At 46.2% G+C, this 61,415-nt stretch overlaps 4 protein-coding genes across 4 annotated transcripts; all 4 read right to left on the bottom strand.

Annotated features, from left to right (window-relative positions):
• Positions 1-726: 726 nt before the first annotated feature.
• Positions 727-10,375, bottom strand: LOC107528165 (keratin, type II cytoskeletal 75). The gene is made up of 9 exons (XM_016201093.2): positions 9,890-10,375; positions 9,100-9,314; positions 8,109-8,169; positions 7,685-7,780; positions 6,859-7,023; positions 4,650-4,775; positions 4,288-4,508; positions 2,864-2,898; positions 727-962 (listed from the first exon to the last, which is right to left on the bottom strand). Exons 1-9 carry the CDS (start codon positions 10,373-10,375, stop codon positions 727-729), a joined length of 1,641 nt encoding a protein of 546 aa, XP_016056579.2.
• An 8,973-nt stretch (positions 10,376-19,348) lies between these two features.
• LOC107528166 (keratin, type II cytoskeletal 6A-like) lies at positions 19,349-24,131 on the bottom strand. Its single transcript, XM_016201094.2, has 9 exons — positions 23,622-24,131; positions 22,479-22,693; positions 22,095-22,155; positions 21,843-21,938; positions 21,554-21,718; positions 20,960-21,085; positions 19,940-20,160; positions 19,687-19,721; positions 19,349-19,575 (listed from the first exon to the last, which is right to left on the bottom strand). Exons 1-9 carry the CDS (start codon positions 24,129-24,131, stop codon positions 19,349-19,351), a joined length of 1,656 nt encoding a protein of 551 aa, XP_016056580.2.
• An 8,443-nt stretch (positions 24,132-32,574) lies between these two features.
• Positions 32,575-37,358, bottom strand: LOC107528167 (keratin, type II cytoskeletal 6A). Its single transcript, XM_016201095.2, has 9 exons — positions 36,849-37,358; positions 35,705-35,919; positions 35,321-35,381; positions 35,069-35,164; positions 34,780-34,944; positions 34,186-34,311; positions 33,166-33,386; positions 32,913-32,947; positions 32,575-32,801 (listed from the first exon to the last, which is right to left on the bottom strand). The coding sequence occupies exons 1-9, from the start codon at positions 37,356-37,358 to the stop codon at positions 32,575-32,577; spliced, it is 1,656 nt and encodes a 551-aa protein (XP_016056581.2).
• Positions 37,359-50,497: 13,139 nt separating this feature from the next.
• KRT5 (keratin 5) lies at positions 50,498-56,676 on the bottom strand. Its single transcript, XM_016201096.2, has 9 exons — positions 56,008-56,676; positions 55,209-55,423; positions 54,386-54,446; positions 54,186-54,281; positions 53,423-53,587; positions 52,909-53,034; positions 52,444-52,664; positions 51,650-51,684; positions 50,498-51,196 (listed from the first exon to the last, which is right to left on the bottom strand). The coding sequence occupies exons 1-9, from the start codon at positions 56,590-56,592 to the stop codon at positions 50,850-50,852; spliced, it is 1,851 nt and encodes a 616-aa protein (XP_016056582.2). The 5' UTR covers positions 56,593-56,676; the 3' UTR covers positions 50,498-50,849.
• Between the last annotated feature and the right edge of the window lie 4,739 nt (positions 56,677-61,415).

Below are 61,415 nucleotides of genomic sequence, written 5' to 3'. Positions count from 1 at the left end.
AGGGGCTTGAGCTTCTCAAAGAAGGCATCCCAATGAAGGGTAGAAGGCATCCCAATGAAGGGAAGTGGGCAGAAGCTTGGGTGCAGAGTCTGCCCTCCTGTCCCTCCCATCTCTCCCCAGTTCAGCTTAGCTCTCGGGGGAAGTGGGGAAGGGAGGTCTGGTGTGCTCTGAGCACTCCTTGTGTGGGGCCTTGTGCAGGGAGGAGGCCTAGAGGAGCAGGAGGAGGAGAATTGCTCTGTGCTCCGTCACCATTCCAGAGGGCTGGACACCAAACACATTACACATACATTTAATTGACACATTCCAGGGAGGGGAGAGAGGGAGCTCTCACTCCCAGCAGGCAGCTTATAAGCACCGTGAGACAGGGGGCCTGACAACCTGGCATTAAGATGGCCTGGGAGACACAGACTGCATCTGGAGGGAGGGAGGAAGGTGGAGCTGAAGGGGAGTCCCTGCAAGACAAGCCGAATGTGAATCTTGAAAATCTCTGCTTGGACACAGAGAGGGCTCCAGGAGCAGTCTGGGGACCGTCGGGAGGGCAGAGGCTGGCTCAGGTTGGAGACAGGTTTAGCCAGGATGCCAGGCTTCCTAGCAGCACAGGTGGGCCTTGTGAAGGGAAGAAGGAGAAGGACCCAGGTGCCCAGGGGCGGGTGCACGCAGGCTAGGTCAGTGGGCAAAACTGGTTTCAGGACAGGGGTGAGGGAGCGGGGAGGGGGGGCTCTGCACTTAGTGTTTATAGTTCTTTCGGCTGGAGGACGTGGTGGAGACAAACTTGACGGTGGAGCCATTGCCTCCGAGGCCTCGGCTGCTACTGGCACTGAAGCCGGAGCCTCCCAGGCCTGTCCCCAAGCTGTGCCCACCACTGGTGGTGAAGGAGTAGCCGCTGCCCCCACCGAGACCCAAGCTTCCACCTCCGATGCCGCCGCTGCCGTAGCCACTGGAAACAGTGGAGGTGACCACAGCTGCCGGAAGAGAGGGGACGTGGTCAGAATCAAGGGCAGGAGAGAAGGCACCTGGGGTGTCCGTTAGCCTCCTACTGACTTTCCCACCTGTGTGGTGAGGCTGCTGTTCTATGCTCAGCCTGGCTCTCCCGGCCTGGAATGGCTCCACTACTCCTTGCCTCTCTCTTCCTTCCAGATCTTACTGGCGAATTCTCTCCTCTGGGAAGCTACTCCAGTCCACCTGCCTTCCCCTTGATCCTGCCATACTTTCACGCTGCTCTGTCCCCATCGTCCTCTGCGGGTCTGGCTCTGGTGTCTCCCTTCCTTCTAGAAGCTCATAGCGGGGCACGTATGTGCTTTCCCCCAGCCTCCGTGGTCTGAATCCCAGAGGAAGCTGGGACATTCTTGATAGACCAAGTGACAGATGACCCATTTTGAGAAGGTATGAGGTTTCTAATTCATTAAAAAAAGAGCCATATTAGGAGAGAATCTTCAATGTCATAATACCTCATTGCGAGTTAGAGAGTGCCAGCCAACTTGGCGCCTGTTCTCTCCCCAACCTGCTCTTTTCTTAACCACCACCACCTTAAACATCTAGTTTCTTCCTTCGGGTTCTTGAGAAGGAAAATTGAAATGAAAAATAGACTCTGTTATTGGATAAATTGTGTCCTTCAAAAAAATATGTTGAAGTCATAACCCCCAGTATCTGTGAATGAGACCTTATTTGGAATAAGACCTTGCAGATATAATCAAGTTAAGAGGAATATCATTAGCCTGAACTCTAATCCAATATGATTACTGTCCTTATAAGAAGAGGGAAGATGTCCCTCTTCCTCTTTCCGTTATGCGAAGACAGACACACAAGGAAATAGCCATTTGATCACAGAGACAGAGATTGGAGTGATGAGCCAAGGATTGACAGCAACCACCAGGAGCTAGACGAGGCAAGGGGGAATCTCCCCTATAGGTTTCAGAGGGAGCACAGTCCTGCCGGCACCTTGGTTTGGGATTTCTAGCCTGCAGAACTGTGAGACAATAAACTTCTGTTGTTTTAAGCCACCCAGTTTGCATACTTTGTTGTAGCAATCCTCGGAAACCAATACAGATTTTTAGGCGCTTTCAAGAGAAAGCTTTGAAGATCTCTGGAGACACTATACAAAGACATCAAGGAAGGACACCTGGGTGGTTCAAAGAGCTCTGCCTTCTAGAACCATCAGCTAATATAATCAGTTGTTTTCGTGAATCCCACATCAAGAAAACAAAACTCACTTGCAGAGTGTAAGTTGTAGAAGTCATTTCTGTTGGCCTCAAGATGCCAGCACTGAGCTCTGACCTGCGCGGGGCTGGGCCAACTTGCCAAGGCCTCTCTTATTTCTCAGCAGCTGCACCCACCTGCTATGTCTTGTGGTGCTCTCACTGCCCTGAAAACCCTTGGTAACTCTCTGCACCTATAATCTACAGAGTTCAGACAAGCAGTGGGCCCTCTTCCCAAGTTGTCCTGGGAAGGGGCTATCTAGATGGCAATGCCCTTGTGCTCAGCATTAAGACTCCCTCTGAAAGCTGAGGGCAATCAGGAGTTTTCATAAATTCTGTTTACATCAAACACTCATCTCTGAGCTAGATTTGCAGCCCCAGCTAGAACAATGTGAGGTCCTGGGAGATGGGAGGTGTGCCATGGGGCTTCTAAACCAAGGCAGAAGGAGTACATTGCCCCCTCTGTGGCACTCTCTCACTTGCAAAGAGCTAAGTATTGTGACATTGAAGACTCTCTTAATATGCCTCTGTTTAATGAATCCAAAACCTCAAACCTTCTCAAAATGAGCCTTTTTGGTGGGATCTCCTCTAATGCCTCATGCACACCCACCACCTCCCCATCCCCCAATCACACACACTCCAAATGATGCATGTGATGTCATACTCACAGATGTTAACTGGAGAAACACCCTCTCCACTCAGCCTGATTGGAAGGAGGAAGGAGAAGGAGGTTACTATTGTGTCCAGAAGCTTGTGGACATTTGAAATGACATTTTTGTAATTGTTTCAAATGCATTAAAAAACCCTTTATTATTTTTATTGCAGAAATAGTGGAGGTTGAAATTACTTAAATATGAGTAGTATTAAAAATAATAATTTAATGAATGAAATAATGTGGAGTTTAAGGTTCATAGGAATAAATCCTGTAATCCCAGAAACCCATTTTTGGTTTAAACCAGGTAGACACCTTATGAAAATTAAATCTAATCATACACTGGTATCCATTGAAAAGGTAGAACTTGTCATAGAACAAGAAGAATTCTCTCTCAACAGTGGGCTATTGTTGTGCACTGGGCAGTGCTGAGGTTATTATAGGTGTGGAGAGGAGTCTGAGTCATAAACATAACACTAGCAATAATCAGTCTATTATCGTGGTAGCAACTAGAGTAATTTTGTTTTAGCATCTTGAGGACAAAACTGTCATTCATTTATAAATACATACTTAGAACATTAAAAGAGCTAACAATTATTGGGTACCTGTTACCTACATTCTGTCACTCAATTCTCTCAACAACTCCATTAAGTAGGTATTATTATCTCAGTTTTACAGATGGAGAAGTTGAAGCTCAGAGAGGTTAATTTAATTTTCCCATGGCCACAAAGCTAGATTTGAAGCCAGGTTCATTTGTCACCCAAGCCCACGTCTTTGGCCACTAAATTGAAAGATAACTATCATTTAATGAACACTTTGTATACCATGCATTGTTTTAAGAGCTTCATGTATGGTCCCTATATTAATTCTCTTAAAAACACATGAGCTAGAAACTGTGAGTATCCCCATTTTACAGGCAAGGACACTGAAGAATGGAGAGGTTAAGTAATTTGCTCGGGGTCATACAGCTGGTAATTGGCAGAGCGCAAAGCTCCCACTGATCCAGGTCATGTGACCTGGTCTGTTCTATCATTGAAGAAACTGGGGGCCAGAGAGGGGATACTGAGCTGCCTAAGGTTACACAACCTGTTAGTGGCAGGCATGTAAGCCTAAATCCTAAGATACTTTATTCTCGGTCCAGAGCCTTTCATACCACATATCCAGCCCTGCATGTAACCAGGTTTCTCCTTTGACAGAACTTGATTACTTAGACCTGATCAGGTCCTAGATTTCTATGGGGTACTATAAGTAGTTATACCTCAAACATGGGACTCTGATAAATGATTCACTAACCTGGAAAAAAATTGCACCTGTATTCTTTGTCATAACCCAAGTCCACTTGCATTTTGCTCTCTTTTCTAGGTGAGGAGGAGACTGCAGCAACCTGAGCCCCTAGGAATGGCCAGGCAGCTGGGATGGAGTTTCTGTCTCTGCCCTCACCTGCACTCCTCGCCCTCCAGCAGCTTGCGGTAGGTGGCGATCTCCACGTCCAGGGCCAGCTTGACGTTCATCAGCTCCTGATACTCCCGGAGCAGCCGGGCCATGTCCTGCTTGGCCTTCTGCAGGGCCTCCTCTAGGTCCACCAGCTTGGCTCGTGCATCCTTGAGGGCCAGTTCTCCGCGCTGTTCTGCGTCAGCGATGGCCGTTTGCAGGCTGGAACACTGTGAGGAAAGGAAGAAGACGTGAGCCTTACTGGTGGCCCCTGGATGTGTGGTGCTTCTTGGTTGGAGTCCTGTGCACATGGCAGAAAGAGCCATAAGAAGTGAGTGCACAGGGAGGTCTCGGCCCTGCCAAAACTTCACCTGCTTCTTCACGTTGTCAATCTCAGCTCTCAGCCTCTGGATCATCCGGTTCATCTCAGAGATCTCTTGTTTGGTGTTTCGAAGATCATCGCCGTGTCTGCCCGCCGTGACCTGCAGCTCCTCATACTGAAGGAACCAGAGCAGAGTCAGTCATCTCGTCAAACACCTGGCTGGGCACTCCCTGTGTGCACAGCCTGGCCCTCAGAGCCACAGCAGGCCCATCCAGTCACTGATCATTCACACATTCCCTCGCTCATTTATCCAGGTGGTATTTCTTGGACACATCTACTTGATGGGCACATTCGAGGCTCTGGGAATATCATGAAGAACATAGACCCTTGCTTACATTTTATTGGGGGAGATAGATATTAATCAAATCAGGATATTATTGAATATATAGTCCCAAACTGAGATAATTAGGAAATTAACAGAGTCCTACAAGAGTGCAATAAAGGAATCTGACCTAGATATGGAAGGGGGATGATGATAAGGAAAGTCTTTCCAGAGATGGTGATGCTGGAGCTCTGCTCTGAAGGATGGGAGGGAGAGAGCTAAGTAACTGGCTTGGGAGAGTCCATTCCAGACAAGGGAAACATGGGGCTGGAAGAAGTGTGGTGAGCTCTAGGAATGAGAGGGGATTTGGTCACTGTCCTTGGGGAGTTCCTGGTCACAGAACCTACATCCAGATCGTGATCATAAATTTTGGTAGACCTCCAGACACCAATGCTGGGGAAACAGGGATGACATGCAACGAAATGTGTTGGACAGAGCTGAGGCTGTAGAGGGCCCAGTTCTGAAGGCTTTGTAACAGAATCTTCCATCTTGGGTAGCCCTCCATCTCATCTATTTTTTTTTTTTTTAAATATATCTTTATTGATTTCAGAGAGAGGAAGGGAGAGGGAGAGAGAGAGATAGAAACATCAATGATGAGAGAACCATTGATTGGCTGCAGCCCACAACCCGGGCATGTGCCCTGACCGGGAATCGAACCCTGATCGCCTGGATCCTAGGTCGATGCTCAACTGCTGAGCCACGCCCAGCTGGGCCCTCCATCTCATCTAGGTACACACCCAGGACACATTCATTTAGGAGAAATAAATACACCCTCTCTCCTCCAGCAGACTGGAGTAAAACCCATACCTTTCCCAACAAAAGAAGGGCCCCTGCCAGAGCGAATGTCTATAAATGCTGAATAGCTCAGCTCCTCTGTTTCCAGATACTCACAATTAAAGAGAACAACAGCTTTGCCAACAAAAGAAATCATTTGCTATAAATTTCAACCACCCCACTTGCAGGTTAAGTGTATTTCACCTCCACTCACCATCAAGGGGCTGCCTCTGCACTGCGCACCCTTGTCAGCTGACACCCTGAAGTGGTAGGAGCTAAGGCATGAGTGCACAGAGCAGGGCAGGGGATAGCAGCCAGCTTGTGGGTGAGCAGCTGCCCCTGAAAAGCATCTGAATTTGGCAGGGAGCTCATCTCATCAGTTGGGCTTTCCTGCCTACTATACCCTTCCAAAGCCAGGCCTTCTTCTGGCCATCTGTACTTCTGGACAGTAGCTCTCTCTGGTTGTTCCAACCTCCCTCTTCCACATACAAACCCTCTTGCTCAGCAAAGTGCTAATTTCCACCTTCCAGCCCCACAGAACTGCTTGCTCAGCTCTGAACACCTCCCCCTCCTTGGCACTATTTTGTCCCTCGCTGCTTCCAAAGTGGACTGAAAACACACCTCTTCTTGAAAACTTTTTGTTAATGTTGTCTTTTTCCCTTCCAAGATCGTCCATTCACTTCATGGCCTCCCAGACCTTGGGTTCTGTTTGGAGTCTATTTATTTACAACTCTGTGCCTTGCTTGGCATATAGTAGGAGCTCTGTAAACATGTACTGAATAAATAAGCCCTTTAGAAACATCTTTGTGACTGTTTCTTATATGTTTCGAAGTCTCACCCAGCCCCCAACCAGATCATAAGTGATGTGAGACGGTGACCGTCCTGAGCACCCAACGTCACCTGACCTTATAATAGTGTGTGTGGTTGGGTTTCCATAGGCATTTCAAGCTAAGTTTTCGTAATATCAAAGCTGCTTCTGCCAAGCTGAAAGAGATGGGAATTCTCACATACTTCCGGGAGCTTGTGGCTAACAGTTAAATGATAATTTGGGGCTTCAGAAAACACTAGCCTTGGACCGTATCATGGAGGTGCCCACACTCACCTTGGTCTGGTACCAAGACTCGGCCTCAGCCCGGCTGCGGTTGGCAATGTCTTCGTACTGTGCTTTGACCTCGGCGATGATGCTGTCTAGGTCCAGGCTGCGGTTGTTGTCCATGGACAGCACCACGGACGTGTCGCTGACCTGGGTCTGCATCTGGGACAGCTCCTACAGAACCAGTAACTCAGTGTCATCAAGGTATGAAAAGGAGGGATCTTGAAATCATGTGATTGACCACCCATGTAGGTCAGGAAGCCCACCTTTGGCATTCCTGGCAGGAGTCTTCTGCTCTTTCCTGGGCACTCCCAGCATTTATGGGGTCCCATGCCAATAAAAGGTTTCTTTAGGATCAGATGATTTTTAGGACCCTCTGCACAGTACGCCTTTATCCCTCCCTGCTTCTCTCTCTTCCCCACTGGCCCAGGTCTCTGCTTTCCAAGTGGCAGTGCCCAGAATGAAGCTTCCTCAGAGGGCAAAAAGCTGCCCCCTAAGCTGAGGCACAGCTTGCCTTTCTGAACTTTTCTGGGAGGGGGATGGAGAGGTGGGTCTTGATCCCCTGGGAATGTTACTCAGTGACCTGGGATTCAGGAATCAGCCCTCCTTTCTTGATATGCTATGAGATGGGGGGATGAGCTTCACAGCTGGAGTAGGGTTTACTGAGGCAAGATTTCAAGCAGTTCTCCTGGGTCCCCCGACCTTCCAAACCCCAGGTTGGAGCATCTGGGGCACAATGCCATGTAGGGACACTACGGGGATGACGCTCTCTGCAGCACCCCTTTCTTTCCAGGGGCCAGACCTAGGAGGGATAAGAACATTTGCAGGCTCTTACTTCCTCATAGAGCATCCGTAAGAAGTTGATCTCATCAGTCAGACAGTTGACCTTGGCCTCCAGCTCCACTTTGTTCATGTAAGAGGCATCCACGTCCTGGAAAAACAGCACAGGATGCTCCTCTGAGCCGCAGCCACAAGCGGCAAGCCAAGAGAAGCTGAGCAGACTCCTCTCTGGCCTTCTAGGTTGGATTTTAACAAACTCTGCATCTGGGGTTGGGGGATTGCTGAGACCTGGAGGCTTGAGTTCCCTGGGCTAACAAAACCCTAAGCAGGGGCAGTGCGGCCATAAATACAGAGGGAGCATTTTGGCAGGTTTGAGCTCTCCAAATATGTGACAGCTCTTGGGTGGCCCAAGGGTAGGGTCACCCCATATTCCCAGATTCAATTTTGAATCTTCTCCTTTGAGAGACATTTCCACCCACCTTCTTCAGGGCCACAAACTCATTCTCGGCAGCAGTGCGCTTGTTAATTTCGTCCTCGTACCTGCGAGCAGAGGAGGGGGCTGTGAGGTTTGGGGAGCTCTGCCCAGCCCAGGAGGGGGTGCGGGTGCGGCCAGGGCTGAGAGCTCCAAGCCTCACGCTCCACTCGCTCTCCGCTCTCCCGCGCACCTGCGCATAACTATGGGTGATTCACTTAACCTCGGTTTCCCTCTACGAAAGGAGAATAATTTCTTCTGCCAGTTTTGTGTTTTTTTCTTCTTCTTCTTCCTTTCATAAGACTAGAAGGTGAGCACGGAACTTATGGAAATAGAAACATGTACTTAGGCAACTCCGCCTTCTTAGAGATGTACAATTCCAATCTTTAAAACACTTTGCTGCCTCAAATGCCTGCTGTGAACTTTGTTCTGGTAGATTTTGGTAGCTTTTCACTGAGCCCCAGGGCAGCTGATCGGTGTCCTTTTAGTGAGCAGGTGTAGCTCTACCTCAGAAAACAAGGGTAAGGCAGCTAAGGGGTCAGCGAGGGCCACCCCTTTCCACTGAATACCTCACCTACTGCAGTCTGGATGACCGCCGGTAACATTTAGCCTCCCAAGGAGGATCAGATTGCTTGGTTTATACTGTATGTGCATCCTGGAAATGCAAGCTGTCTCAATAATAGAGCTCATGCCCAGTGGAGTACATAATATACTCACCTTGAAATAATATTATGCTCTCCAGAGTAATAGTATTCTGTTAGGTGATACAGATATCCCTTTGTGGTTGTGTGCACAGGTACGAATAGGCTTCTTGTTAATAGTGATGCATGCCATGAGGGCCCCTCTGTTTACCTCCCACCATGCTGTCTTCATCTTATAGGATCACTAGTCCCAAACCTCCTGGCTGATACTGGCATTTGCTCCTTTGTACCTCTTTGGTGCTCATAGAAAGGAGCCCTGAGGTGACTGCATGTGACCATAGCCTGTTTCCCACTTACCTGACTTTGAAATCTTCTACGACGTCCTGCATGTTCCTCAGCTCAGCGTCCAGCCTGCCCCTCTCAGTGGTGACACTGTCCAGCTGCCGGCGGAGGTCACTGAGGTAGGCATCAAAGAAGGGCTCCAGGTTCTGCCGCACCGCCTTGGTGCCTTGCTCCTGCAGGAGGCTCCACTTGGTCTCCAGGACCTTGTTCTGCTGCTCCAGGAAGCGCACCTGCAGTGGGAAAGAAGAAAATGAAATCCTGAGAAACAGGAGACTGAGAAATTAATTGGAGCCAGATACTCCAATTAATGAGGGAAAGAAGAAAAGTGTACTTCCCCCTCCCCCCCCCCCCGACACCCATATGTCAACTGTTTAACTGACAACTCCAAGTCAAAATGAGAAAGCCCTTGAAGCTGTCCAAAGTCCTCAGGGGCTTCCATTGAACTAGCACAGTGGGGCTTGGAGGCCTCTGTGGGAGCCCCTGCTCTTGGGTTGACAGTCTCGACAATGCCTGCTCTGGGTTAGGTTAGTTTAGTAGAAACTCCTCCTGCAGAGAACAACTTAGCTCTCCCTGGTGTTGACTGAACCGGCTCATATGGCTCCCAAGGAGGAAAAGGAGAAATCTGCACAAGGTTCCCTGGAGCAAGTTGGCCCCACTTGCAAATACCTCACCCCCTGGAAGTACCTGCTAATCAGATGTGCTTTCATAGGGAGGCTGTTCCACTGCTATTTCCCTTCTGGGCCTGGAGCTCTCCAAGAGGTCCCGCCAGCCCAACCCAATGGAGCAGATGCAGCTCCGGGCTCACCTTGTCGATGAAGGAGGCGAACTTGTTGTTGAGGGTCTTGATCTGCTCCCGCTCCTCCTTCCGCACTCGCTGGATGGTGGGGTCGATTTGCAGGTTGAGGGGAGTCAGGAGACTGTGGTTGACAGTGACCTCTTGGATGCCTCCAGGGGGGCAGACGGGGAAGCCAGAACCCCCATAGCCCCCTCCCACTCCACCCCCATAGCCAAAGCCACTGCTGACCCCAAACCCGCTGCTTGCCCTGCCACTAAAGCCACTTCGGAAGTTGTTGCCACTCCCACCGATGGAGACCCGCTTGGTCCCCCCTAGGTTGTAGAGGCTGCGGCTTCCAAAGCTGGCCCCTGGGCCACTGATTCTTCCCAGCCCTCCACTGGCCCCTGTGGTGCGGGCCACTGAGGCTGAACTGAAGCGGGGGCGCCCGGAGGCTGAGGCAGTGCTGAAGCCCCTGCGGCTGCCCGTCTGAAAGGTGATGGTGGACTGCCTGGACATGGTCGCTGAGAAAGGGGGCAAGAGGAGCTCCTGGCGCGGGTGTGTGTGAAGGGGGATAGAGAAGACGGGGTATCTGGGGAGACCCAGGCCCCTTGGCTTTTATGGGCCTCTGGGAGGGGCGGGGCAGTGCTGATGGAGGCCTCTGATAGCATCTCCTAGGCATTTGCCAACCCTGAGCTCACACTCGGCTCCTCTCTAGAAATGGTGTAGAAGCCACTGGTTGGTTCCCTGGCACGCCTCCCCCACGTGGAAAGTCTTTTCCAGTCGCAACTTGATCAGCAAATGAATGAGAAGCACACTAATTGCTTTCAGTCATGTCCTAATCATGCATGTGATAATGGATTCAAAAAACACTGCCTCATTTCTAAACCGCTTTCTTAGGCCTGGGACCAACTCCCTCCTGTCCAAACATCTTGTGTCATTACAAGTGACTGTGATCTCCTATTTCCTGTTCCTTCTTATCCCTTAGCTGTGCTTCCCATCCCGGAGCATTTTCTCAGCTATTATTGCCCAGTCCCCCTCCTCCCACCAAGCTGTCCCTTGAAAATCCTATTGTACACTCATCTTTCTCAAGAATCCACCCAGTTTTGGTTGCCCCTTTATTTTACTCTTAAGCTTCCATCTCTATTGTTCAGGTCACAGGATACTCGGAGCATGAATGTGCTCGTGCATGTATGTCCTCTACTCCAGTACAACGTGACTCTAAAGGCCAGGCCCTCCATCTGCAATGGAGAGAAGCCATGCGAGTAGGCAGACAGAGTTGAATCCCAGGCCTGCCCTGTACTTGCTGTGAGACCTCTGTCCAGTCACGAACTTCTTGGAGCCTCCATTTGGGTGTCTGTAAAGATGGGTTTGTGATGAGTGTTCATGTGTTAAAACAACTTTTCCGATGCCTCGACCATGTTGAGTACTGGGTAAATGTTGAGTCTTCTCTCCTTCTGACACTATCACACAAGTACGGATGAAGGGCCAGCAGCGTGTCCATCCTGTGGCAGGCTTGAAAGAAGCACAATACAAGTTCCTTTTCTTTTCTAATGGACTTGTGGTCCTGTTGGGAGCACAACTTTGAAGCCTATTAGGTAATTGATGAAAAGGTGGTAGACACCAAAGCACTACCTCCTGGCTCTGCTTGAGGCTGCCTCATTCCAGAAGTCTCCCAGCATGGCTACTCTTCCTACTGGGGGCCAGGGTTCCCACCCTTTACTCCTTCCTTAAAGGGCTCCAGTGGCTGCACCAAGTAGAGGAGTTCTTCTTTTTCACTGGTGGTCTTGTTCCCTCCCTCCCAGATCTGGCTAAAACTGGAGTCTACAAGGCTCCTGGTTCCCCCCTCCTTTTTTTTTTAATATATCTTTATTGATTTCAGAGAGAGGAAGGGAGAGGGAGAGAGATAGAAACATCAATGATGAGAGAGTCATTGATCAGCTGCTTCTTGCACCTGGGCATGTGCCCTGACTGGGTATTGAACCCCGATCTCCTGGATCATTGGTCAATGCTCATTCACTGAGCCACTTCGGCTGGGCTCCTGGTTCCCCTTTTATCTGCCTCTCATCTCCAGTCTTTACCCTGGGGGAGTCAGACAGAGACATTGTTAGATTTCCTTTCGTCTTGTTGACTTCTTGCTCCTTGCAGGGGTTTTGAAGGGTGGCAGAGTGAGGGGGGAACTGAAGTGCATTCAGTCTCCCTTTTGTGGATGAGGAAATGGAGTCTGTGAACGGTAAAGCAAGCGGCGGACACTGCCCAGCTAGTGAGAAGCAGGGCAAGATTCCATGGTCTTGCCACACAGGTGGCCTTTCAGAGGTACATGGTACCCAGTGGGCTGACAGATGCTCCCTGCTTGGAATGGCAGCCTGGCACTTGGAGTGGAGGACCTCTGTTGTCTGACCTATTTCCTCCTAGGAGCCGAGGCCAGGGGGTGGGCCTCCCCTCTACCGAGAGATTGTTTGAGAGTCTCGTTTCCATAGGGAACCTATGAATCATAGCTTTTGTTGATACAGGCTAAGAGGAGCCCAGGAGTTCTCACCTGGTAGCCAGTGCTCCCAGGTCTTAGCTGGGGTGGTGCACGCGTCTGGGGTGGAAAGAATAATTGTGTTTGTTTGCTGTACTCCTTGCATGATAGCCTTTCTCCCAGAAGAAGGAACACTTGTTTCCTGAGCCGTGCTGACTAAACCCTCAGAGCTTCCTGTGAAACAAAGGGTCAATGCCCGGGGAGCGCCTCAGCGGGCATGCCTGTGGGAATGGGACTGGCCACCGCGTTCTCCCATGCGGAAGCCGGCTCCATCTGCCTTTCCTCCTGGGTCATTCTCTTCTTTCCTGACCCCCCACCCTCGGGGGGTCCTGTTCCATCTCATTCTTTTCCATTCTCCTTTCTCTCAGCCATTGCCCCTTGGCCTACTTACTCCCTTCTCTGCCTCCTCTCTCTAACTTTTCCACTTGGATTGGTGTTTCCTAAGCTAGATTGTCTTACTCAGTGACTTCTGTGAGACAGGTGGAAAGAGGTAAGTCTTTTGCCTCCTTTCTTCTTCACTCCCTCTTCTGTGACCTTTGACCTCCATTGTCACCTTTACCCTGGTGGACTATGGCTACATGAAGGCCTAGACCTGACAGCCTAGGTCATTAACCCCTTTAAAGCCTCTAAACTTAGAGACTATGAACACCTTCTTTCCTTCCTGCCAAGGAAGATTTTCTGTTTTGAATATAACCTCTATTATTATTCTACCTAGAACTCACCCCCAAGAAGCTTTCTCAGATAAACTGTGCCCAGACACTAACCCCTTACACCTGTTCCCCGAGGACACTCGTGAGTGGCTTGCATATCAGTGTATTTTTCCACTTGCACTGGTTTTGTGGTGACCTGTGTGTGAGTTTATCTCTGAGGGTTAAGGGTGTTCCACAGATAGGATTGTGGCAGGAGCTCAGTTGACACAGGTTGTCTAAAGAAGACCTACGCATTCCTTCCTGTCCTCCAAATCTCCCAAGCCTCCAACTTTGTACCGTTGGGTCTTTCTGGGAGTTTTCTTGAGGTTTTGGGGAGTGGTGGATTCAAGAGCAATGGTATATGCTCTGGTGCCCAAGGCTGGGAGTGACAAACTCTTTGATGTCCTTGTTCCCTGCCTGTCCTGCTCAGGGTGGTCTCTCTCACCCTCAGAGGAACCCTGAGGCCTTTGGCTGTGGTGGATCTCAAGGAGACTGGGCCAGGTGGCAACCAGGGCTGTGGAGGTTGGAGGGGAAAAGAGGCAGGCGGGGAGGTATGCCTCTCATGGCCAAGGGAGCAGGGTGCACCAAGGAGCTTTGGCTTCCAACCAGGTCAGGGCCAGAGGGGGGCAGGCTGGACGGGGATGGGGGGTTAGGTAAACCCCTAGAGCAGGCTAACCTGCTGCACAGAATCAGGGTCCTTAGGCACAGGGTCTAAGGCCCAGGCCCCAGCCACCCACCCGCGATTTCTGAAAAGCTAGATCCCTCCCATACGGCATTCTTTTACCATCTTGGAGAGTCCTGCGCTGTCTGTAAAGTTGTGTTTCTGTCTGAGGCATCTCAGTGATGCATCATTTACCTGGGTGTTTCCACAGGTAGAAACTTCTGGATGTGGAGCGTGTTTTCCACCATCTCCCAGAGGGCCGGGCCTGTGGAACAACCAACCTTGGCCTCATTCTGGGCAGCCTGATGCTCAGCTCACCTGCAGGCACCAAGTGAGCACACATACACCGATGGTGAGGACGGTGACAATGACAACAGTGCTAGGAAACAACGAGTCATTAAGCTGGGAGTGTTTGACGCAGGGTCACTAGAGAATGGGCACCTCTTGGTTGTCTGATTTAAGAGGGGTAAACATTCAAAAGCCCAGACACAGAAGGATGAAAAGTTATAGCTTGTGATTTGTTATTACAAAAGAATTTGTCTCTTTGAAGAGGGACTTAGCAGAGGACTCTTTCAATGAGCCAGCTCCGCTTGTGTGCATGCTAAGAGCAATTGACTTGCAGCTTTGCAGAAGGCTCCTAGGGTACAAAGTTAAATATATTTCTGGAATCTGATGGGATGAAACAGTTTCCACTAAACAGTGCAGCACCATGTCTGTGACGCAGGTTACACCTGAGCCACCAAGACACTGTTCTTACTCCCTTTCTGGAGAGGGGCTAAAATGCTATATGTCCCCATAGGCAGAGAGCCCCAGCACCCTCTGCACAATTCCCTCCCAGAGGATATTCTGGATATGCTCCCAGCAGGCCAATGAGAGACACCAATTCCTTTAAAGGATTGCTTCAAAGCACTTCTCACTCGCCCTAAGCACTGGTTTATTTAGCAAGAGTTGGTCAACCTGGAGTGAGCCCAGCGACTAATGATAATGAACGAATTGGGAAATAGGTGTGAGGGAAGAGGAAAGGCATTATGGTAGGAGACCAACCTGTTTCTTTGTTGTTGTAGCGACCAAGGAATACACTTGAATCTTGGCAAGAAAACTTCAATTCAGTATCAAAGGGCTTGTTTGGTCAAATTGTAAACAGGAACATCCTTTCTCCAGAGAAGCTGCGAGACTTCTATAGATTTTTTTCTGGAATGGTGTAGAGGGTGTGATTCTGTAATGAATGGAATTCTTTTTTTTTGTTTTTATTTCCTGGAGCATCTAATGTCTCGGTAAGATAAGCACCTGTACTCTCTATTTTGATAAAGTTGTTTAAGCATCATGATATTTAATGGATTTAGTTTTAAAATATGATTTTCCCACTTCTTTTAAAACTTCCCTTTGAAAAAACTGACATCCACTTAACCTCTCTGAAGTTGGACCTGCCGTTGATCACATGCTTTCATACATTGCACACATTGCCCTTGCCTTTTGGTTTATGGCGTGTGTGTGTGTGTGTTAATGGGTATAGTTCTGGCTCTGCCAGGTAAGAGGATTTTTCTAGGGTAGACACATGATTCAGTTGAATCCAACATGCACCTAATATGTACTTACCTTCCTTAAATTATTGGTAATATCCAGAACCCAGCTACACCATAGCTAATCTTGCACTGTGTTGCTGAGTGACTTTGCGGGTTGCTGAGTGACATTGGGCATAGATGAGCAAATCATGAAGCTTAGAAGTCAGTTTTGGGGACAAGGCTAACACAGGCTAAAGACAGTCACATTCCACTCATCACTCCCTCATCACTGAGGAATAAGCAAGAAGTCAGAGAAGGGAAAATAAGGCTTCAGAGACTAGTAAGGGCTCTCGGGAAGAGGGAAGACAAAATGAAGCTTGGGTCGAGTCCAGAGCTGGGGGAGGAGAGCAGTAAGCCGTGCCAGCTTGGGCAAAAGCATCATTCCTCTTCTGCCCAGTGTGGGCTGGGATTCTCAAGCTCAAGGGCAATACTGCTCAGTGTTTGCCCTCAGTGTGTGAATGTGGCACCAGCTGATGTCATCACCCAGCAGATGCCCCATTTAAGTGAGGATCCCACTCCTGTGCTTGCTCTATGCCTCCCAAGGGAATGGCATCTCCACCAGAGGGCAAGCAAAGCAAGAAAGGGCTGGAATGGCAGGGGAGGGCCAGGTCAGTGCCTCCTTGTTGGCACCTGCACCTTTTCCTGTGGCCAGAGGGGGAAGTGATGGAGTCACAGTATGGGCGAGACCACACTTCCCTACCACTGGGGAAGAGCTCAGATTCCGAAAGGACACAGGTGGATCCTTGGATCCTGGCTCTTACTTGTCACTTATCATTATAACTGGGGTAAAGTTCAGCAAGGAGGGTGGACACAGAAATCAAGAATTCTCATGCACTATCTTTCAGTAATTAGAAAATATGACAGGAAAGAAAAGGTTATAATTCACAATGCAAAAACTCTTAAGATACCTAGGGATACCTAATAGCAGCAATAACAATGAAACAACAAGCACGAGGACAACCAGAAAACATTGAAAAACAAACAAACAAACACTGAGTAGGAATTGCTGCATCAGAAACCAGCATAGAATAGAAAGCCTTAGGAACTGCAATGGATCACAGAGAGATCAATGGAACAGAAGAGAAAATGGATGACCTCCGCACGTAACAAGAGCGGTATTTCAAAGAGGGGGTGGGGTGGGATGGTGGTGAAGATGTTTATCTTTGTGTTGAGAAAAGTACAAAAAAGAAAATAACAATTACCCAAACTCCTTCTCTTCAGAATCAATCACTTAATATTTTTACTTATTCACTTTCACCCTTGTTTCCATGTTAACAACTTCTAATAGGTCACATACATAATAAATAAGCATAATATCCTTTAAAAAAATCCATGGCTCAAGTTTCAGCTCAGATGGCCAAGCAGCTGGTGCTGCTGTCTCCTTCCCCCAGGATCAATCCTGAGAAATTATAGAAACACATGGAAGGCATGGATAGTAGAAATTGTCAATGGCCACAGATAAAACTATGAGAAACCTGAGGGGAACTCAGGGCTATTTGAGCTGACTAGTGTGGGGGCAGGTGGCCAGCTGTAGCCTGGAGCTGAGGCTTGGGGTAGAAGGGAGGGGATGGTTAGAGGAAAGGGTCCTAATTTTGGTCCTTGCCTATTGTCTGCCCCTTTACAATAGAGATCCAGAGCAGCAGCCCAACCACAGTGCCCCTGTCTATAGTTCAATATGAGGGCAGATCTACTTCATGGGTAGAGTTGCCAGATTTTGCAAATAAAAATACAAGATGCACAGTTCAATTCGAATTTCAGATAAACAACAAATAATTGTTTTGTGTATGTTCCATGCATTATTTGGGACATACTTACATTAATTTGTTTTAATTATTTATGTGAAATTCAAATTTAAGTAGGTATTCTCTATTTTGTCAGTCACCCATTCATAGGTGACTGAGACAGTAATGTCTGCTCTGAGTATCAAGCCTGCTGGCAGGTAGTTGACCTCTATATAACTGGGTACTCAGCTTGCTTCACTCAAGGGTAGTGAGGGAGGCCTGTAACCTGCTACCATGGAGCTTCTCACATGGGGAAGGATAGCTAGAGTCTGAGCCTGGCTCATTGAAAAGTTGCCCTATTTGCTTCTGGGATTTTGTACAGTATGGCAGTTCTTAAGCTCTGCTTCCACCATGCCCTTGACCTCAAACCTTGGAGCTATGTAATAGAAGGGTAGGGAGGTCACTAATCCTCAAAAGTCTTTCCAGCCCCAAATTTCTGCCTAGTGACCTGCTCAGCCACAAGACCCTAACCAACCTGCAGATAACCATAGAATAAAGCTAGACCTCAATTTGACACATGACCTGGGACACAGGGTCTCTGCCAAGGCTTCAAATTATCAAAATATTACCATAACAGAGTTAGTTATTGTTGTTCTTAAGGAAGTTTCCCTTGCTTTTTTATTTATTTATTTATTTGTTTATTTATTTATTTACTTTTGCATACAGATAAAACTGGGTATAAAATACCTGATTAGCCAGATTCTAGAATAAGCTCATATAAACATGGCCTGAAAGATAGAGTCTATTTCTGTCTAAAAGTCAAAATATAACCTGACACTGATATCTGAGAAGATTTTAATGAACCTCCAAAATCTACTTTTGCTTATCAAAATGTGCATACATGTTTATACTGAAAATGGCTTTTGGATATCAGATCACAGAGGAGATTGTTCCCAGCCAGAACCACCTGCATGCTAATGTGTCATCTGTCCACATGGGCCATCTTTCAATCTCATCTTTTTCTAACAGCACTTCAGAACCAAGTTTCTAACCAACGCTTTTTGGGGGGTTTATTAATTTATTTTATTGACTTTTTTTTGACAGCTTTATTTTATTTCAAAGTTATGGAGATGTAATTAACAGATAGTCAAATTCACTGTTTTTAGCAGCATTTGTCAAGAGACCTTCTTCAGTGAATCCAACTATCCGTAGGTGAAAGGAAATCCATTCCAACTCATTTAGCACCAACTCATTTAATCCATCCACCATGATCTGGGGATATTTCTTTTCTGTACCAACTGGTTTGATGCATCTCAGATGTTATATGGCAAAAGTCTTTATTATCATAGAGAAGAATCAAGCATTTTTCCTTTCTACCTCTGCTCTGCTGGGTCAGTGCAGTGCTTCCCTGGTTGTGGGTGGGAGTAGCGAAGGGTATCTCCACCAAATCTCAGAGATCAGGGTGGGGACCAGGCCACCAAATGATGGAGCTGGAAAAACAAAACCGCTCAGTAACGAAGTTATGCTGATTTAGATTCTAGGACCCTGGCTTCCTTTGCTTTAAAAGATTTCATTCTGAGAAAGAGACTTGAGTGGCAGAGGGCTGAATAGTTGTTGGTAGTCATCCACTCACAGGATAGCTGAGTATCACACAATGTTGACAGACAGAGTTGGGCATGAAACAAGGTCAGCGGTCAGTGGGGCTGAGAGATGGCTCTCCAAAGATGAGAATCATTGTGAGGTATGAGAAACTTTCAGAACCAATATGTGATCAACAATAAAATCTAACACAGGATCTTTGTATTAGAAATTTGCTTTATTGAACACAACAAAAGAAAGCAAAGGCAGCAGAGAAAAATATTCCTGGGATATAACTCTGTATATGAGTATTGTGTCAAAACCATCTAGGGGCACTGATGGGAAGATAATTTTTTTGTCCTATGGGCAACTCCTAAGTGGAGTTCTAATGAACAGGACAGTCAGGCATCAAAGGGAAGATTCCCCATTCTATAGATGATGTAGATCAAGTTTCAATTTTCAGAGGGGCATAGCTTATTTTCTTCCCAGAATTATGGCAGACTGATAAAAATGATAATAAGATGGGAACATCAAAAAGGTGTCTACATGTCTGCATGACGCTGATTGTTGACCTTCTGAGGGTGAGTAATGAAAGCTCAGACTGAGCATAGACAGAGCAAATGATCAGTGGCAAGTGCAACTTCACCCAGGGGCAAAGACAAATCTGAGGCAGGAGAAAGAAAGCAGCCTAAAGAGAAGACCATGCAGCTGGAAAGGGGCCTGAGACAATGTGGGACCAAGAGCCTACGGGAGGACTTCAGTAGCCCCTCCTGCTGGACGTGGTGGTGGTGTACTTGATGGAGGAACTGCTGCCTCCAACAGAGCTGAGACCACCTCCAAATCCTCTGCCACTGCCCGAACTGAAGCCACCTCCAAGGTTGTGACCACTGCCATAGGAGTAGCCGCTGCCTCCGCCCAGGCCGAAACCACTGCTGACACCACCAGCACTGCCATAACCACCAGAGACAGTGGACTGCACCACAGCTGTTGAGGAGAGGGGCACAAGGACACACACACATGGTGAGCTCATTCTGCCAGCCTCGATCAAGTCAGAAGAATCAAGGGCAAGGGAGGGAGGCAAGCAAAGATACTTACAGATGTTGACTGGTCCAACGCCTTCTCCACTCAGCCTAGGAGGAAGGAAACACAGGGACCTCAGAGAACCACTCCTGGACCAGTGTGGAAAGCTTCCATGTGAGGACAATCCATGGGGGAACTGCCTTCACAATGGTTCTCTGACAGTAGCGATTATGGCCATCACCACTTTAAACTTGGGCTTTAAACTTGTTCTCACTGGCTGCACATGATGGAGAAGCACCCAGGTGATTGAGGAGGTTGAGTTACCCACCTGCACTCCTCGCCTTCCAGCAGCTTCCTGTAGGTGGCGATCTCCACATCCAGGGCCAGCTTGACATTCATCAGCTCCTGGTACTCCTTCAGGAGCCGGGCCATGTCCTGCTTGGCCTTCTGCAGGGCATCTTCCAGCTCAACCAGCTTGCTCCTGGCATCCTTGATGGCCAGCTCCCCACGCTGCTCAGCCTCAGCAATGGAGGCCTGCAGGTTGGCGCACTAGAGAAGGAGGTAAGCAGAATGGACTTGCAATCTAGTCCTCCAGAGGAGACTAACCATGCTTCCTCCTTCCCAGTGAGATAGAGATCCAGAGCCCAGATGGCATGGAAATGGAGCACAGAGCCTTTCTGCCCAGTCTTGGCCCATTCTGCAAACCTTATCTAGTCTATGAGTCACTTGAGAAAACGTGCGCTCCTTCGTGTGAACCACCCTGTATGAGGATCTGGGGCTGACTGGGGGGAAGCACTATAACAGACATAGACCATGGGCAGTGGAAGAAATGGGCCCACTAGTTTGTTTTGAATCTTGATAGCTTTTGAGAATCTCATGTGGTAGCCACACTAACTTGTGCAAAATTACAAACATACTCAATGAGGAGATGAGTTTCTTCCCCCTCACATTTTTAGGTTACACTCGTCTTGTCCTGTGTCTTTGCTGGACTGTCTTTTATTTTCCACCTTGAATCTTGAGCAGATTTGCACCAATCTTCCTCACTTTCTGGCCTGCCTTTTCTTTCCCGTTTCCTGCATTCCCAAATCAACTGTCCTCATGTAATCTCTGCTCAATGTCTCTAGACTATATTTTTACAGCTCTAGACTATATTTTGACAGGGTGTATATCATGCTCTTGGGTTGGGATCCATCTGTGCCACCTGTGGGAACTCACTTAGGGTAGAAACTGCATGGTGTCCTCTTCCTGCTGTCCCCCAATTCCCAGGAATTTCACAAATGATGGTTGATGACCATGTAGTGGTCTAGCAAGGAATCAATGCTTTAATTTTCCTTAGTTCCCACCATACCTGTTTCTTGACATGGTCGATCTCAGATCTCAGCCTCTGGATCATGCGGTTGATCTCAGCAATCTCCTGCTTGGTGTTGCGCAGGTCGTCCCCGTGTCTGCCAGCTGTGACCTGCAGCTCCTCATACTGTAGCAAAGAGGGAGAGGAGGCAATGTGTATGGATTTTCACATGTTAACAGTGACTGTCACACTGAGCCAGGCTTTTAATAAATCAAACCCAATGGCTTCTCCAGAAGAGATTTTAGGAAATGCTGATGTTGCTAGGTCATTGGCTACTATACACTAATCTCAGCCCAACCTTGTTGTGAAACCACTGCCTTTCTAGCTCTCTTCAGAGCCAACAATGTCCGGCATCAGGGCGAAGCTAAAGCAAAGATCGCCTGGTCTACATTAGCTTTCCTCCTGCTTGGGTTTCTTTGACTTACCAGGATTGCACATAAATTCTGTAAATATCTACTCTATCAGTACAGGGCACACATTCTGTGAGGACACCAGCTTCCTAGAAGTGCATTTTCCCAGTGAAGTCTGGTAGCCTTGCTGGTGTTTAGGGAGCAAGCAGAAGAACTTCTCAGCAGCTGCCCATTCGCTACTCACCTTGGTCTGGTACCAGGACTCAGCCTCAGTCCTGCTCCTCTGAGCAATCTCCTCATATTGGGCTTTGACTTCAGCGATGATGCTGTCCAGGTCGAGGTTACGGTTGTTGTCCATGGAGAGGACCACAGACGTGTCTGAGATGTGGGTTTGCATCTGAGCCAGTTCCTGCAGAACATAAGATGGTCAGATCGTTTTCTCTTTTGACATTCACAGGTTTCCCAACCCCGAGTTCTTCCACCCTTTTGCAGAGCCCCATTAGAGTAAATAAAAGGAAGGGGGAGATGCTTACTGCGTCATAGAAGGCTCTGGTGAAGTTGATCTCATCCATGAGAGCATCTACCTTGGCTTGAAGTTCAACCTTATTCATGTAGGCAGCATCCACATCCTGGGGAATAAGCCAACGGCAGGGAGTCAGCTGAGCCCTCCTTCCCCATCTGCCCATCTCTCAGCCTCCCCACCTCTTCTCCTCTCAGATGTGGGGAGGACCCCAGAGTTTTCTCCTTCTGCAAGAAACATGAGCCCCTGCTTCTGATTAGCTCACCTTCTTCAGAGTGACAAATTCATTCTCTGCAGCAGTGCGCTTGTTGATTTCATCTTCATACCTAGGAGGGGAAGTGTGGGAGTCAGTGGTGAAGGTGACACAGAGAAGGCAGCCCAGGGTCAGAACTTTCCATACCAAACATGTCCAAGTTCAGCTTTCCTGCCAGTAAACCTCAGAGATGACTTTTGTGGTCCCTAAATTGTTTCCCTTTTTACTCTCCCTACCCACCTATATAGCCCTTTTGTTCTCTCAGGTTGGATTTTAAGCATCATTTGTGATTTTTATTTTCATGGGCATGTTTTGCTACAGAATCATGACCACATCTGGACCAGGTCTTGAAGTGAGTGGTTCTGGCAATTGATCCCATTTCTCTCCTTAACTCACTTGCTCTTGAAGTCCTCCACCATGTCCTGCATGCCCCGGAGCTCTGAGTCCAGGCGGCCTCTGTCCCCAACGATACTGTCCAGCTGTCTCCTGAGGTTGTTGATGTACTGCTCGAACAGAGGCTCCAGGTTCTGCCTCACGGTCTTGGTGCCCTGCTCCTGCAACAGGGTCCACTTGGTGTCCAGGACCTTGTTCTGCTGCTCCAGGAAGCGCACCTAGAAGAACACAAGTTGGTTATTTACTTGATGAAGGACAGAAGAAAGATATTTGATGTGTTGGGTCTCCAGGTATACCTGGGCGGTCTCCATGGTGCTGGGCTACTACAGAGCATGTACAGAAGTTCATGCTGACAACCTGCTTTTCTTCACACTTTACAAACCTCACCAGTGAGAACTTCCCATGGGTGAGGAGGTGCTCACACCCTTTAAGTTATGGAGCCTTATCAGTGAGTTTCAACATTTCTTTTCTTTCTCTTCAGAAGTGAAATCACAATTCTAATTTAAAATCGTATTTTCATCATATATTTCACAAACTTTGTTTTAAAGATAGTACCTCAGTTAAAGGAATAGCAAAGTTTTAGAATCTGATTATTAAATTCAAATCTTATTATGATTAGATCCCAATCTAATTTTCATTTGGTATACAAGTCTTGTCTACAACAATCTCCCTCAGTGGTCACTACCTGATTCTACAAATTTAGTATTTCAATGAATAAGTAAGTGTCTCTGAGTCTTCTTTTCCAATCCATGAAGAAATGGTTTTCATTTTTCTGTCACTCTTTTTTCTCTTCCCCAGAGCCTTAGAGCAGTTTTCACTGGAATTTTATTTTTCATAAAATAAAAATTAGATTCTTCAGAGGGTAAAGCTAACTCATTCCACTTTCCCATTGTTTTTTCTTTTTTCCATGGTTCTCAAAAGTTGAGAATTCTTTCTAGACAGGAATGAGAGACATTAAAGAGATTTGGCAGTTTTAAATGTTTTCCATTTCCTTCTGCCTGTGGTCAACATGGAGCTAATCTGGCATCCCAGGGGGGCGCCAGTCTCCCTTTCCCTCTCCCCTATTTTTCCCCTCCTAGGACATTTGTTGGTCCTCAAGGGTGGGGACTGGGAATCCCCACTGGAGGACAGGTCTTCGGGACTCACCTTGTCGATGAAGGAGGCGAACTTGTTGTTGAGGGTCTTGATCTGCTCCCGCTCCTCAGTCCTCACCCGCTGGATGGTGGGGTCGATTTGCAGGTTCAGAGGAGTGAGGAGATTCTGGTTGATCGTGACCTCTTGGATGCCTCCAGGGGGGCACACAGGGAAGCCAGCGCCCCCATAGCCACCTCCAAAGCCAGCTCCAGCACCCAGCCCAAAGCCAGCACCAGCTGCACGTTCAAAATTAATTAGACGGCCTCCAAAGTCAAAGCCACCTCCAACTCTGCCACCAATGCCGCCTCCGAAAGAAATTCTCTTGGAGCCCCCCAGGCCATAGAGGCTCCTGCTGCCAAAGCCAGCTCCTCCACATACTCCACCGAGGCCTCCACTGCCCCTGGAGCGGGACACAGAGACACTGCTGAAGCCAGAGCGGCCGGCCCCAGGGACTTTGGCCGAGCTGGCACTGAAGCCACGGCGGCTGCTGCTTTGGATCCTCACGGTGGATTTGCTCGACATGGTTCCTAAAGATGAGAAGGCTGAAGAAGGTGCAAGAGACTGGAGGGTAGAGCTGAGAGGAGCAGATGTGTGTGATGAGTTTCCCCGCAGCAGTTTATATATAGTGAGAATGGGCTGGGCTCAGTCCTAGAAGGTGAGCTTGCAGATTGGGAAGGGTTGGGCTTTACAAGCAGTGAGGTCACATCTGGATTATTAGAAAAGTTATGAAATATGAAGATTGCATTTTGGCTTCCTATAGTCAGGGGAAATTTTCTTGCCTTCTAGCTTTGACTTGATCTGAGTACAATAGACTATTCTCAATTCACTGAGCTAGGAGTTAGTCACTGCCTTGAACAAAGGTGCTGCAATTCATGCATGTGTATTAGATGCACTGAGTGCTCTCCTTTCCAAACTGCTATTTCCCCCTGCAGAGATGGTGCAGATGGAAACAATCTGTTGAATATGCCCAATAAAACAATTCCTGTTCTTTTGTGTTGATGACAAAGTTAAAAAAGACTTTCCTTTAATGTAAAATTTCACATAGGTACATAAGTAGAATAACAACATGATGGGCCCCTGTGGACTTATCACCCAACTTTATAAAATGTATCATATCGTGGCCAGACTTATTTCTTCCATACTCCCACGCAGTTTCCTACCAGCCCTAAGTTACGCGATCGCAAATCCCAGAGATTATATCTTTATTATGTAATTCTGTATTCATGTCTAAATGGCAAACTAAAAAATATAACCGAAATACCATTTCTATATCTTAAATATATATTCATAACATCAACAAATGTCTGTTCAATCTTCAAATAAACTTGTTGTGTGTTACTTATATTTTATAGTTTGCTTGTTCAAATCAGGATCCAAATAAACTCTGTACATGTTGTATTTTGGAGATATGTCCTTTAAATCATTTAAACCATTAACTCTCCTTTTATTTTTTCCCCTTTGCTTTCTATTTGTTAAAGATACCAGGTTATGTCTTGCGCTGGTTTTCATCCTTTGGATATTTCTAATTACATGTTCAAGAGTCTCCTTTACTATGCTGCTATGCCCTTCGTATGTTCTATAAGCTGATAGTTAAAGTGAAAAGCTTAATAAACTCTGTATTTAAACTTCCCAGATGTAGATGTAGATATTGTATATTGTTACTTACTCGCTTATATTTTTAAAAATTAAATGAACGATACATGTTTAAGAAACAAAATACATGCTCAAGGCCATTGCCTAGCCGCCTAATAGCCATACGTGGAGGAAAGCAGGGTTCCCTGTAGTGACTCCAGTGGGACAGGTTTCTGTGCTCTTCCTGAGGCCTGTGTAATGTGTATGTGTTAATATAAAATATGTGTAATATATTGCAGGCATATAAATACATATAACACGCACTTTCTCTTTTCCGACTGTGCTGTCCCTGCTTCACCTGCCCCTGTGTTTTCCGCCGACTCTCTCCCAGTTCGGTAAGGCTGCTTTCTCGTAACTGCTTCCCCTGTTTGTCCCTGCCTGCGCGGTCGGGACGTCTTTTCCTCTCGGGGCGCTTTCAGTTTGGCCTTCATTTCTATTGTGGCTCCGCCCCACCTTCTTTTCTTAGCTCTACAAGCTAATGTTTTAATTGTCTCACTACATTGGCCCTTTGTTCTCTGATTTTATGATGGTGTTTATTTGACTGAATTTTAAAGTCAATGAAATAATATTTTATTGTGACTTTTTTCTGTTGAGTACTTTTCATATGGTTTTTGCTTTTCCTATTCCCTAAATTAAAAAAAAAAAAAAAAGTAAAGTATCTTCTGAGAGTCCTAGAATGGTTCCTTTCTGACTAGTGCTCAGCTTTGAATGAGGTGAGCTACTTCTCACCTGCCATTTGCACAAAGGATTCTGGGAGGCGGGGCCAAGGCCATATCCAGGCTAACATTGAATTCTCATTATGACCCAGAGCTGGGTGAATAATTCTTTTCATCTTTAATTCAGCCAAACCAACAAAGATTGCTGCATGGTTCACAATTCACAGTCTTTCTTTGCTTCAGCAACAAAATGCTGCCAGTGGGCCTTGACCGACCCTTGTTCATGCCGCTTTCAGAGTTTCTGGAAACTTCCTGATACCTGGGGTCCTGCCTCCAGCCCACACACCCAGCTGTGATTGTTGCAACAAGAGCTTCTTGGATCTGCACCTGAGGAAGTGTCCTTTACATTGGTAGGAGTCTCATGAGTCAACAGCACCTGGCAAGTAGGGAAACCTCAGCGCTGACTTGGCTGGTGGTGTCGCTTGGTTTAGGTTTGTTTGTTTGAGAGAGTGCTCTCCACTGCCTTTCCCTCAGCTCAGGCTGTGCGCAGCTGCTCTCTCTGTCTTCCTCACAACTGCGTGTCCATTCTCTGTCTCTGGGAGAATATTCTTTCTTTTTTAAAATCTAAATTTAGAGATTTTAAGTTCTCTTTCTTTCTTTCTTTCTTTCTTTCTTTCTTTCTTTCTTTCTTTCTTTCTTTCTTTCTTTCTTTCTTTCTTTCTTTTTTTTGGTGGTTGAGGGTGGAGTTAACCTTTATGTTTGTTGTTCTTCTTGTTGTTAGGTAATTCCCGAGAAGGGGAAATGCCTCCCTATCCTCTGCTAGGTTATATTCAGAAGTCTCCCATTCACACATTTATATTGAATATATTATATTAACTAAAATGTTAAGTTAATAACTTAAGTCAGAAATTTTGATTTTCCTCTCTCATACTTCTTGGAAATAATTTTATTCACTGCAGATGTCTTGTCCTCAGAGCCTCTCTCATGTTTCAAATCACCTGGAATTTTTCTACAGGACATCATATTTACCGTCCCTAGAAATTTAATTCCAAATATATTTGTGCTCTTCTCAGTGTAACAGCCTGCTTTATTGCTTAAATGAAATTTGTATCATTGAAAATTTCAAACAGATACAATAATATTCAACCACCATGTACCAGTCACCCAGATTAAACGATTATCAATATATCCTCATTATTGTTTCATCCAATTCCCCTACTTCTTATATCTGAAAACTCTACTTCTTTTATTGAGCATCTTATAGGAAATCCAAACCTTAGGTCATTTCACTTATAAATATTTCCATGCATGTCTAAGTAACAATGACTTTTTAATCTAAATCTGAATATAAGTGGGCATGAGATTTCATTAAGAAAGGACTTGGTTGTTATATAATAACTGTTTTGCAGTCAGTGCCAAGTATGCCCTAAATCCAATCAGCCTGTAGTCTGACAAAGTCAGGCATATTGATTCTTTATGATCAGGGGGAGCACAAATAGAGGAAGACACAGAGTAATGTGCCACTCTCATCACATCATATCAAGGGTACACATTGTCAACATGACTTACCGCTGCTGATGTTAACATTGATCACCTGGCTGAGGAAATCTTTGTGAGATTTCTCTACTGTAAAGTTGCCTTTTATCCCTTCCTTCCTTTGGAAGGGAGTCAGTGTGCACAGCCACACTTCGGAGGAAGAGTTATTCTCTACCTCTTCAAGGTGGGAGCACCTACATAAATAATTTGGAGTGCTCTGCATGACTGTTATCTATCACCTCTTATTAATATTATTCAATCATTTATTCATATGAGTACAAGCCATGAATATTTATTTTATACTTTGGATTGTAATCCAATACTGTATTATCTATCTTTAATTAACTTCTGGCTCAAATTATTCCAATTTGGCCATTAGGAGCTATTTCAGTGGGCTTTTTGATTACTTCTTTACTTTATGGCATTGAAAGATGCTCCTGTATAATCTTATATATTTCCCACCCCATTTCTAGAATCAATCATTTCTCCTTTATTCCTAATAAAAGGGCCTTCAGGGTTCTCCAGAGAAACATAATCAATAGAAGATATCTATATATTATAAGAAATTGGTTCATGTGAGCTTTAGAGGTTGGCAAGCCTAGTATCTGCAGAACTGATGTCCCAGTTCAAATTCTAAGTCTCATAGGTTGTAACAGAACCAGGAAGTGCCAGTGTCTTAGTAGGAAAAGAATTTGGCAAGAAAATTCTCTCTTACTTCGTGAAGGACCAGCTTTTTGTGCAATTTAGGCCTTTAACTAATTGGGTGAGGCCCACCTACATTATGGTAGGCAATCTACTTTACTCAGTCTATCAATTTAGATGTCTATTTCCTCTGAATACATCCTCACAGAAACTCCTAGAATAATTTTTGACCAAATATCTTGGCATCTTATAACCAGTCAAGATGATACATAAAATTAACCACCACACTAACACTGGGCAATTGTTTTAGAAGCCAAAACCTGGGTGCTCGATGGGCTCAGAGCCATTGGAGTGACTTTGTTTCTAGGCACTATTAGGTGACAGAGAAAAAAAATATGTGTATATTCTAGCCCCTGTATATGTACTTATCTATAAATATTACTGTATATAATTGTTGTGTCTATATTGAACTAAACATAACTTCATGCTGATGTCACCAACTCTAATTCATTACCATAAGGATCATTTTAGCTTTCTCCTTTGCTTATCTGTAACCTCAAACACCAACAGTGATAAACGTTGCTCCAACCATCCTCCACTCATTTACTTAATTTTTCAATCCCAGTATATACGTATAGTGGTGTCAGAATTATTAAGCCTTATCCCCAATGGAAATGACCTTATCAACTAGAGCACAGTGTTTATGTGCAGTTCCTTTGCACCTTTATTCTTGCAGATTTCACACATTTCCAAAATTACTTAGGTCAGGCTTTCTTCTCCCCACCCCTTAAAGTGAGGTTGTTTCATACATTTGAATCATAAGATTCTTTTTCTCATGTTCTACATTTCATCCTGGGATTTCTTAACCTCGTAGGTTATTTTTTAAAATTTCTAACACTGTGGTTCACTGTGTGCTACAAAATTCTGTATGTTTTTACAAATGCATAGTGTTGTGAATTCACCATTATAGTATCATACAGAAGAGAATTATCACCCCCCTTCAAAAAAATCCCCCTGTGCTTCACCTACTTAACATTGCAAAGGTCTTTTGCCTTTTCATATAAACTTTAGAATCAGCTTGAATCTTTAGAATTTACAAAAGAGATTGCTGGAATTTCAATTGAGATTGTGTTGAATCTGCACACTAAGTTGGGAAGAACTGATATTTTAATGATATTGAGTCTTCTAATCCATGGATAGGGAATAGCTCTTCATATGTTTACACATTTGATTTCCTTTGTTGGTATTATAATTTTCCACGTATAGATTCTCTACATATTCTGTTATGTGTCTATATATTTAAATAGTATAAAAGTATTTAATATTTTTTAAAGAATTGAAAATTTCAATTTTCAGTTCCTCGTTGCTGATTTAGTAATAAATTTATTTTGTTCTGTTACTTTGCAATACAGTAGTCCCCCTCCCTTATCCATGGTTTCACTTTTCACGGTTACAGTTATCCACGGTGAGCCATGGTCAAAAGCTATTAAATGAAAAATTCCAGAAATAAACAATTCATAAGTTTTAAATTGCATTCCGTTCTGAGTAGGCTGATGAAATATCATGCTGTTCCCCTCTGTCCCCCCGGCACATGAATCATCCCTTTGTTCAGTGAATCTACACTGTATACACTAGTGGCCCATCACTTAGTAGCTGTCTCAATTATTAGATCAACTGTCACAATATCACAGTGTTTGTGCTCAAGTAACACTTATTTTACTTATAATGGCCCCCAAACCCAAGACTGGCAATTCAGATATGCCAAAGAGAAGCCATAAAGTACTTCCTTTACGTGAAGAGACATATATGCATAGGAATAAAACATAGTATATATAAGGTTTGGTACCATATCCATGGTTTCAGACATCCACTGAAGGTCTTAGAATGTATCCTTGTGGATAAAGGGGGTCTACTACATTGGCTTATTAGTTCCAGGCAGTTTTTGACAATGTCTTCCAGGATTTCTACAGAGGCTATCATGTCATCTGAGAATAAAAACAGTTTTATTTCTTTTTTTCTAGTCTGTATAACATTTCTTCCTGTCTCTCATATTATTGCACTAGTTAGAACTTCCAGTACAACGATGAATAAAAGTGGAGAGAGAACTCATACTTGCCTTGTTCTCGATCTCGGAAGGAAAGGATTCAGTCTTCACTAGAAAGTGTGATATTAGCTATAGGAATTTTTATATGTTCTTTATTAAGATAAGGAAGTTGCCCTCTTTGCCTTGTTTGCTGAGATTTTAAAAAATAGTTAATGATGTTGGAGTTTGTCTTATACCTTTCCTGCATTTATTAATACAGTCAGATGATTTTTCTTCTTTTGCTTTTTGCTATGGTGGGTTGCACTGGTTGATTTTGAATGTTGAACCAGCCTTGCATATCTGAAATAAACCTCACTTGGTTGTGGCGTATACTTCTTTTTTATACATTGTAGAATTCAATTGATAATATTGGGCATTTTCATGTCTACGTTCATAAGAGGTATTGGATTGCAGTTTTCCTTTCTTGAAATATCTTTATCTAGTTTTGGTATTAAAGTAATGCTGGCCGCATAGAATGGGTTATAACGTGCTCCTTCTACTTCTGTTTCCTAGAAGAGGTTGTCAAAAATTGGTGCCATTTTCTTTTTAGATTTTGGTAGAATTAACCAATGAAGATACCTGGGCCTGCTGCTTTCTTTTTTGGAAGGTTATATTATTTATACAATTCCTTGAATAGAGATAGGACTATTCTGATGATCTATTTCTCCTTGTGCAAGTTTTGGTAGTTTTGTATCTTTCAAATATTTGGCCCACTTTATATGTTATCAAATTTGTCACATAGAGTTGTTTGTAATTTTCCTTTAATGTAGTTTTAATGTCCATACACCATAAGATTTAAATTTATACATATACTGTTTTTAAGCCTCCTTCATGTGTATTTCAATATGTTAGATAATTTTCCTTGTTAGTTATTTTACTTTCCATTATTCCTCATGGGTACATAATAAAAAGTGTGGTGACTGGGCTTAGACTTCGGAAGCCAGTCATCACACATCTGCAATTGGGGAAATTCTGGGCAGAAGGTGAAGAGATGCCAAAGGGAGAGGCTCCCCATGTTGCTGGAAGAATAGTTAGAAGTGAACACAGCAAGATTCTGATACAGCAAGATCCAGAAACCTCCTCTATAAATTAGCTAAGCCAAGAAAATTTCTCTCATGATGTGAGAACCTGGGGATTAGGGACATGGGAGAAATGAACTGGAAACAGTGACTGGTCCTCAAGAAGCAAAAGTTGACAGACCACTGTTGCACGATATCTGAGTTTTCCATGACCCATTCATAGAAGCCCAAGCAGGCCAGGGCATACCTGAGTGGATGTGGGGCCATCTGGAGCAACAAGGACTCGATTTCTTTGAGCCTGTGTGACTGGTTTACAGTATAAGCAGGTGGGAATTATCATTCTTATTTTGCCTTCACACTTCAAGAAATCAGCATGAGTTGCATGCCTGAACCTTCATTTGACCAGCTCTACTGTTTACCTTTTTTCCAATTGTGAAGATTATTGAGATTCACATCTATGATGTACAACTTCCTGCATTTGAACTATTTCCTCAGGATACATCTCCAGGTGTGTAATACCAGTTCAGGAGTGTGCACATTTTAATTGCTCTTAGAATACATGTTATCAGGCAAATTTATTGGTCATGAAGGCAATCATAAGTGTAAATTAAATATCTTATTCTATTGTGAATGCTCTTTTGCTCTAACTGGACAGTAACATGTTTCTCTGTGAATATGGGTGACTACTGGGGCAGAAGGAGGTAGAGTCTTAGACACCAAGCCAGAGAGGCTAAGCAGCTAGAACCTGTAATAAGCAGTAAAAACAGACTTCACAATGACGATGGACCATATCCCTAGCACTCCATGTACCAAACATTTAGATGGGATTTGATCTGGGAGGAATTCTGAATGTGAGGATGCCAAACCGCTGTTTATTGAAGCTCTCTAAAGAATGGGAGTGAAGCACATGGGGATTGCGAATTTGAAAAGGAACTTGTCAGATGAAACAGCTCAAAAAACATTGGTGACAATCAAGGGAATAAGAAACATGCATAATAATAAACATCTGCTTTATTTAGCAATACAAGTGAGCAAAGACCAGAGGAAACACAGCAGGGATACAGAATGTACATTATAGAAATAGTCACTTGTGCTTTCATGACCATTGCAAGGAAGGAACCCACACTTGGAAGATGGGGAATTACTGGGTCAGTGGAAAGCAGGGGGAAGTTGTTCTGTTGTAGGATCGAATACAACCAGTGACCACCTTCTGATGGTGAGCAATGGAAGCTCAGAAGGAGCAAGTATGGGCAGAGAAGAGAGGGCACTCAGCAACCTCAGTTCTAATTCAAGAACTACGAGTAGGTAGCAGGAGAGAAGAAGAAACTTGAAGAGAAAGCTAAGGATCTGGAAAGGTGGCCTGAGACAATGTGGGACCAAGAGCCTACGGGAGGACTTCAGTAGCCCCTCCTGCTGGACGTGGTGGTGGTGTACTTGATGGAGGAACTGCTGCCTCCAACAGAGCTGAGACCACCTCCAAATCCTCTGCCACTGCCCGAACTGAAGCCACCTCCAAGGTTGTGACCACTGCCATAGGAGTAGCTGCTGCCTCCGCCCAGGCCGAAACCACTGCTGACACCACCAGCACTGCCATAACCACCAGAGACAGTGGACTGCACCACAGCTGTTGAGGAGAGGGGCACAAGGACACACACACATGGTGAGCTCATTCTGCCAGCCTCGATCAAGTCAGAAGAATCAAGGGCAAGGGAGGGAGGCAAGCAAAGATACTTACAGATGTTGACTGGTCCAACGCCTTCTCCACTCAGCCTAGGAGGAAGGAAACACAGGGACCTCAGAGAACCACTCCTGGACCAGTGTGGAAAGCTTCCATGTGAGGACAATCCATGGGGGAACTGCCTTCACAATGGTTCTCTGACAGTAGCGATTATGGCCATCACCACTTTAAACTTGGGCTTTAAACTTGTTCTCACTGGCTGCACATGATGGAGAAGCACCCAGGTGATTGAGGAGGTTGAGTTACCCACCTGCACTCCTCGCCTTCCAGCAGCTTCCTGTAGGTGGCGATCTCCACATCCAGGGCCAGCTTGACATTCATCAGCTCCTGGTACTCCTTCAGGAGCCGGGCCATGTCCTGCTTGGCCTTCTGCAGGGCATCTTCCAGCTCAACCAGCTTGCTCCTGGCATCCTTGATGGCCAGCTCCCCACGCTGCTCAGCCTCAGCAATGGAGGCCTGCAGGTTGGCGCACTAGAGAAGGAGGTAAGCAGAATGGACTTGCAATCTAGTCCTCCAGAGGAGACTAACCATGCTTCCTCCTTCCCAGTGAGATAGAGATCCAGAGCCCAGATGGCATGGAAATGGAGCACAGAGCCTTTCTGCCCAGTCTTGGCCCATTCTGCAAACCTTATCTAGTCTATGAGTCACTTGAGAAAATGTGTGCCCCTTTGTGTTAACCACCCTGTATGAGGATCTGGGGCTGACTGGGGGGAAGCACTATAACAGACATAGACCATGGGCAGTGGAAGAAATGGGCCCACTAGTTTGTTTTGAATCTTGATAGCTTTTGAGAATCTCATGTGGTAGCCACACTAACTTGTACAAAATTACAAACATACTCAATGAGGAGATGAGTTTCTTCCCCCTCACATTTTTAGGTTACACTCGTCTTGTCCTGTGTCTTTGCTGGACTGTCTTTTATTTTCCACCTTGAATCTTGAGCAGATTTGCACCAATCTTCCTCACTTTCTGGCCTGCCTTTTCTTTCCCGTTTCCTGCATTCCCAAACCAACTGTCCTCATGTAATCTCTGCTCAATGTCTCTAGACTATATTTTTACAGCTCTAGACTATATTTTGACAGGGTGTATATCATGCTCTTGGGTTGGGATCCATCTGTGCCACCTGTGGGAACTCACTTAGGGTAGAAACTGCATGGTGTCCTCTTCCTGCTGTCCCCCAATTCCCAGGAATTTCACAAATGATGGTTGATGACCATGTAGTGGTCTAGCAAGGAATCAATGCTTTAATTTTCCTTAGTTCCCACCATACCTGTTTCTTGACATGGTCGATCTCAGATCTCAGCCTCTGGATCATGCGGTTGATCTCAGCAATCTCCTGCTTGGTGTTGCGCAGGTCGTCCCCGTGTCTGCCAGCTGTGACCTGCAGCTCCTCATACTGTAGCAAAGAGGGAGAGGAGGCGATGTGTATGGATTTTCACATGTTAACAGTGACTGTCACACTGAGCCAGGCTTTTAATAAATCAAACCCAATGGCTTCTCCAGAAGAGATTTTAGGAAATGCTGATGTTGCTAGGTCATTGGCTACTATACACTAATCTCAGCCCAACCTTGTTGTGAAACCACTGCCTTTCTAGCTCTCTTCAGAGCCAACAATGTCCGGCATCAGGGCGAAGCTAAAGCAAAGATCGCCTGGTCTACATTAGCTTTCCTCCTGCTTGGGTTTCTTTGACTTACCAGGATTGCACATAAATTCTGTAAATATCTACTCTATCAGTACAGGGCACACATTCTGTGAGGACACCAGCTTCCTAGAAGTGCATTTTCCCAGTGAAGTCTGGTAGCCTTGCTGGTGTTTAGGGAGCAAGCAGAAGAACTTCTCAGCAGCTGCCCATTCACTACTCACCTTGGTCTGGTACCAGGACTCAGCCTCAGTCCTGCTCCTCTGAGCAATCTCCTCATATTGGGCTTTGACTTCAGCGATGATGCTGTCCAGGTCGAGGTTACGGTTGTTGTCCATGGAGAGGACCACAGACGTGTCTGAGATGTGGGTTTGCATCTGAGCCAGTTCCTGCAGAACATAAGATGGTCAGATCGTTTTCTCTTTTGACATTCACAGGTTTCCCAACCCCGAGTTCTCCCACCCTTTTGCAGAGCCCCATTAGAGTAAATAAAAGGAAGGGGGAGATGCTTACTGCGTCATAGAAGGCCCTGGTGAAGTTGATCTCATCCATGAGAGCATCTACCTTGGCTTGAAGTTCAACCTTATTCATGTAGGCAGCATCCACATCCTGGGGAATAAGCCAATGGCAGGGAGTCAGCTGAGCCCTCCTTCCCCATCTGCCCATCTCTCAGCCTCCCCACCTCTTCTCCTCTCAGATGTGGGGAGGACCCCAGAGTTTTCTCCTTCTGCAAGAAACATGAGCCCCTGCTTCTGATCAGCTCACCTTCTTCAGAGTGACAAATTCATTCTCCGCAGCAGTGCGCTTGTTGATTTCATCTTCATACCTAGGAGGGGAAGTGTGGGAGTCAGTGGTGAAGGTGACACAGAGAAGGCAGCCCAGGGTCAGAACTTTCCATACCAAACATGTCCAAGTTCAGCTTTCCTGCCAGTAAACCTCAAAGATGACTTTTGTGGTCCCTAAATTGTTTCCCTTTTTACTCTCCCTACCCACCTATATAGCCCTTTTGTTCTCTCAGGTTGGATTTTAAGCATCATTTGTGATTTTTATTTTCATGGGCATGTTTTGCTACAGAATCATGACCACATCTGGACCAGGTCTTGAAGTGAGCGGTTCTGGCAATTGATCCCATTTCTCTCCTTAACTCACTTGCTCTTGAAGTCCTCCACCATGTCATGCATGCCCCGGAGCTCTGAGTCCAGGCGGCCTCTGTCCCCAACGATACTGTCCAGCTGTCTCCTGAGGTTGTTGATGTACTGCTCGAACAGAGGCTCCAGGTTCTGCCTCACGGTCTTGGTGCCCTGCTCCTGCAACAGGGTCCACTTGGTGTCCAGGACCTTGTTCTGCTGCTCCAGGAAGCGCACCTAGAAGAACACAAGTTGGTTATTTACTTGATGAAGGACAGAAGAAAGATATTTGATGTGTTGGGTCTCCAGGTACACCTGGGCGGTCTCCATGGTGCTGGGCTACTACAGAGCATGTACAGAAGTTCATGCTGACAACCTGCTTTTCTTCACACTTTACAAACCTCACCAGTGAGAACTTCCCATGGGTGAGGAGGTGCTCACACCCTTTAAGTTATGGAGCCTTATCAGTGAGTTTCAACATTTCTTTTCTTTCTCTTCAGAAGTGAAATCACAATTCTAATTTAAAATCGTATTTTCATCATATATTTCACAAACTTTGTTTTAAAGATAGTACCTCAGTTAAAGGAATAGCAAAGTTTTAGAATCTGATTATTAAATTCAAATCTTATTATGATTAGATCCCAATCTAATTTTCATTTGGTATACAAGTCTTGTCTACAACAATCTCCCTCAGTGGTCACTACCTGATTCTACAAATTTAGTATTTCAATGAATATGTAAGTGTCTCTGAGTCTTCTTTTCCAATCCATGAAGAAATGGTTTTCATTTTTCTGTCACTCTTTTTTCTCTTCCCCAGAGCCTTAGAGCAGTTTTCACTGGAATTTTATTTTTCATAAAATAAAAATTAGATTCTTCAGAGGGTAAAGCTAACTCATTCCACTTTCTCATTGTTTTTTCTTTTTTCCATGGTTCTCAAAAGTTGAGAATTCTTTCTAGACAGGAATGAGAGACATTAAAGAGATTTGGCAGTTTTAAATGTTTTCCATTTCCTTCTGCCTGTGGTCAACATGGAGCTAATCTGGCATCCCAGGGGGGGGGGCAGTCCCCCTTTCCCTCTCCCCTCTTCTTCCCCTCCTAGGACATTTGTTGGTCCTCAAGTGTGGGGACTGGGAATCCCCACTGGAGGACAGGTCTTCGGGACTCACCTTGTCAATGAAGGAGGCGAACTTGTTGTTGAGGGTCTTGATCTGCTCCCGCTCCTCAGTCCTCACCCGCTGGATGGTGGGGTCGATTTGCAGGTTCAGAGGAGTGAGGAGATTCTGGTTGATCGTGACCTCTTGGATGCCTCCAGGGGGGCACACAGGGAAGCCAGCGCCCCCATAGCCACCTCCAAAGCCAGCTCCAGCACCCAGCCCAAAGCCAGCACCAGCTGCACGTTCAAAATTAATTAGACGGCCTCCAAAGTCAAAGCCACCTCCAACTCTGCCACCAATGCCGCCTCCGAAAGAAATTCTCTTGGAGCCCCCCAGGCCATAGAGGCTCCTGCTGCCAAAGCCAGCTCCTCCACACACTCCACCGAGGCCTCCACTGCCCCTGGAGCGGGACACAGAGACACTGCTGAAGCCAGAGCGGCCGGCCCCAGGGACTTTGGCCGAGCTGGCACTGAAGCCACGGCGGCTGCTGCTTTGGATCCTCACGGTGGATTTGCTCGACATGGTTCCTAAAGATGAGAAGGCTGAAGAAGGTGCAAGAGACTGGAGGGTAGAGCTGAGAGGAGCAGATGTGTGTGATGAGTTTCCCCGCAGCAGTTTATATATAGTGAGAATGGGCTGGGCTCAGTCCTAGAAGGTGAGCTTGCAGATTGGGAAGGGTTGGGCTTTACAAGCAGTGAGGTCACCCCCAGCACCTAGAAAGGTAAGAAATATGAAGATGGCATATTTGGCTTGCTTTACTCATGGAGAAATTCTCCTGCCCTCCAGCCTTGTCTTGATCCCCACAGAATAAGGCTGAATGTGAATTCACTAAAGTCATGAGTTAGTCATGCTCTCAAACAAAGGAGACAAGTCACTGATCTGTCGTGATTGTCTCTTCCTTCTGCTTACTCATAGTCTCCTCTATGTGTCCCCTTCCCACACAGGTTTTCTCCTCCACCAGCACCACCCTTCCCATCAGGGTGGGACTGTCTCCAAGGGCTTATAGGCATTTGCTCAATGCCCTGAGCAAGAAGTGGCCTGCAGTGTTTTTTCCACCGAGTTTGAACCTGCCCTTCAGAAACTCCTGCATGTTGTGCCTGGTGGCCTGGTATGGGAATAAGGGCTACTTTGGGGTTAAAACCTTCCTTTGAAAGGCAAGAAGTTCGAAAGGGTTGAATTTTTATAGTACAAGAAGAGCAGATACTCTCTGTCCTGTCCAATAAGCTGCCCAATTGGTAGTTTCCTGAGAGGACAGGAGCCATCACCCAAGGCCACTCTGCCGAGGGACCTGATTTCTGAATGGAGTTTCTGAATGGAAACTCCATGCCTGTACCTCCCTCCCTAAAGTGTGTTTTTCCACTGAGCTGTGACCATGTCAACTTGTTTTTCCAATTGGAATTCACAGACACCATTTCTCTGCTGTTTGGGAATGTTCACTTAGTGCTTAACTTAATGAGTCTAAAGTGAGTAAGACAAAAACATTCATAAATTCACTAAATTTTGATTGCCACTGATTTTAATATTTCTTAGGACTCAAGAATCAGACATCTTAATGCTTATATAGAGAAAGTTGAGGGGCATATAGAAGCAATGAATCATAAAAATGTGCCCTTACATGTGTGATGATTTCACAGGTAAATTCCAAGAGCATATTTCTAATCTTAGTGCTGAAATCTTAAATCTTTACACATCTTCTTAGAGGAGGGAAGGCTGTCAAATGAGTGTCGTGTTTGGTTCAGAGAAAAATGATGTTCATTTTTTCTCAGTCCAGACAGTAAGAACTGAGCACAAGGAGCACTGAAAGAAATTGTAGGCATGTTGTTCTACAAGAACATCTGGTTAACTATTAACAAACTCCTACATTGAGATGACCCCAGGAAAGCTTGTGGTACTATTTTATAAGCGGTCCCATCTCTCCAATGTTTTGGGGGACACAGCATGCAGGAGAGCAGGGCATTTCCTATCCAAAGGGGGTGCTAACTCAGCATCTGGCTGGAAAGATATACCTTTCTCAAGACAATGGAAGCAGTTGCCCTCCCTCCACCCTGGTTGCACAATGGTTGACCAAGAAATGTGCTGTCACCAAGTTCTGGGAAAGAAGTGTTCCTTCTCATGGCACTGTGTTCTGATCCACGCTACTTTTCTTGGGATAGAGGCTTTAAGCTTGGCACAGATGATGTCAGGAGAGGTAGGAAGTGTTGGCAAGTCAGGTGGGAGCAGCACGCACTTGCCCAGAGTCTTATGTCCATATCGATGTGCCTGGCTGCTTTCATGCGACGTTGGGTAGTAGTAATACAGAGTATATGACTCACAAAGCCTAAAAGATTTACTTTTATGGTCTTTCCAAGAAAAATTTGCCAAGCCCTGGTTAAGCACATGGGCTCTGGAGACATAGTGCTCAGGCTCCCATGTGTCTGTAGGCAAATTACTCATTTTTACAGATGTCAACTGGGGATGAAAATAGTACCTACATCTCAGTGTTGTGAGGATTACAGGAGATAATCAATGTAAAGGCCTTAGCAGTGCCTGCACATTAGTTCTCAATGAAGATGAGCTAATATTATTATTATAATGGAAGCATGAATACACTTGGTGTATTCAGGCACTTACCAAAAGCTTCAAGAACTAGAAAACAGGTGCAGCTTGTGTGTGTGTGGGGGGGGGGGGGTTGAAAGAAAATGAAAGCAACATTAGTAAGGACGTAGAGGTCATTCACAGCCAGCTGCCTAGGCAGCCCCTTGTCCAAGCTGCTGGGATGTAAGTCGGAGGGAGGATCAGAGTCCTTGGTGGGAGCTCAGCACAGCGTTCCTTCCCTTCTCTGGAGTCAGGCTCCCTCCACCATCCTCTGCTAGGTCCTCATCTGTCCTCTGGACTGTATACCCAGGGACAGGCTGCCATCCATCAGCACAGGTGACCAGATCAGTTCCTCCTTCAGTATCACTTTTATCTATTTCCAGGTTGGGGTGGACTCATTTCTGATGAAGTATATAATTTAATTGCAGCATGAACCTCACATTCAACCATTTAGCCTATCATATTAATCTAATCCCAAGTTTGGTGTGGTGTGAGCACCAGAGAGCACCAGCAATATAAAGTATCGGGTTCAATTCCCTGACACAAGTATTTCTCATATTGGTAGATTTGTAAGACATTCTCTAATATACATATTATACATGATATATTATATATAAAGATATACTTCTTTTCCAAAATTCCCATTATCACCTGCCAGGGAATGATGCCCTGGGATCCAATTCCAGTGACCCTGACCATGAATGAGGCCAGCTGAGAAGGCCCATGGGAGATGGTGAGAGCTCCTAAGACAATAAAGGAGGAGTTGGAGAGAAGGGACCTTGTGGCAGATCCCTTTCTGATTCCGCTCTTCCCATCACCCTCTGAGATTCCTAATTCACTTTTAGACTGCCCCTGTCCCGCCGAGCTGGGCTGTACTTCTTTTCTCCTAGAGTCCAGCCCTCTGCTTTGGCTTCCAGGAGTGGGGTGTGTTCATAGGCGGTGGGGACACACTGGGTGGTTAGATAATTGACTTTTCAGATGAAATCTCCCCAGTAACCCGACATCATGTTCTATCATGGAGCCCAGGGGAGTTATATCTTCCCAGAGTAACAGGGTGGGGAAGGCCAGACCTTCATAACAAGATTAGAGCAAAGAATGATAGTTCAGGGAACTGTGAGAGAAACTGAAGCAAGCAGTGTGAGTAACTCCAATGACAGCCGACCTCCCCAGCAGGTTGCTGAGCCCAGCCCCTACTCACTTCCAGGAGAGCCTCCTACAGCCTGGTGCGCTCTGATTGCCAGGGAATGAGGAAGGCCTTTAGTCTAAGGCCCAGGGGTTCATCTGAACTGCGTTTGGCCCAGAGTGACAGAGGGCAGGAGGGAACCCCTGACGCGTGAGCTCATGGAAAATCTGCCTCAGGAGGATTTGCCTTGTTTCTCTGCCTCCCTGGGTGGAGCTGGCCGATGAGAATGAGGGATGTAGGCTTTTGTCATCGCCTATCAAAAGCTTAAAACTAAGTGCCTAAGCCTGCAAGCCCCGGCACAGGATGATGCTGTTCAGAGGGAATCCCACAGACCCAGTCGTGTCCTAGGGAGCACCCACTGAAAGAGAAACATGCAGCCACACGTTTCTAGAGAACATAGACGGCAGCGCCAAAGCTGGAGGAGAAAAGGCAGCATTCTGTGATACGCAGAGTGATTCAGAAAGTACTGAAAGTTTCAAATTGCATTACTTAGCAAGTAAGCTGTTTATGAACACGTATTATGCACTAAACTGCAGAATTTCTCTCTATTTTTCACATGGCCCACCCATTTTTTGCATAGAACACAGTGATGGGGTTGCATCTCTGGACATGATACCTGAGTGGCTTTGTCCACAGCTGCAGGAAGTTTCTGACAACTCCATTTTCAAGCAGGAAGGGGCTCTACTTTAGGTAAATTGTAGGGTCCAGAGGTCCTTGAGAGAACACAGTGCTCAGTTCAAAGCATTGACCTGCCTTTGGAACTGCAGTCCCAAACCCCAGACGTCACTCCATGTGGCATCTAGTGGGGATAAGTCAGGAACCTCATATTTGTCCCCCCTCCTCCTCATAGTCTGGAGGAGATGAGGGAAGCATTGTGGCTCCATTTCAGCCACCACCAACAATATGCAACAAAGGTTCTAGGATGAATTGAGGTGTAATTATCAGCCTACTAGATTGAAGTATGTCATGTGTCTTGAGGGACACAAATTGAGCATTTATATAGCTATAGAAAAAACTCTGAATTCAACCAATTTTGGTACATATTCCTATAAAACCTAGTTCCTGAGTAATACACTTTTGAAAGTGTTCATTTCCTTTTGACTTACCCTGTACACACTGATATTGGGTAGGTAGGTACACTTGAATGTTTAAGTAACTGATACGTGCATAACTGGACTGGGGACTGAAGGATGTATTCAGACAAAGGGGACAACCCTTGACTTTCCGAACCAATGAGAGGAAACTAGTCAAGAGATAAGAAGTCAGAATTTCCAGGTTTGGCTAATTCAGTTGATCAACAATATCAAGGACCCAGTTTTCTTCTCCCTTTCATTCTGTCACGCTCAGGGTGCTTTATAAATTAGCAACATTTCTAGAGAAGATATCTGGGTGTAAGTCGTGAGAGAGTTCATTTCGATGCTCAGAAGAAAATGCTGTTGGCTGTGAAAAGAAGTGCTTTAGAAAAGATGTGGGGGTGGGAAAGGGATGAGCTGAACAGCAGGGCTGGGGTAGGTCATGCAAGGATGAGTGGGCACAAGGGCGTGGGCGAGGGGACGAGGGGCCACATTCCCCTTCTGTCTGTCTTGAGGTCTTCGATAAGAACAGGAGCTGAAGAAAGCCAAGCCACAGCTGGCTCCAGCGGGGCCGAAAAATCTCCAAGAAGAATCGCCGGCGGACTGGTGTGTTTTTCTCTCCCCTGCCTCCCTTCTTACTCCTGCCTCCACTTTGACCTTCTGGTTTCTGCTTCCTCACCACTGAAGGAATAGTTTAATGACACAGCCACCTCACTGACTATGTCATTAAAAGAGTGCAGTTGGGTAAAAAATATTCCAACAGTTCTCTAATGAGATACACAAGTCCCTGGCTTAAATAAAGTAAGTGAATGAGTTGCAGCCCTATGAATGATGCCTCCCTACGTTTGCCTCCTGGTGAAACTCCCTTTATTTCCCCTTTATTTCAGTAAAGGGGAACTATCTGGTTAATTGTGAATATACTGCATGATTCCTCCCAAATTCAGGATGATTCGGAGTAACTTCTACTCCAACAATTAATCTCAAAATCATCTTATTCTTAGAGTATGAATATCCTTGAGAGCAAACGTGCCTCTAACAGTCTCCTCTGAGATTTCTCGACACTGAGCAGCTACTTCCATCTGTTAATCCTTTATAATCTCACTTTTAGCCTAGGGTTGGGATTAGGAACAGATCGCTGATACCCTGGCACAAGCTTGTGAAATTAATGTTGCAGAGGAGGCCTCGGGGGGACCTAATGAACTTTACTTGCTTCTGATTTCCCTCTGGCCTTCCCTCAGCCACTTCTGAAACTAGCCTGGATTTTTCAATAGGCACAGAAGAATACTCAATGTGGCTAGGAAAGTTTGAAACCTGTGGCAGCAACTGTTGATTGGCTAACCCAGATTCCACTCCTGACTCACTTCTTTCTTCCGCATCTCTACTATAGAAACTTGAAAAGTGAAATATTCTTTCTTTTTTTTAAAAAAAGAAATGTTTATGGACCTATAATGTACATACAATGAAATGCACAGATCTTAAGTGCAGAGCTCAATCCATTTTGACAAATTCATGCACTTCTATAACCCACACAATATGGAAATATAGAACATTTCCATTACCCTAGGTGATTTCTGTTTCCTTTCCTCATAATCCCATTGCCCCAAGCAGCCACTGCTTTGATTTTTTTCCACCTTGGGTTAATTTATTTTAAAACTTTACGTAAGTGGAATCATACAACGTATACTTTAAATGTGTGTGTGTGTGTGTGTTCATGTGTGTGGCTTTTTTTCACTCGGTAAAAATGTTTTTGAGATTCATCCATATTTCTCTGAATTTTGACAATTTATTCTTTTATTATTGCTGACTGATGTGCCATTTTATGACTATACCATAGTTTCTTTACCCATTCTGACTGATGGGTTCCTAAGATATTTCCAGTTCAGGGTTACCTTCCATGAAACAGTTCCAAGTGTACTTGTGAATCTTTGCGTGGATGTATGTTTTCATTTTGCTTAAATAAATAGCTAGGAATAGAATTGCTGCATCAAGAGTAAATGTATCAGCCCAGCCAGCCACATCTCACATAATCAGAGTCACAATAAATCTCATTTCACACGCGCGCACACACACACACACGCGTGTTTATTAGTGTTCTCAAATGGTTGTACCATTTAAAAAAAAAATAGACTTTAACTTTTAAAGCAGTTTTAGTTCACAGCAAAATTGAGCAGAAAGTACAGAGAGCAGAGAGTTCCCGTATATCCCCTCCCCACTCACACAATAGCCTCCCCCACTGTCCACCTCCCAGAGCAGACTTGTTACAGCTGATGAATCCATGTTGCTCTGAACATTGTGTGTAGGTTTTTGTGTGGACATAAGTTTTCAGCTCATTTGGGTAAATATTAAGGAGCACGATTGCTGGATTGTATGGTAAGAGTATGTTTAGTTTTGTAAGAAACCGCCAAACTGTCTTCAGTGTGGCTGTGCCACTTTCCATTCCCACCAGCAATGAATGGAAGTTCTAGCTGGACACCCTCGTTAGCATTCAGTGTTGTCAGTTTTGGGCCTTCAGCTTTCTAGTAGGTATGTAGTGATATCCCGCGGTTTTAACCTGCATGTCCCTAAGGACAGATGATGTGGGGCATCTTTTCATGCGCTTATTTGCCATCTGTATATCTTCTTTGGTAAAGTGCCTGTTAAAGTGTTTGGCCTATTTTCTAATTGGGTTATTAGTTTTCTTATTGTTGTAGTTTTCCTCATATAGATGTCATACCTATTTTTGTTAGACTTACACTTAAGTATTTTATTTTGGGCAGGTGCTATTGTAAATGGTATTGGGTTTTTAACTTCAAATTCCAATTGTTTATTGCTGGTATACAGCAAAGGGATCAACATTTAAATATTAACTTTGTATCCTGCAACTTTGCTATAATGTCTTATTAGTTCCAGGAGTATTTTTGGCCAGTTCTTTTGGATTTTTTACATAGACTATCAAGTTATTTGTGAACAAAGATAGTTTCATTTCTTTATTCTCAATCTGTATACCTTCTATTTCCTTTTCTTGTCTTATTGTATCTGCTAGGAATTCCAGTACAATATTGAAAAGGAGTGGTGAGAGGGCACATTCTTGCTTTGTCCTATCTTTGCAGGAAAACTTCTAGTTTCTCACATTAAGTAAAATGTTAGTTGTAGGTGTTTGGTAGATGGTCTTCATCAAGTTGAAGAAGTTCCACTTTAATCCTAGTTTGAGAGAGTTTTTATCCAGAAAGAGTGTTAGATTTTGTCAAATGCTTTTTCTGCACCTACTGATATGAACATGTGATTTTTTTTATGTGATGAATTATTTTAATTGATTTTATTTATTGAGCATGCTTAACATAACTATAATAAATCCCACTTGGTATATAATTCTTTTTATACATTGTTAGCTTCAATTTACTAATATTTTGTTGAGGATTTTGCATCGATATTCATGAGAGATATTGGTCTATAGTTTTCTTTTCTTTCTTTCTTTTTTTTTTTTTTTGTTCAAAATATTATAGATGTCCCTTTTTCTCTTCAATGACCCATTCTACATTGTCCTAGTTTTCTTTTCTTGTAATGTCTTTACCCTAATTTTGGTATTAGGGTAATGCTGGCCTCATAGAATAAGTTAGAAAATATTCTCTTCACTTCTGTCTTCTGAAAAGAATTGTAAAAAATTGGTGCAGTTTCTTCCTTTAATGTCTCATAGACTTCACCAGTGAACCCATTTGGGCCTGTTGCTTTCTGTTTGGGAAAGTTATTAATTATCTTAGAGTGTGTATTTCCTATTGTGTGAATTTTGGCAGATTGTGTTTTTCAAGATATTGGTCCATATCATCTAGGTTACCAAATTTATGAGCATAGGTTTGAATTGAGGTGGTTCTGGCTGGGAACAGTCTCCTTTTGTGATAGGATACCCAAAAATCATTTTTAGTGTAAACATGTATGCAAATTTTGAAAAGCAAAAAGAGATTTTGGAGGTTCATTAAAATCTTCCCTGACATCAGTGTCAGAATCATATTTTGACTTTTAGACAGAAATGGACTATCTTTTAGGCCATGTTTATATGAGCTTATTCTAGAATCTGGTTAATCAGGCATTTCATACCAGTTCTTATTCTGTATGCAACAGAATAAAAGCAAGAAAAACTTCCACAAGGATAGCAATAACCATTCAGTTATAATAATATTTTGATTACTTGATAATTAGTGACCCGTTGCCCTAGGTTAAAAATCAAGTTGAAGTCTAGTCCTATTCTGTGGTTGCCTGCAGGTTGGCAAGGGTCTGGCTGCTGAGCAGGTCACGAGGAGGAAGCTTTGGAGCTGGGGGAGACTTTTGAGGATTAGTGACCTCCCTACCCTTCTCTTACGTAGCTACAGGGTTTGAGGTCAAGGGCATGGTGAAAGCAGAACTTAGGAACTTCCCTGCTCTACAAAATCCCAAAAGCTAATAAGGAAACTTCCCAATGATCCAGTCTCAGACTCTAGCTATCCCTCTCCACATGAGAAGTTCCATGACAGCAGGTTACAGTCCTCCCTCACCACCCTTAAGTGAAGGCCAGCTGAGTACCCAGTTAAAAAGAGGCCAACTACCTGCAGCAGGCTTGATACTAAGAGCAGACATTACTATCTCAGTCACCTATGTGCAGGGCTACCCAGACAAAATAGAGAACACCCAGTTAAATTTCACACAAACTATAAAAATGGTTAGTATTAAATATGTCTTAAATATTGCATAAACCATATTTATACTAAACAATTATTTGTCATTTATCTTAAATTCAAATTGACCTGTGCATCTTGTATTTTTACTCACTAAATCTGGCAACTCTACCTATGGAGTAAGTATATCTGCCGTCATATTGAACTACAGACAAGGACACTGGTGGTTGGGCTGCTGCTTCAAATCTCTATTGTAAAGGGCAAGGATCATTATTGTTTTACCTTTCACGTATAGGACTATAATACAGCTGAACTGACTTTTTGTGAATGGTGTGACTTAGGACTCATGACCACATTTTCCTCTCCCGTATGGAGAATCAACTGACCGACACCGTTTGTTGTGCTAAGTTATTCTTTCCTTATTGCATTGCAATGGCACCATTGCTGTGAATCTAATGTGTCTACATGTGGTTTGTTTCTAGATTTTATATATTGTTCCATTGGCCCATTTTTCAGTCATTTCCTCAATACCACACATTCTTAATTTCTATATCTTTGTAAAAAGTCTCAATATCTGGAAATATAAGAACTTTGTTCTTTTTCAAGATTGTTTTGACTGTTCTAGATTTTTTAATTTCCATATAAGTTTTAGAATAGGTGTATCAATTCTTATAAAATACTAGCTGAAATTTGATTGAAATTGCTTTGAGTCCATAGTTCAATTGGGGGACACTGATATGTTTACAAATTAAAATTTCCAATTCACACTATGCAACTGTAAAAAAGAAGGCTCTCTTACCCTTTGGGACAGCATGGCTAGAACTGGAGAGTATTATGCTAAGCAAAATAAGCCAGTCAGAGAAAGACAAGTACCACATGATCTCACTCATATGTAGAATATAATAAACAAAATAAACAGGTGAACATCCAGAGAAATAGAAGCATGGAACAGACTGAGGGATCTCAGAGGGAAGCAGGGGTGGGGGAGTGGGTGGGGAGCGATTAATCAAAGAACTTACATGTTTATATGCATAACCTATGGACACAGACTTTGGTATGAGGAATGCCTGGGGTTGGGGTGGATATGGGGTAGAGGGAATCAATAGGGGGAAAAGGGGAACTCCTGTAATACTTTCAACAATAAAGATAAATTTTTTAAAAATTAAAAAACTAAAGTTTTCCAATTCACAAAGATGGCATACACCTCTGTGTGTGTGTGTGTGTGTGTGTGTGTGTGTGTGTGTGTGTGTATTTAGGTTTCTTAAGTAATTTTCAATAAGCTTTTGTAGTTTTCTATATAAAGTCTTTTATGTCTTTGGATACATTTATTCTTAGATATCAGATATTTTTTAAATATATTTTTATTGATTTTAGAGAGAGAGGAAGGGAGAAGGAGAGAGAAACATCGCTGTGAGAGAGAGAAGCATGAATCGATTGCCTTCAGTACATGCCCAGACTGGAGACAGAACCAGCAACCCAAGTCTGTGCCCTGACCGGGAATTGAACCCTCAACCTTTTGGTGCACAGGACGCCGCTCAACCAGCTGAGCGCTCGGCCTGGCAGATATCAGATCTTTTTTATGTTACTGGAAATGCTATCTTAAATTTTATTTCCTAATTATTTCTTGCTACTATGCAGACATACAATTGATTTTTGTATTGATTTTCTAGTGACCTTGATAAATCCACTTACTAATTCTAATATTTTGGAGAACTTTTGATTTTCTACATATATAATTATGTCATATGTGAGTAATTATAGTTTGCTTTATTTCTTTTTAATTCTTAAGATGTTTATTTGTCTTGTCTTATTGTACTGGCTCTAATCTCCAGTATAATGCTGAACGATTGTGGTGATTATAGTTATCTTTGCTTCTTTCCTGATGTCAATGAGAAGCTTTTGATCATTCACTATTAAGTATAATACATGCTGTCTGGTTCGTGGGAAGAGAGAACCATTTGATTCCTTTTGTTCTGTTAAAGTTGTGCATTATATGATTGTGTGTTTTTTTAATGTTAAACCAGCCTTACTGTAATAATGTTTGACATTCGAGGGCTTCTAAGCTCTATTCCTCCCTCTTCCTCTTCTACCCACATCTGAGAAAACTAATAAGAAAGCCTGGGTAATCCTTTCTTTGTGACTGGTGGGAACTTCAAACCATGTGTGGGAATCTTCAACCTGGCCCTACCCCAACCACCATAAAAACTCCACTCTAGTCTCCTTTCTCTGCTCTTTCAAGCCGTATTTGGATCAGCTTGAGGAACCTGTCTTGCTCTCTTCAGAAAGCTTTATTCTGAGAGTAATATACATTTTTAGACCATCTTGGTGTGGGTGGCATCATCAGCTTCAATAGCTGAACCAAATTTTGAGTGGAGATTCCTCCTGCCTCTGTAGAGGGGTCACAGTAGTTGATGCCGTGAGCAGGATGTCTGCATGATGACTGCTGCCACAGGGCTCTTTCTTTCCTTGCTTTGGCTGGCAATCTGGCTGTGCCATCTGCTTGCGAGCATGCGCTGCGAGCCGCTGCTTTTGGCTCGCGGGTTCTGTAAGTCGCGCTGCTGCTTGCTATCAGTCTTGCACCTTGAGCTACTCCGCTTTGTGCCACATTTACTGAGACCTATCAAGGCCTATGTTATAGGCTTAATGGACCTAATCAGAAGTTTCGATAGCTTAGTCATTTAGAGTCAGGAGTATGGGTTTGGAGCCCTCCTCAAAGTGGCCTTGGGTCATGTGTCTCAGCCCCGACCAATCCATGTGTCTCACGTTGAATGGTGTTTCTCCGTTCCTCTAAATAACGACTGACACTAAGTTCAAGGGAATGACTCTTACCTTGTGAACACTGGTGTGTGTCTCAAGTAGGTATTGACCCCCATTCTATGAAGTGCTCATGGGGAAGATTTATAACAGTGCAGTACATGGTCCTATCGGGTCCTATCGTGTGGAAGACGAGCAGTTGCTCTGTGGCGTGCTGAGGCCACACTCAAAGGCAGATGGTTTACTAGGGCTCTACAAAATGCCACTGCTGCTGCTGCTGTGCCTCAGGGCTATAGGAGAAAACACATATGGCACCTTTGCGGCACAACTTAGACATTAATTCAACTATTTGCATGGGGGAGGCCTCAAACTCTGATGATTCTGATTTGATGTTCTCTGGGGGAACAAATTTATAGATATGAGCACGGTAGAGAGAGTCTCTCTCTCCCACATGTATACCCAGGAATCATAGAAAAGAAAGAGGGGGTTGGAGGAAGGAGGCAGGGAAAGAGAGGAAGGAAGGAAGGAAGGAAGGAAGGAAGGAAGGAAGGAAGGAAGGAAGGAAGGAAGGAAGGAAGGAAGGAAGGAAGGAAGGAAGGAAGGAAGGAAGGAAGGAAGGAAGGAAGGAACTGGTAAATATTTTGCTTTTTAGGAATTTGGTTAATAGTGTTCTGTTTGGTGACTACTTCAATAGCCTGTCAGTCAGAGTTTGCCTTTACCTTGAAGGGGTACAATAAATCTTTACTCAGACACTCCTGGAGTACCTCAACAATCCTGCCATTGCACAGTCTTTGCAGGCAAGATCTTCAAAGCATCTGACTTTCCCTAGGAGCACAGTGATGATATTACATTGAGGGGTCCTCCTCCAAAGAGATTCACTGGATACACTCAGGATAGATAAATATTCACTAAGATGCTCACAAAAAGAGAATGGGCCAGTCCCTCACCTAGTGCAAGTTCCGATCGCCTCAGTTAAATTCCTGAAATTTTTTGGTAATCTGAGGACTACTCCACCCCTGACACTGTTAAGTAACAGCTATTGATCTTTTCAGAGCCCATAATATTAGAAACAGGCCCAGCATCTTTTAGGCCTTTTTGGGTTCTGAAGACAACATATTCCTTATATAAATTTTACTTGAGCAGATTAATGCTGTTACTTGCAAACTGGACCACCTTGAATGGGGACCCCCTCCAACAAGATGCTCTATAATCTGTCCAAATGGACACTCCCATTCATGCTCTCCAAAGATTCCTTCATTCTATAAGCTTTAGCAACCTCCTTCCAGAGTCTCTGGACCACTCAGGATGGCCCCTCTCCCTTCAAGGTCACTCACTCCATTCTCCCTGTGACCCATCAGAGGAACCAATCACATCTGGACAGAGAGACCCTCAAGAAGTCTCTAGGCTGGCTGTAGACCTTGAAAAAAACCATTCTGCAAGCAGCTTATATTATAAAAGCATTTTATTGAACACACTCTGGAGGCAGTCAGAACCAGAACAAAACTTTGTATTCGGGTGGGACTCTGCCTTGATGGTTTAGATCCTGGAAAACTTTGGACTTTTCTCTCAAGGACCATGCTGCAAAGACTTAAAGGCTAATTTGAAGTAGAACATAGGATCGCGGCATAGGAGACTAGAGGCTGGGGGTTGGGCCTTTCTGGGAACCGAAGACTGTGGCTCTGCAATAGGCTTGGTCCAGACTACACTCCAGTAAAACAGGGTGCTTGGCTCGGCAGCCACCTAGAAGAGGCAGTCACCAGGGGCCGGTTGCTGCCCTCGGGCGGCGGTGACTTGCAGCAGGCTCTTAGCTCTTGAAGCTCTTCCTCGAGGAGGAGGTGGTGGAGACAAATTTGACACTGGAGCTGCTGCCCCCTCCGCTGCCACTGCTGCCAAAGCCCACCCCCATGTTTCGGCCACTGACTGAACTGAAGCTAGAGCTCCCCCCACCGAACCCACCGCCTAGGCCACTGCTGGAGTAGTAGCCACTGCCGCCTCCGCCAAGACCGCCGCCAAGACCACCGCCAAGACCGCCGCCAAGACCACCGCCAAGACCTCCGCCAAGACCTCCGCCGAGGCCAGCGCCACCGCCATAGCCACCACTATAGCCACCACCACTTCCATAGCCAGAGGAGACATTGCTCGTGACGACGGCTGCAGAGAAAGGAGGGAAAACTTGGTGAGACCAGTCTGTCACATTGATCCTACACGTGCAAACTATTTGATCCTGCTAGTAGTGTTAATTAGTACAGTACCTGGCCCCTTTAACAGAGCAGCGAATGAGGCCCAGAAGAACTAAGTCGTTTAGTTAAGGTTTCTAACAGAAATAGCAGGCAAGGGATGGTGCTGAGTTCTCGGGGGTGGGGGTGGGGTCAAGGCAGGGCAGCCAGGTACAAGATGTGTAAGATACAGGGCCTGCCCTTTAAGAGATGCGACATGAGCCACACTGCTTCATGTTTCAAAGTGTGTCCTTCCCCCTCCACTAAGTGTATGAACTAGCCATGTGTGGGGACGGCAATGTCTGGAATCTAGAAATAGCAGGATTCTGAGTGGGTACGAAATACCACATATTATCATCATTGTTAATGTCGGTTTAAAGTTACTTACAGATGTTGACCGGTCCCACTCCTTCTCCACTCAGTCTGAAAGGGGAACAATTGAAATAAGTGTTAAAAACGTCCCCAAAGACAACGCCTGTAGTCATGTTTAAAGCTTGGTCTATAAGCAAGGAGCCTGCACACTGCAACAACAAAAAACACCAAAAAACCTGCTTTAATTAGAGAAAAAGAAAGCTCTCTGGAGGGACTTCCCAGAGAAGAAGTCCTGACCTAGTAATAGGTTATAGCAAAGGAAGATTATAAGTCATGCTCTCCTCCACGCGTTGTATGGAAAGCGTGATTAAGACTGCGGGGACTGTGAATATGTGCGAAGCAGTTTTTGCCTTGTAGGAGCTTACCTTCTGTGAGAGGACTTGGCAAAGACAGAAATATTTCTAACAGAAAGTAGGCAGCGGGCAGTGTCAGAAGATTGAAGAAAACAGTAGTTTGAGAATCCAAAGGCAGGTGAAATTAACTCAGCTGGAGGGGTCATGAAAGGCTTCCTGAAGGAAGAGGTACTCGAAGAATGGGGGGGACTTTTGTTGAGCTGCTTTGTTGTTTGAAGGAGAGGCAGCATCCCAAAATACTGGTGGTGGAAATAGGGTTAGAAAAGTGAATTGGGACCATATTGGGTAGGTCAGCTGTATGCCCAGGTGTCAGATTGAATCCAGGTTAATGATAGACGATTATCATGCACAAGATAGTGCTCACTGCATGTGTTTTACACCCTGTAGTGGAGAAGAAGCTCCACTTATCAAATGCGAGGCCATCCTGGGCTTGTGACGTCAGCCCTACGTTGCCCACCTGCACTCCTCGCCCTCCAGCAGCTTCCTGTAGGTGGCGATCTCCACGTCCAGGGCCAGCTTGGTGTTCATGAGCTCCTGGTAGTCGCGCAGCAGCCGGGCCATGTCCTGCTTGGCCTTCTGCAGGGCGTCCTCCAGTTCAGCCAGCTTGTTCCTGGCATCCTTGAGGGCCATCTCCCCACGCTGCTCAGCTTCGGCGATGGCATTCTGCAGGTTGGCACACTACAGGGGGAAAGGAGGAAAAGTGGGGACACTTCAGTAGTGAGCTGGACCTGCGGTATCTCTTTCTGAGTTTTCAGAGAGAAGCCAGTACATTTGTCCTGGTCATTGTAAATGGGGGAACATTGAAATGCTGGGACTTGTTCCAGCTCCGTGTGTGTGTGTGTTTAGAAAAAGTAAAACGAACAAAATAGATCTTCCTTTTAGAGCTCAGGCCCCCCCTTGCCTTCTTTGAACCTCTCCTCACCTGCTTCTTGACGTTGTCGATCTCGGCCCTCAGCCTCTGGATCATGCGGTTCATCTCGGAGATCTCATGCTTGGTGCTGCGGAGGTCATCACCGTGCCGGCCGGCTGTCTGCTGCAGCTCCTCGTACTGGTGCCACCAGAAAAGAGGAAAGGTTCCATTTATATGAGGATGGAAACACTTTCCCGGTGTTCTCAGGCAGGGGCTACCAAAAGGCGGCAAGCGGTGGAGTTATCTGAGGCCTGGCGCTAGTGTCGACTTTATCAAGGTAGCCCTGGTGTTAGATAATTTCCTCTTTAGTGCTTTGCTGTCCTGGAGACACTGGTGTGAGATTCAGGCTGAGATTCTCCTTAAGGTTCTTAAATTTATGTGGCGAAGGTGCACATGACTGTTCTCATAACTCAACCCAAGAGGTTTCAGCAGGTCTCAGGAGCCCCATCCTTAGCATTTTTTGTGGCCCAGAGTCTTAAACATGTGTCCTTCCCCTCGCTCAGGACACATTTGCCACAGTACCCACCTTGGTCTGGTACCAGGACTCGGCTTCCGTCCGGCTACGGTTGGCGATGTCCTCGTACTGGGCCTTGACCTCGGCGATGATGCTGTCCAGGTCCAGGCTGCGGTTGTTGTCCATGGAGAGGACCACAGACGTGTCTGAGATGTGCGTGTGCATCTGGGACAGCTCCTACAGGGAGACCTGAAGTCAGTCGTCTGATTCTGTGCTATTTTATGTCAGGTCCATTGAACTATTCCACTCATTGTGGCATGTCAAGTTGGGGAAAAAATAATAACCACCTACATGAAACATTTAGTTACGTTAATAAAGAATCCAAACCATTATTAAATCTGTTTTTAAAAACTTTAACAACTCTGAACCTCCAAGAAATGCCTACTTTGTACCCTGTCAGGTGTGAATCTTCTTGGGTCATAACTCATTTCAAAAGACTCTAGTTGACTGGCCTGCCAGGCTGGGACGAAACAACGAGGGGAGGTTCAGGAAAGGTGTACTCATGCCAATAATAACTCGCTGCAAACCTCAATTTGGAGGGAATCCAGGCCTCACTCGGCAAAATGATTGTTGAAGAATTTGCTTTAAATTTGACTTCGTTTTTTTAAGGATTGGCTTTATAAGTAATAGTGTGAGCAGGACTAAAGGGATAGGAAAGGCAAGGCTGTGTCCACAGCTTAGGAGCCACTGAAAGTCACTTAATCCTGGACGCTCTAGTCCCTGGCAGTGTCCCAGTGACCATCTCTCTGGGACCTGAATAAGGGGCATTTCTTACCGCCTCAAAGAACATCTTCAAGAAGTTGATCTCATCCATCAGTGCATCGACCTTGGCCTCCAGCTCCACCTTGCTCATGTAGGCGGCGTCCACATCCTAGAGATACAGGGATGGTTGGCACTGCACCCAATTTCCACCCTGACTTAAGCGACCTTAAGAGAGCACAGCCACAGGCAGCGGGTTCTCGTCTACCCACGCACCTTTTTCAGCATCACAAACTCGTTCTCAGCAGTGGTGCGCTTGTTGATTTCATCTTCATACCTGGGGGTCAAAGGAAGGGGAAGGGCTCATTAGAAGAAGAGGGACAGGTGAGGCCGGGGGGTCTTTATTGCATAAAGTCAACTGTGCGCCTACTTTCCCCCTGGGAAGGGAAGGGAGGCTGAGAGGAAGGGAGCACTGGTTGTGTGAGCCCCTGGGCAACGTCCTTACTCTTAGGATACTCTTTTCTTTTTAACTGCCCACCAGAGAATCATTCTGTCATTGCCATAACTCAGTTGCTTGAAGAATATGCCTATAGGAACCTGTGCTGTTTCTTCCTAACTCCACATCTAGTGGATTTCTCTAATGCTTTGTATCAGCTTTCACAGTCTTTAAAAAAAAATACATGAAAACACTAGCAGCCCAGCTTGCTAGTTCATAAGGACTAAAAAAATTATTTGAGCCACCAAGCTGAGTTATGTCATCAGTTCTCGCTTTGGGGGGAATCCATCGAAATGCCCATGCTGTGTACTCTGAGTGTACTGGGGAGGAAAGCCCCAACTAGCAGGAATGACACTGCCTGCTATTTCCCCGACTGGTACCAGGGGCACCAGGCTTGTTGCTCCAGCCAGTGGCTAAGTGCCTTGCATAGCGTGGGGCTGGAACTTTCTAGACATGGACCTGGATTTTATTTTAGTGCTTCAAGTGTCCATGGAAGGCGTATGTGTCTAGCCCGTGGGGAAGGCACAAGCAGTAGTCTCGTTATAAAGTACATCTGGTGCCAAGAAGACATCACCCGCCCTGTCTCCACTCCACCCATCTCACTTGTTCTTGAAGTCCTCCACCAGGTCCTGCATGTTCCGCAGCTCCGAGTCCAGGCGGCCTCTCTCCCCCAGGACACTGTCCAGCTGTCTCCTGAGGTTGTTGATGTACTGCTCAAACAGAGGCTCCAGGTTCTGCTTCACGGTCTTGGTGCCCTGCTCCTGCAGCAGGGTCCACTTGGTGTCCAGGACCTTGTTCTGCTGCTCCAGGAAGCGCACCTGGAAGGGACAGAGGTTGAAGATGGAGAAGCCTGGATTTCACGTTCTGATGGTCATCACCGGTTTTTCTCCCTTCTCCTGCTGTCCTCTGAAACCTTTCCCACGTGCAGTGCCTGGCCCTGGGCCCTGGGAGGGGAGGTACAGAGTGAAGCACCTAACCTGACTCTCCCGGGGAAGCAGGGCATTTATTCAAGGCACAGATAGCACTGGGCACGGCTGGGCGGAGTGTGGCCCAGTGTAGCGGAGGCTGTGAAGGCACTCGGGCTGCTGCCCGATGAACTCCTCTGCCTTTCTATGCAGTGCAGTCAGCCCCGTTACAGGAAGCACAGGATCCGTCTCTTTCCCCAACAGTAATCAAGGCACCCTTGTGGGCTAATCTCTAAACAGGAATAACTAAGACCCTGTCTTCCAAGCCGCCAGTCTCATTAGGAAAGTAGCCACAACTCCGGAATGGAAACAAATAGAAACACGTTAACTGCAGACTAGGAAGGTATTTGCACAAGGTCAAACGAAGTTTCTCTTCCTACTTTCTTTGGTATTTGTTCCACACTCAAAGCAGTTTTTCACAAAGGATCGTGGCTCACCTTGTCGATGAAGGAGGCGAACTTGTTGTTGAGGGTCTTGATCTGTTCCCGCTCCTCTGTCCGCACCCGTTGGATGGTGGGGTCGATTTGCAGGTTCAGAGGAGTGAGGAGATTCTGGTTGACCGTGACTTCTTGGATGCCTCCAGGGGGGCAGACTGGGAAGCCAGCACCTCCAAGGCCAGCACCTCCACCGAACCCAAGGCCAGCACCTCCACCGAACCCAAGGCCAGCACCTCCACCGAACCCATAGCCAAGACCAGCTCCACTGCCTAAACCAAATCCGCCCCCGGCTCCACCTCCAAAGCCATAGCCACCTCCACCACCAAATCGGTTTCTAAAGCCACCGCCACTACTGCTGATGGAGATCCTCTTGGAGCCCCCCAGGTTGTAGAGGCTCCGGCTGCCATAGCCGCCTGCTCCACCAGCACCCGCAAGGCTGATCCTGCCAAAGCCGCCGCCGCCACCACCCCCGGATCGGGACACAGAGGTGAAACTGGTGCGAGAGACAGACGGGGTGATGGCAGAGGCCGCGCTGAAGTTACGGCTGCCTCCGCTTCGGAAGGACACACTGGACTGGCGAGACATGACGGCTTGTTCCTTGTGGAGCAAGTCGGTCGGCACGAGAAGTTGGGAGGTGCTGGAGAGAACAGAGCTCGGCAGGATGCAGAAGGTGGCTCTGTTACTGCAATCCCCCCCTTTTATCCCTTAGAACAGTGCTGGGCGGGACAGTTGTCGAGCTGTGAAATGATTAAGTGGGCTGGGCACGCCTGGGGGGCAGCTGTGAGCTCACCGGCACACCTGCAGAGTGGTGTGGGGTGCAAACGCTCGCTTCCTGGCAGGCTCCGCCGCTCAGTTAGGAATAACCCTGCCTTGCAGCACTGATGTCTTGGCAGCAAGTTGCACTTCCCCGTGGGGGCCCGGGGCTGTGAGCAGCCCAAGAAGGATGCCAGGAAGCAAGGGGGCATTTGGCCAATGTCCCAAGGGATCTTTATAGGACCAGGGATGTTGTCAACCATCCCAGCACGGTATACACTGTCCATGAGTGGGGGACAAAGTGAATCCCCATTTGCAACTATCTGCCCCTCTCATTCTTCTAAACAAGAGGTTGCTGGAAGGATTTTCAGCACTTGAAGGCAACTATCTCCTGATAGCTCAGTCTATGAGCCACAGGGGAAAACAGACCCATCCTTCACTGCAGAATTTCTTTTCTTGGGGGAGGCACAGTTATCCCGGAGCCCAGGGGAAGGTTTTCCTGCAAGGTTCGGGCCAGAAAGGCTCTCCAAGCCCCAAGCTCCAGAAACAGAGAGTGGGGCATGCTCAGTCCCTGTTCTATGCCATTCTGCTCTCTGCAGGGCAGGCCTATCCCTCCACAGCTCCTCCTAATGCAGCATTTTCTGTGACGTTTGACCTTTTCCCTTGCACTTTGGCCTGGGCTGGACCCTGCTGGGCTGAGTAAGCCCAGGATCCCTCACAAAAGTCCGGACACTCAGCTTGGCAGTCAAGTCCCTCTTGGGGGGGGGGGGAGCTGCTCTGCCCCCTCCCTGGCCCCCCAGGTGTGTTCCAGTAAGCCCTTGGTTATTCCACTAAGCAAGAAATGAGTCATCGAGTATCTGTTGATACAGGCTGAGGGCCGCCACAAACACATACCTGCAGGAGCTTCTAATCTCATCAGGAACATGTTGAGAATCCACCGGCCTGTTATAACGGAGAGCCGCTCGCTCAAAGCAGCGGGAACTGCTGTGCTTTCTCTGGGCTCCGGCCCAAAGTCTCCTTCAGGGCCAAGGGAATGGAAAACTGAATTCTAAGTTTATGGATTGTCCTGTCAGTGAGACTAGACAGAGCAGGTTCGAGGGACTGAGGAGCTGGCATAACAATCTGCCCCAGTTGTTTTAGGGAGGCCTCTTGTAAGATCCTCTGCAAAGCTTGTTTGCGTGGGCTGTGGTACCAAGTAGAGGAGAGGGGGTCGGGTTAGGCTTTGGCAAATGTTTGTTCTAACCCACACTCCTCTTTTTGGCTGCAAATCTGAATGGAGCCACCTCTTTGCCTCCCTCAAACAGAAGCAGGACTCCCAGGCAGCACTTGGGCCATCAAGAGCTATGGGGGCTCCCCTGGGCTGGGGCTGGAGGTAGGGGTGGGGTGGGAATGGCTTCAAAGCCTCCGAGCTAAGGCTATGTTCTTAAGAGTAAAGGAGTGGGGACCCAGTGTGAGCTCCAGGATCTCTAGTCAGGGCCTGTCCTTGGCCTTGAGGAAGCTGCAGCTGTGGGAAAATGACTCGGAGCTGCTGGAGATGTGATTGCTCAGCAGAGGCTGTGGTGAGAAAATCCAGGCAGACAGATCAATGTCCGGAGCTATCTTACAGGTTTGGGGCAATGAGGTTTGGGTTGCCTCCCTGTCTGGAAAATTCCTGAGACCCTCAGAGATGAATTTTAATGAGTTCACCAATTTTACCCTTTGTTGCCTCTCAGGGAACAGATGTGAGCATTTTAGGGGCTCTGAGACATACTGGGGGACCTTCAGCCCCTGATAGAACAGATGCAAGCTTGAAGCAGGTGTCTGGGGACTCCTAGCCCTAGTTCTCTCTCTCCACTGGAAGATCACCATCAAGGTATGTCCTTCACACACAGGTCCTGGGTGTAGTCCCCACTGCCCTGGGGACAGTTCCACCTTCTTGAGATCCTGGGACATTTTCTTCTCTCCATTCCTCCTCCTCCCAGCTGTGCTGTAGAAGAAGGACTTGGTAGAACAGGAATGCATTCTGGCCGGTCTGAGAATCATGGAGTGTGCCAAGCTCAGGTTCAGATGCCGGGGACCAATGGTGTGTGGGTGGCAAGTGAATGTGACAGGGAGTGTTTGGGTGCCTGACTGGGGGGAGGACACTCTTCTGTCCAGCTTTGTGGGAACCTTCCCTCCAGCAGGCGGGGCAGCCCCTCCCATAGTGCCAGACCCGGACAGCTATACACAATGGAGGAGCTCCCTGGGGAGCTAGGCACCAGCGCACCGTTGTGTGGGAGAGCCCCGCCCCAGCCTGGAATTTCACTGTGGTGGGAAGAGAGGGATTACATGGAGTCCCCACAGAGGCAGTTACCAAGACTTGGCAGGACACATTACTTAACTTCACCAGGCATTGTTTTTCCCACCCTCAGCAGACAAGCGTGAGGCTAAGGGAGCTGTAGTGGCAGCCCTGCTGGTCTCCTTGGTAGAGGGGGGGACAAGGAGGGCTGCCTGGCCTTCCTCACAGAGATGTACAGGAACGGAGAATAAGGGTAGTGTTTCTAAACAGGGACTCACCTCCCAGACCAGGCAGGGACCAGATTGGTCCAGGTGTCCATGAGGCAAGGATTAGGCAAATCCTGCAATACAAGCCCAGGGCTCACTCCTAGGAGTCACCACTGCAACCTGTATGCCTTTAATAGAAGAAGCATGGAATAGAACATATTCAATAACACACATATTTACTGGAAGGTGGTTTTTTCACATGTCCCCTTGGTTTCACAGGGCAGTACACTTCCCAAGGTCAGGGCACACATCGACTTCCTCACCTTCACATCGCTGCACACTCAGCCCAGCCTTGCACTGGAGGTGCTCAGTGAACACTGTTTGAATTAAACTGACAGACATAAGGTCATCTCCCCCTACTCCTTCCCCAGATCTTTGTGTGAGGCGCTCCCTAGCCCTACGCTGAGTCCCAGCGTATTGTCCCCCTGCTCCTGTCCCTGGATCCATGTCCAGAGGGCAGGCCTCTCGTCCCCTTCAACCTAGGCACCCTCTGAGGACAGAATTCATGCCTCTTCATTCCTTGGGCTTCACTCCATTCCTCCCCGCCCCCACCACCCTGAAACCTCTCTGTACCCAAGCCCACTAGTATCCCCCATGCTCTGTCCCAGCCACCATGTTCCCCTCCAGGAGGGAAAGAAAACTGCAGTGTCCTCATCTTCACAGATCATGCGTATTCGGCACAAAAAGTGGGAGCGATAGCTGAGGCATGAGTCACCTATTCCCCCGGCGATGGTTGGCAGCCCCATGTGCGAGGATCGAGCCAGGTTCGGCAGGATGGGGGGGGGGGGCAGGTGGAGCAGCAGGAGCCCCAGCAACTCTTCATAAAGCCCTCGCCTCAGGGAGGAGCTGAGGGAAGAGTTCTTCTGTCTCCAACAAACGCAGTGGGGATTCTGCCCCGACCCAGCTCTGGGTCCCAGCTTTGATCTTGGCAGGATTCTCAGGATGGCAGTGACATAGAGGACGCTGTGGCCCTCTCTGGGCTGGGGAGCTGGCTAGCCCAGCCCTCCCTCACGCACCACACCTGGCAAAGGCTGCCTTGTGATGCTGGGAACCCCAACAGCCTCTCTAGGACTTTCAGGCCCCACGTCTGAAAATGGGCCTGCCATGGTTCAGGCGGGCTTTGGAGGTAACACCCTCCTGCCGTTATCTGGGTCATGGTAACAAGTGGGCCCTTGGGGTGTGATTTCCTGTGCAAGGCCTTCACACAAATTGTGGGTCAGAGCACGGTTCAAAAGTTAGCAGGCCCGGCTGTGTCTTGATTCTTGAACTGTGGGGACCCTGGGCACATAGTACAGCCTCCCACTGCAGTTTAAGCAGCCTGCACACTCGCAAGGACAGGGGCCTGGGTTCATTGGAGGAGGCCATGAAAGCTGGAGCTTTCATTTGGAGCTGGCTGGGGTTGGGCAGGAAGGGTGGGGTAGACACGCAGGGGGATATGGGGAGCAGCCTTGGCCCCCACCCCTCAGGTGTAGCAGGTGATTGGCACTTGTGGGGCAAGACTGCAGAGCAGAGCTCTCAGCCGCCCTGCAGCAGGTCTCTGCAAGTCTGGGGAATGTTCTTCCCTCATTTGGAGGTGTTTTGCCAATGGCATACCAAAGCCTTTGAAAATCCCCCTCAGTAGATTGAAACCATGGGCTGGGAATCAACAAATATTTAATTAGTCAGAGGAACTAAAAAAAGGATATACAGCGAAAACCTCTGCCCTTTGTTTTCTCAGGGAGGGTGGTTTTTATCTTTTTTAATAAACACTCGTATGGGACTTAGCACATGCCAGGTTCTGTCCTACACACTCTGCGTCTATAAACCTAAAATGGTGAATAAGCAAAGAGCTTTTACCATTTTCTTGGCATTTGCTTTGGCCCTTACATGAGGGTGTGAGTGTGCCCGGTGCTCTGGAAATATGCAGCCTTTCCCTGCAACGGAGAGGCAGGGGCATGATTCACTTACACCAGCCTCTATCCCTGTGGCGCTGGGCCGTGCAGGGAGGCGTGTTTGCATTCTTAGCCTGCGCATGTTCCTCTCCTCCCTGCTCCTTTCTGCCACTGCCACCAGAGCCACACGCAGGGATGGGAAGGTGGAGGTAAAGACTGGAACTGGCCTCTCTGAGTCTCTGCTTGGCGCACAATGTCCTT

This window comes from Miniopterus natalensis, chromosome 2, assembly GCF_054644295.1.
Source record: "Miniopterus natalensis isolate mMinNat1 chromosome 2, mMinNat1.hap1, whole genome shotgun sequence".
Lineage (NCBI taxonomy): Eukaryota > Metazoa > Chordata > Mammalia > Chiroptera > Miniopteridae > Miniopterus > Miniopterus natalensis.
Note: the sequence above shows the minus strand (reverse complement) of the source record. Positions and strands in the feature narration are given on the sequence as shown.

Bases quoted from the DNA above. Each gene is read 5' to 3' on its own strand.
- KRT5 (XM_016201096.2), bottom strand. From the start codon at position 56,592: ATGTCTCGCCAGTCCAGTGTGTCCTTCCGAAGCGGAGGCAGCCGTAAC. The intron at 55,424-56,007 runs GTGAGCCACGAT...TGTCCCTTCCAG, and splicing joins TCGCCTCCTTCATCGACAAG to GTGCGCTTCCTGGAGCAGCA. The intron at 54,447-55,208 runs GTGAGATGGGTG...TTTGACCCCCAG, and splicing joins GTGGAGGACTTCAAGAACAA to GTATGAAGATGAAATCAACA.
- LOC107528167 (XM_016201095.2), bottom strand. From the start codon at position 37,358: ATGTCGAGCAAATCCACCGTGAGGATCCAAAGCAGCAGCCGCCGTGGC. The intron at 35,920-36,848 runs GTGAGTCCCGAA...GTGTTCTTCTAG, and splicing joins TCGCCTCCTTCATTGACAAG to GTGCGCTTCCTGGAGCAGCA. The intron at 34,945-35,068 runs GTAAGCATCTCC...TATGTTCTGCAG, and splicing joins CCAGGGCCTTCTATGACGCA to GAACTGGCTCAGATGCAAAC.
- LOC107528166 (XM_016201094.2), bottom strand. From the start codon at position 24,131: ATGTCGAGCAAATCCACCGTGAGGATCCAAAGCAGCAGCCGCCGTGGC. The intron at 21,939-22,094 runs GTGAGCTAATCA...CTTATTCCCCAG, and splicing joins AATTTGTCACTCTGAAGAAG to GATGTGGATGCTGCCTACAT. The intron at 20,161-20,959 runs GTATGGTGGGAA...CTCCTTCTCTAG, and splicing joins TCGACCATGTCAAGAAACAG to TGCGCCAACCTGCAGGCCTC.
- LOC107528165 (XM_016201093.2), bottom strand. From the start codon at position 10,375: ATGTCCAGGCAGTCCACCATCACCTTTCAGACGGGCAGCCGCAGGGGC. The intron at 2,899-4,287 runs GTGAGGGCAGAG...CCTTCCAATCAG, and splicing joins CTGGAGGGCGAGGAGTGCAG to GCTGAGTGGAGAGGGTGTTT. The intron at 963-2,863 runs GTGAGTATGACA...CTCTTCCGGCAG, and splicing joins TGTTTCTCCAGTTAACATCT to CTGTGGTCACCTCCACTGTT.